At 40.5% G+C, this 72,089-nt stretch overlaps 1 protein-coding gene across 4 annotated transcripts; it reads left to right on the top strand.

Moving 5' to 3' along the window:
• Positions 1–16,069: 16,069 nt before the first annotated feature.
• ZNF281 (zinc finger protein 281) lies at positions 16,070–71,740 on the top strand. Of its 4 annotated transcripts, XM_050961406.1 has the most exons (9): positions 16,070–18,809; positions 19,374–19,417; positions 34,726–34,806; positions 36,151–36,258; positions 38,672–39,133; positions 40,337–40,403; positions 58,964–59,041; positions 62,977–63,134; positions 71,633–71,740. In XM_050961406.1, the coding sequence occupies exons 1-2, from the start codon at positions 16,198–16,200 to the stop codon at positions 19,375–19,377; spliced, it is 2,616 nt and encodes an 871-aa protein (XP_050817363.1). In that variant the 5' UTR covers positions 16,070–16,197; the 3' UTR covers positions 19,378–19,417; positions 34,726–34,806; positions 36,151–36,258; positions 38,672–39,133; positions 40,337–40,403; positions 58,964–59,041; positions 62,977–63,134; positions 71,633–71,740. The 4 variants fall into 4 exon arrangements, with proteins under 4 accessions (XP_050817363.1, XP_050817362.1, XP_050817359.1 ...); XM_050961405.1 differs by having other exon boundaries at positions 16,070–19,417; positions 34,726–34,781; XM_050961402.1 differs by having other exon boundaries at positions 16,070–19,417.
• The last annotated feature ends 349 nt before the right edge of the window (positions 71,741–72,089 follow it).

Here is a 72,089-nt window from a genome sequence, read left to right as displayed (position 1 = left end):
GGCAGGAAGTCTGACAACAGTAAATGATAGTGACTACTTCTCTTGGAGGGGTGTCTTTTTTTTATTATTAGTATTTTTTTAATTGCACAGAAAACTGATTATATAGGTCCCTGATCACTTTTGTCCTTTGTTTATTCTGTGTTGTTTTGCCACTCTCACTCATTGGAAATTAGCTGTGATTCTATCTGAATAATTTTCAACTCAGAAGCTTATTAACTCAGAAATGTTTCTGAGAGAAGTTTTATTTAAGAAGGCACAACAACGCTGAAGTTAGAAATGGTTTGTCTTTTTTTCTCTTCATGACTAGCCCATGTCTATTCTCTATGAAATTGATGTCAAAAAAGTATTATATATTTTCAGTGGGAAATAGAAGGCTGCCCTCTACTATCCTTGTCAGAACGTTGTATCCCTTTAATCATACTTTTCATTTCAGTACATTGAAATTTCCGTTACCAAGGACAACATCATAAATAAAAGTGTTTGTGAAATTTTTACCTGCAGCTTCCTAACTTTGTGCATTAAGCATGCGACTAGCAGAGAGGTGGTCAAATGTGAAAATTTATAATCATTTATTACGTACGGCTGAAGCGAGAAGGGAATAAAAGCGTGAAGGCATACATCTATAAACTGGAGCAGAAAAGCTTAAATGAAAAGTAAAGTGAATTTCTGTGTCTTGTCATAAAGTAATGAGAAGCTAGAGTTTTTATTCATAGCAACCCAAGATGCATTTACTCTCAATCTAGCTTTAGCAGTAAATGCTTCCCTGATGTATTGCTTTGGATTTACAAAGAAATATTTGTGCTCTACATAATAGTATAGTTAGGAGAATTACTGCATGGTTGAGAAGATTCTATAAAGGTTTATAGCTGGTGGTGTTACTGTAATTTAATCACAATGTAGCTAACGTAGTACTTTAATATCACAGGTTACTTTTTTATTTACCATTTATTAGTTACTGACAGAGTCAATCATCACATCATCATAAACAAATCACAGAGAATTCCATAGGACCTCTAAAATTCCAGAACAGATGTATTGTAGCTCTTTTTTATACAGCATGGCCCATAATCAGTTAGCCATCAAATTATTATTTAACTGGGTAATCATACAAGTCAGGGTTCTTGTTCTCAGTCCATCAGCCAAAGAAGATGCTGTGAACATTTCATGTTATGAATACAATTAGTATTGCATACTGTGTACACATACAAGAAATAAGTCATCGATCCATTACCAGTAATACTGGGAGATGAGTTCCCAGGAATAGTCAGAGCACTCAGGTAAAGATTGCTATGTACACTACAGTCCCACTGTATCCTGTTTACCTATACAGGCAATAATTATGCTTCCTCACTCCCAGCCTACTTTCTTTCAACACTACGCTGGGTTTATAGCCAAGGAGGGTAAATGTAGCTGTAAGTACACAGCATCCATCTTTGATGTTCCAAAGGGAATATAATTTTGTGCCTGCAAATACTAGAATTTGGATATCTAATAATAAAATACTGCATATACCCATAGATCAGGCAGTTAAATGTCTAAATTCAAATTTAGGCAGAAATGATGGGTCACATATTATATCTACAGTTGATCGGGGATCCAAAACTAGAAGCTGGTTTGAAGACTCTTTGAAAATGTTGCCCTTTTTGTGTAAATATTGCATGAGAAAGGAAGGATTGTGACTCTATCACAACCCCAAAAGGTTAAATTTTATTCCTCTCAGACAATCCGATTATTTACTTTTAAGATTTTTTCATTAGCTTTTCAAGACTTTCTAGCTGTAGCTGAATGACTAATCATCACCACAAGAATGCCTTACTGCTTAACATACAATAGCAGTAAGCTACACAAAGACCCACAGGTTGTTGGCATATATCCTGGCTTCATTGTCAAGAAAAAACCTGAAGACCAAGTGGCTTCAACTGCCTGAAAGATTTTACCAATACGTCTGTTGGTACACACGCTGTTAGGGCTAATATAACTAATAATTGCTATTAGAATATCTCTTCAAATTAAAATTTCGTGCAGTGTACCCTTCCACTATGAAAAATAGTTCATAGAAGAAAGATTAGAGAAAACAGTAATGGAAAGGATATGAACACAATTTCCCTACTGTTTTGAATATATATTTTTTTCTAACCACTCTTTCTATAGAGGTTATCTGGCCTACTTGGACCCTTTTTTGATAAAATCAAATTTGGCCATAAAGGGATACTGTGAACTTTATTTTTTTTTAATTGGCTAGTTTTTAAAAAAAATCCAGTTTTAGATAGAGGACCTTTTAGATACTATTCCCGAAAACTATTTTTTTTAAAAAAACCCTACTTTAAAAAAGTGCATAAGGGTTTTTCTGCTTCCTTGATGTTTGTAGGGGCCTGTCAGCACACAAGAACTGGAATCACTAATATTTGGATCCTGTACCTACTCCATGCCGGTGTCTATGTGGAGCCCAATGGGAAAAGGGCAAGAGACTCTTTAAAATACAGTAACAAGTAATGACTTGAATTATGATAACTGAAAGAAGTCAATGGGAAACAGTGTTCGTCTTTTTTTAGTTTTACTTTGTACATTTGACAGCGCTTTGTGTATAGTCAGTTTCAATGTTCCCCTCAATAGTCAACTAAACCTCAGTCTTGCAAGTCATACTGCATGGGTTGACTTCTATGCCTGTGGGGAGCTCCACTTACTTTTATAGACAGAAGTGCGATTTTTTTTTTCAAGCTGTTGTTGTCCTTTTTAAGTATATTTTTCTCTTTTAGTTAGGCTAATGATGGCACAGCTGGAATCACAAACCACTACCTCAAGCTGAGGGTTTAATATTTACCACATGAAGTCAACTGATACCTTACTTGTTCAGATTTCCCATTGATAGCTAATACTTCCTCTTGGACAGTGTAGAGTTATTTTCTTTTCATGATCAGCCTTTTAACATTCATCTTGTTGTCTAGGTCTAAGACTGATAACATTTCTGACATCTTAACCCAGCTGTGATCTATCCCTTTTATACTGAGCCCATCTGAGCACCCTGATGTAGTCCCCTGCTTCACCACCATCACCTTTCTTCCCTTCTTGTTGTCTGACCATCTTCTTTCCCTTTGTCATCTCCTTTCTCATTCCATCTTCTGAGCTCTCCCTTGTACTCCTTAGTATGTGAGGTCCCTTAATGTTGCCCCCACTATAAGGCACCTATGGAGTGACTATTTTCCTCTCTTGCTAACAGTGAGCAGACTATTTTCGGTGGTGTCCTTGTACCAGGGGATGGGATAGACTTTTGGAAACAATGTTCCATGACAGTTGTCCAGGGATGGGGATATTCAGTTGTGGTGATAAGAGGCCAATGAGGAGAAGAAAAATAGAGAGAGAAAGGATCCCAGCAGAAAAATAGGCATAATGAGAAATACTGAACTCCAGCTTTCTCTCTTTCATTCTGCACTGAGCATGAAATGCTACCTGACTGGTTTCTTATTTAAATATAAAAAGAGTAATGATGTCTCCAACTTGTACTTTTCTTAATTTCCAGATAATGTTGGTACCTTTCTCCAGCATCCAAATGCAACAGATTCCTGTCCACTTTCATGCATGGGACCACCATAAGGATTTTCAGGACAGTTAGTGAGATGATTTTTTAACATATGCCTGAAACTTAGCTGATAGATTTTACATAAAAACCATGGTGGATCTGGGGAGTTTTAGGTCTCTTCCACCCCACAACTTTCTTCTGTGCTGGCATTTATAAGAACTTTATTTGTAAACTGAATACATTTGTATGGAAGAGACTTCAAGTACATAAACATGGAACCCCAGAAAAGCATTTTCAGATTACAATCTCATTTTAAGACTAAAGTGAACACATCAAATATCTGTTTTAGAACATTGTAGTATACATTTTACCCTTAGAAAAAGCTTTGGGATCATCACAGTTCTTTCATGTGCTACAGGAATTATTGTCCTTTACAAAATATAAATGCCAAGTCTCTACAGAAGTGTAATATTGGGGATTGTAACTCTGACTTTACAGTAGTTATGAAAAATAGGGCCCAGTCTTGTAAGGAGAATTCTGTTCATGCTGCCGGTCACAGTCGCAAGTGGTGAGTGCAGCTTTTCAAAGCTTAGGCTCATTAAAACATACCTTCAGTCGATGAGAGACTGACATCATTTGTTATTTTATTGCTTGAAAATGCCATTGGCCAGTTTCTGGCTCTCTCTTCAGTGAGATTGCTCATGTTAGTAAGTATTGGAGAACTGGCCCAATAATGTAATAGAAGAAAATTACTGAAAAGTTTTTAGGGATTTGATGAAAATAGTATACCAGTGTAGGCCTGCCAAACATTAGGAAAAGTGTCCTTCAGCTCTGTATCATGAATGAACTGGAGAACTTGGAGTGGAGAGTCCTTCCCATGTTGCAAAATGTGATGGATGTTGTCCAATTTGATGCAGAGGTCTTTATCATTGATGTTCAAACATTCCCTATGAGTCAGTGTCTGGTGAAGGTACATACAATTATTCAAGAGTGTTTTCCTGTCTGCTGGCAGCTTACTAAAGTCATACAAAAAAAACCCCAGGTTTTTTCATGGTGCTTCATTTGTCCAAACCTTTCTTCAATGGACACTCGAGTGCAGTGTCAACAAGCAAGCAAAAAATCTCCCTCTTGAATTTTTCTTCTGAGCTTCCCATCACCTCATCTCTGCCCTTGAAACCAAACTGTCTCTTCTACTGATGTACATGAGTTTCCTTCAAGACAGGCTCAATGCCTAAGTTTTCCAGCATTTCTTTGGCAGCAGTGATGGCATAGTCAAATCCTTTGTTTCTGAAGGCCACAATGAAATCAAGGCAGCTTCTCATCAGGTGGTAGTGGTCGCAATGTCCATCAACTGAGTGTGTAGTGCCTTGATTACAATGTTTACTTGGAACAGGATATTGTGCCAAACCATAACTGAGACCAGAAATTTGAATCAGTGATCTGGTTTGCCAGGCTTTGCGTCTTGTGTAGGATTCTGGCCTCAGCTTTACTTGATTGCGCCAGTTTCATCAGAGTGTCAGAAACCTGTCACTTGGTACCTCACTGTCCTTTTGCTGTCAATGCAGATCTCCCAGTGAGTGTCATTTAGCAGCTTCATGGTCAGATTTGTAACACTGTCCATGAGGATCTTCCATCTGATAGTTGATGCTAAAAACAGGACTTACATTCTTTCCCATGCTCCGAAGAGAGATACTGACTCTAAAGAAGATGATGCTGCATCTGACTCAACGAGGTTGAGAGAATGGTTGCCAAAAGGCACAAAAAAAGCTCTTGGATTGAGTGCAAGGATCCTTGTCTGGATGCCACTGTTTCAACGTTTATGCCATTGTCGTAGCCTTGGCAGTCATGAAGCTTTATTTTATTCTCATTCAAAACTTCATAAAGAGTCCTGTTAGGCTTTTTCCAGTAGAGTTATCCACAGACCAGAAACAGATAAAGTGTTACGTTACTTGGATACAGTCATCTTCATTGTCAACAAATCTTACTGTAAATGATATCTTTTCACTGTGACTAATGTCAGAAGTGCAGTCCATTATTACGGTGTAGTACTTCACTTTGCCAAGCCGCATCAATATGTTTTCGAGTACCTTTCTTGCCATAAAGTCAATCAATTTGTTTTGAATTGTTTTGCTGCAGTAATGGTCCATAGCTTCTTCATGACCTACTCGATGTAGGCACTCACACGTGATATTTTCTGTTTCCCAAGGAGCTATACCAAACCAAGGAAAGTACTGTTATGTTGAGTGAACGACTTATCCGACGAGCCCTGGGAAGCCAAATTGTTGTTTGCAAGGAAGAGGGTAATTGAGATCAGACGCTTGAGCACATTCTTCCAGTGTTGGGTTTCTACATTAATAATGTGCTGGTTTTCTGCATCTATGCATTTATTCATCCTGAGCCTGGACTCAACCTCCATCCATTTGGAGTAGGTCATAAAATGGCTGGGTGACTTTTCATGTTGCTTCAGAGCATCAGCTAAGTTATGCCAGTAACTGTACCCAGAAAGTGCAAGCAACGATTTGGCATTCTTGTTAAATATTTTGCAACAAAACCAGAACACTTTGTCACTTAATTTCAAGGAAACTAGCCAACACTGAGTCAGTTTCTCACCATTCTTGAGCACTCTTTCGCAGCGTGACTTTGAAAAGTGTCGCTTCTGCTTATTTACTGGAAAGTCATATCCTTGATTTTCCCCAGACTGTTCAAAATTATACTATCAATATCAGCAGAGTTTAGGACTGCCTGCCATAAAGCAGGATTCGATGTATCGATTTGTGATATGTAATTTTTTCCACTGCTATTTCTGTCATCATGCAAGGCTGATTCTTCATAATTTCTCTCATTTTCATGTAAACCAGATTTTTCTTTGTTGTTACTCTCCTTTTCATGTGAGCCACATTCTTCTTTCAACACTTTCCTTTAAGCTGCCAGGAAATCTGGACAATTCTCCATCACTTTCCTCAAGTTTCCACTCCTTATGTTCAGGTAAATCTGCTAATTCCTCAGTAGGATGTCCATCATTTACACTTCACTTCTCAATTTCTTCTGTGCTGAGACAATTGCAACTGCCTAAAGCCCAGTCTGTTTTTCTGTTTCACATATTTTCCCATCAAATCTGCCTTTTCCTGCAACCTAGATTGAAATTGAGCTTTTAACTTTCTATACTGAGGTCCTGAAGGGTTCTTTGGGGGCATCTTTTGTTTTCTAAGGGGGAAAAAAAACAGTTATAGGGAGAGCAAAAGTGTATGTTTTGAAGTCTTAGAAAGTCATCAAATATTATGTGTTAAGCCTGGGAAAAGAAGTAACAGTATCTCTTTTATATTGTTGCATAGATAGGCATTCAATAGATCTCTCTGGTGTCTCATTAAATATGTTCTTTATTAGTTGCCACTTACACCCTTCAAGTCTTAAAACACAAGTACACTTTCACAATTACACAATGAAACAAAGGTTCACAATAACCTTGCTGGGCTCTCACTTCACTTCATTCTTGTATCTCACCGACTGGCGATGCCCTGCCCCTTATATACCTGCAAGAGCATGGCTGAGAACATTCTAGGAAGTTCAAGGAAAATGTAATTCCCAGAAAGTTTGGAAGGTTCCATGAGATTCTATACGGGTCCAGAACATTCTAGGAGGTTAGTGAAAAATGCATCCACATATGGAATACTGGAAACATTTTACTGCACACATTCTATTTTTCCTTTTGTTGCTAACAACAAAAACAGCACTCTGAGCCTGAGGCCCACCCCCCAAGCCTGCTAGCCCAGACAGTCTTCTGGGTCGCCTGCCCCTAAATCCAGTGCTGACCACTTCTAATCCAAAGAGAGTTGATCTGATTTGTGAAAAAATGAGGAAAAGAATGTGGCAGAACTGTTGAATCACATGACATTAGCTCTATAGGAAACAACATCTAGCATGAATTCAGTAACTGGGTAGAATTTAGATGGAAAGCTTTCATAAGTTATATCTATACCTCACTAATGAAACATAGGATGGATAACCCTCTGTCTGATTTGTTAGAAAGTAAATTCATATTTCTTGATCTTCAAGGGATGTTTTAAATGGTCTGAATTCTGACCAAAATCACTAAATTCTATTTCAGACAATGTAGTTATATAATTTGCATTAAATCCAATTTACTATTTCATCAGTACTCTAACCCTTTAGTCTTTGCAACATTTTTGTTCTAGTAGAATGAAAGTTTATATTAAATTAGTTTAATCCAACCTCTAGAGATTAAGGACCTAATCCAAAAAAACATTCAAATCAATGGAAAAACTCCCATTGACTTGACTTGGGCCTGGATCAAGCCCTAAATTATTAGGCGACAAAAGGAAGGGCAATATGATACATAAAACAACACTAAAGATCATGGTAAATATACACACAGACATTTTGAAATGGCTGTTGTACCCTGATATATTGTCAGAACCTTTTGCAGAAAATAAACTTATCTGTAGCTTCAAGGTAAACGAATACCTGAAAATGTAGAATTGGACCTGACAGAAACACTGGGATCACATTTTGATTGCATCCCTGTTTATTTACAATGTTACATCTGTATCTCTAGAGGTAATAATTTTAAACCTTCCATTTTCCATGAGCCAAAGTTTGTCTCCCTTACTCACATTAAGCAGCACCTTACTCCATGAATTGTCTCATTGAAATTAATGGCATTAATTGTGCTGTAAGGTACTGCTAAACATGAGCAAGGATAGCAGAATTTGGCTGTATGTGGTATTTATGTTAATAGCCTGGCAAAGGTGCTTAGCCCTCATTTATAAATATCTCATTTATTTCTAATGGAATTTCCATGAGGCTTCTTCGCAGCACTTGTTCCTGAGGAAGATATTTGCTACAGCTGTGTAGATAATTATTTTTGTTTAACTTTGAGAGGTGTGGTAGATCATCCTTTGGTTATAACGCAGGTCTCTTCAACAGTTGCTACCTCTTTTCCTTTGGATGGGTTTAATCAACCTTTAGTGAATAGTCCTGGACTGAATTTGTCCTCTGATGTAAGCAATGCTATTTAAAGTTACTTGTTCTGCTTTAGATCTTCCTTTCAAGTACCAGGTAGATTTGTCCCCACAGCAATATGCATAGGACAGAGTTTAGGGGGATGGGGGGAGTGGCCTTGTTCTTGCAGTGGGAGAATGAGCCAGAATGCCATTTTATCTTGATATTAAATCTTTAATCGTTTTAAAAGTTTCGAGTATTTACAGTTATGAAGAAAACCACCTGAATATGAACCAAAGCCATGCTATCTCCCTACATTTTTACAGAGTGCAGACAGATTTGAACAATAGCTAAGAGATGTGAACTGTTCCTATGGATGTCTGAGGGCTAACTTTGAAGCTTTTTAATGTAATTTTAAATGGCAACATGGTTCTGTCAAAACAAATACTTTGGACAAGCTAATGGAAGTACTTCTTTAATTTAAGTGATAAAAGCCTGTACTTTTGGAGTTGAAGGTACTTAGTTCTTTCCCTGATGATGCAAGGCCATGCATGAGTTGGTGACTATGAAGCCTGGCCCTGGAATGTAAAAAAATTCTATATCCTTGTCAAGGACAAGGGTTGATATAATTCATCTATGATTTTAGGGAGATTGCTTAGTCTCACTATGTAATTTTTGCAATCCATACATGCCTACTGCCACAAAACATGCACCCATTTCTTACACATGGAATAAATAAGCATAATTAATTCAGTGTGTCTGCAGGTGAAGTGTTCTCTCTTTGTTTCCTCACTGCATGTATATTACAGAATGTATTTTACAACACAGAGATTTATTTCTGTAAAGAAAGGTTTTAATAAGTTAATATTAGATGCATGTGTTAAAATATTTGTGGTCATGTCAGGAATTTACATAGTAAAACTACAATTCAGGTATTTTAATTCCTTTACATTGCATCAAAGTGATAAACTTAGATTTACAATTTTTCTAATATATGTAATTGATTCACTGAAGTATCTCAGGCTGTGTTTTTAGTACTTGGGAATTTTTAGCTGTTCATTTTTATTTTTATGTTAAGCAAATGAAAGTGCAAGAGCCTCAAAAATGTGATTATTAAAGGTAAACAGGGTTAAATAATGTCATACACTCTGAAGGATGATATGATCCAAAAAGAAAAGTCCTGAAACAGGGAATATTTAAAACAATGTTGACATAAACATACTTTATATTCATTTTTTATGTTATGCAATGTTTAATAGATGTTGACACATTGCATATTTTATGTCTTTCAAATCTTGCAAATATATTGTCAATAAAAAAAGTTTTTAGCAAATTTCAAATAGCAGCAGATTGAAGGAATAAACGATAAATCATGGGGTGAATGTTCTGATAAAAGAACTGGGCCTCAGGGCTTTCTTGCCCTAAATCCAAATGGACTTTTAATATGACAGTTACTAACCAAGGTAGAACAGATTTTGAGGAATAGTTAAAGGTTAAAACTGTCCATGGGCTATCTTATCAAAGGTAGAAAGGACAATTTTGATGAGAACAGTTGAGGTTTAAAGATGAACAACTGATTTACACCCAAAAGAGAGACGCAGTTAAAGAGGTTTTCTGAGTAAATACTAGACAGAGCAACACTAGTTGTGTTTTTTTCAAAGTCCAAAAAGCAGAGTAGTAGACCCTAGCTGATCTGAAGGACTGGTGGGAACTTCTAGGTAAAACAGATGAGAGGTGTCAAATGTTTCTGTTGAACTGTTGGAAAATAAGACTCAACTCTGCTTGTATGTTCTATCCTTTCCCCTATCCTTAGTCTGTCTTGTCCATTTAGATTGTGAACTTTTCAAGGCAGGAATTCTTATTCTGTATTTGTACCGTACTTAGCACAATGGGATCCCAACCTCACTTGGGGTCATTAGTTGCTATTGTAATACAAATAATAAAATGTCTTCATGCCTATTAGTGAAGGGATTTTTTAGATCAGAGTAAGATGATAGAGTGATCAGAGTAAGTTAGGTGGCTCTGTGGCGCAATAGATAGCACATTAGCCTTCTAGAGGATGAAGGGATTCAAAGTTCCAGGTTTGAGTCTTGTTTTGTGGGGAGGGATAGCTCAGTGGTTTGAGCACTGGCCTGCTAAACCCAGGGTTGTAAATTCAACCCTTGAGGGGACCATTTAGGGATTTTGGAGCAAAAATCTGTCTGGGGATTGGTCTTGCTTTGAGCAGGGGGTTGGACTAGATGACCTCCGGAGGTCCCTTCCAACCGTGATATTCTATGATCTGTACTAAGAGAGGCACAATTCCTTCCCTGCTCCCATAGAGTAGTAATCTACTTGTTCTTACCAATAACAGCTTACTGCTTCCTCTATGTCAATTCATCTTTCCTGCCCTTCCCCACTCACTCGCTTTCCACCTATGTAGAAAGAGAAGTACCAAGAGTTCAGCTCCTGCTTTTACACCTGCAACAGAGATTTGAGGAGGCCATACAAACGTGTATCTTACTCCTAATCTTAGTCCTGTGCAGCTGCATATGTTCGGTCCATATGCGGCCATTGAATAGTAATCAAATAATTTAAATGTATAACTGTCTTAATGTTAATTGTCAATGACAGCTTTCAATATTAATTGGCATGAGCTTGATTGACCTTCAAGTCTGTATAAAGGATCCATGTTTATGCAATAATTCTCTGTGCAGAATATTAGAAAAAAGTTAAATAGTATTTCAGCTTTGTAATAACAATTGTGATACTGCTTCGATTACTGTGTATCACATTAACTTCATTTGATTATTGGTTAGTCAAGTTTGAACATTCAATTTACATTTCATACATTATTATTTTTTGTTACGACCTATCATACAACCATATTTTTTTAATTTCTGTAACTATATTTCATTCATCTTTTGAATTTTATTTCAGTTAATGAAATATGTAAATTCAGGCTAATCTACTCCTTTAGTCGAAGCAACATGGATTTCAAATTCTTCTCTGAGAGAAACCAGTGGTATGCTAAAATTTATTAATCCTTGTGTTTTACACTATATGTTCCACATAAGGAAGTTTATGCTCACCCTCATTTGAAAGCAAAATTAGGACCCAATTTTGCAAACACTTATGCAGGTAAGTAACTTCACTTCCATGAATTGCTGTGTTTGCAGAATCTGGCACTTATTTTGCAAACAAGAAGCACAATATAAAAGTGCAGAATGTTCAATACTGCGTGTACAGAACTAGGTGTCTGTCCTTTGTATCAGTTTATATGTATCATTAAATACACTACTTTCATCATAAGAAACACCCCAAAAAGGTGTACTGGAGTTTAATATTTATTTTATTATAAATTAATTAAGTAATCTTATTCTCCTCGTCAAGAGTTTAACTTCCATGCTGTGTAACCTGGGGAAATACTAAATGTGCATAATCTCCCTTATAGTTCAATATGTCTTGATACAGTAATTCTGATGATGTAACAACTGCAGAAATACCTTAGCTGTGTTTAAATAATTTTTATATAGAACTTAAAACCGGTAACTTCTTTTGTTACCTTATCTTCTATTCTGCTTCAGAAAACCTCATGTGTCATTGTGTTACAGGCAGCTTGTATATGCCAATGGAAAAAAACAGAACAAAGTTGTTGTTATTATTATAACGTACGGTAGGCCCACATATGAATTCAAAATTCTGTTGAGCAAATATGAGACTCCCTTTTTATTTCTTCAGGGTAATTATACCAGAGGTGTTGAACTCAAGTTATTGAAAAGTTTCCCTAAGAAAGTACTTCTACAACTTTATAATGATTTTCTTATTTGCTATGTTCCTAATTGATGTATTTTGCTCATATTTTGAAGGATTTTGCCTGTTGTTAGTCTTTGGAAGAATTAACAGTATATTAACTCAGCCCTTGATCTTGCAAATAGATTCCCGTGAAAAGACCATACAGAGCCCCACAGAAATCCAGAATGTCTCTTTGCTTGTTTATTGTCTGATGCTAGTCAGATTTGAAGAAGCTCATAAAATATATTGGCTTTGATAAATCATGATTAGTATCTGTTCTGTAATATTTTGTAGTGTCTAAGTCTGCCTTGAGAGTTCACTACTCCCTACTTTTGAGACAGAGATCTCTGATTAATGAAATATTGAACAATTTAGCTATTTCATTTAATTTTTGTTACCTTTCTCTATACTTTTCTTTATAATGATACATCTCTGATTTTATTGCTATTTTACTTTCATTTTAAAAGTTGAATATTTGTGGTTTTAGGTGTGTATGTATCTATATATCAAACACAAACGAGTATGCATGCATACATATAATTTTATTATGGAACATGGTAATAAACTATAATAATCGTTTTACTGATTGCATTTTAAAAGATGTTTAGAAATATAAATATTTTCTCTTTTCTTAGTTTGTTTTAATAGCATTTTTTATGTTTTTTTATTTCATGTTTAGGAGACCATTCAGGTGTGACTTAAATTTTTCTAATTAACATTTTAGACTCTTTGGTTCTGAATATTTTATTGCCAAACAGTTGAATAGCACAAATATTGTAGGCAATGTACTCCTATATTATCAAGTAAATGCTCAAGGTACAGCTTATAATGTTGAAAAATAGAAAAATAAATTGACCTTGATGAAGTGTGTCTTCTTTTGTCTGTTCCCAGGAAAGTTTATTTCAGGTATTTCTACTGCTGAAATGATTAGAGTTAACAGCTTTTTCCCTCCATTTTATTTTACAGGGTCTCTTCATCTTCCTGATATATGGGGTGTACAACACAGAGGTAAGTCTGCTTGGAGTATCTCAAGGCTGACAGAGTGAATGAGAGAAATGACAGGTTTCTTATCTTGATAACTGAGGGACAAAGTTGGCTTTCCATATGAGTGTCCTACTGCCCTTCATGCTTGGACTAGCTTATATGCATCCCATCTTACCATTAAACATAGACACCCTGAATAAAGGGACAGACTCATTTCTCATAGGCATTGACTAATATTTTACTGCTGCTTTAAGTTTTTGAATTCCTAGTCTTTCTTTTAACACTTAGTTACACTTGACAGTCTTAAACTTTCACAATTCAAGTTGGTTTTTATATATAATTAAGTTTTAGTTTGCACACAGTTTAAATGGAACTGCATTTATAGTTACATGACATGTAGCAAGAACTAGTGTTACTTAATAACTGACTTTAGAATTCTGTAGTGTATAGAAACTTCTTATATCCTAGGTTTAATATTTACATCTTTTATATATTTTGGAAGACTTTTAAAATCTACTGCAAGGCTTTCTAATAGCTGCAAACAGGCCTATGGAAATTACTTGATGATCTTTACAGGTGATAGATATATCAAATAGAATGTAAACAAATTATAATTTTGTTATCATAGCTTGTGCCCTTATAGTTCCATTAATGATTAAAAAAAAGTGTTTTAATCAGTTCAGTAAGAAGTTACTAATACATCTGGGTGCATATTATATTTGGGATGCCATACTAAAAATCCATAGAAATAAATAAATAAAAAGCTTTGGGAATCAACTGTTGGAAATTAAACCATTTTATTCAAAAGTTATTAGTAGTCAAGGCTGCATATCTAGTTTAACAACACTAGTGAAAAATGAAGAAAAATGTCAGCTGCAATCTTTCATGGAGGTTTTTTTTTAAATTAAAGTGGTGTGAATGTGAATGTGAATGTGTCTCTGGAGTTGCATCAGTCCATTATAATTACTTTTGGAAAGATTAGATTTTTACCAGTAAATGTCAGTCGTTGATTTCACCAAATACACACAAACTGACAAAAAAAAATCTCCATCAATAATAATAGAAATTTACAGATTGGCAAAGAGAAATGCTGCTTGACAACTTATTAGAGTTTAGTTTATTGATAGTTACTTTGTAGATGCTGACGTGATGTTGACAATTTGTGTTTTAATAGTTAAAAGGCTTTAACTTTTTAGACCTGTGTCTACTGTCATTAAGTAATGGTTAAACTTCCCCAACCCCATAATTTTCTGCAACTGTGAAAATTTAAGGATTTTTTCAATTTTTGTCTATTTAAAATATACATTTATAGCTGTCAAAATTATAAAAACAAACATTTCAAAATCAAATTCTGCTAAGCGTAATAATAGTGAAGGGATTTTCTTATACGTAACTAAAACGGCAAGCAGCATCATTAATCAGGCATGTGTATATTTGCTACAACTGTGTGCCAAACTGTTTCAATTGGGCTGTACTGATATGAGAGTAATTATGCAGTAGTCTTCAGGTATATTAACTATCAAGTCTCTAAATGTACAATTAATTTCCCTGCACAGTTTTCTATAACTGAGCTGCCTTTTACTCTATGCTATTTTTTTTTGGAAGAACTATCTAGATGTGCTTTCCAATTTGCACTTGTCACAGATTTCAGATGAAGTGCCCACGAGCAAATATGCATATGTTATGAATGTATACATATATACAATCAATAGGCCAAATTTGGTTCTTACTCTTAATATTTCAGGAGTGGTTTCATTAATGTCAATGGAGTCAGTGCAGTAGGATGCTAACTCAATAAGGGTATCAGAATCTGGCTTCATATAAATACATAAAATATTAATTTCTTTGTGGGTAGAAGGGGTTGTCAAAGTAATTATTTTTGAGTCTGTCGTCAGAAACAATACACAGATTTATTTATATCTATATCTAGATCTCTCTCTCTCTATATATATCCCCTAATCCTGCAGATACTTTGCAGGAGTGAAGATGCACACGTTCTTTTACTTAGTGTTAGGCCCAGTTTGTGTGTGCACAGAGCCGTATGGGTCTCCCCCCCATATTAGTTCCTTTAGCTTTTTATGCCTCAAATGCCCTGTTACAATACAGGCTAAAGAGGAAGATCTGTAATAACCATCCACAAGTGCGTTACACTAACACGTCTGAACACCATTAGGTTGTGTTAGTCCCTGGGCAAGTTAACAGGGCACTTAGGCCACAATCCACCGAGCCAACGCCACCCATTCTCGCCTGTGTCTTCACGGGGCTGTTCTATCAGGCTTTGCTACCTAAGCTGCGCTAACCCGCTGGTGCTGGGACTAGTGCCTGAGGCGATGCAGAGGTGTCTGAGTACGTGCCCCAGCTGGTGAGCTCACAGCCCGTTACACAGCCCCGATGCGGAGCAGGGATGTGTCAAGGGCAATCCCTGCCCCTATGTGTGTGTGTCACGCCGGCGGCACGGGGAGGGCACCTGCACCTAGGCCTCCCCCAGGAATAGGGTGCACCCCCACCCCCTTCGGCCTCTGTCGCCGGGCTTAGCCCAGGCGCCGTGACTGGCCGCAGGGCAGAGATGGCCGAAGGGTGCGAAGGGGGGGGGGGGTGAGGTCTGTTACGCCTGCGCGTTGCTCGCCGAGCGCTGCCCGCCCAGCGCGGCCCTCCTGGTTGGGTCTTTCCCAGCATGCCGCGCGCCGCGCATGTGCAGTGCCGCGCTCGGGGGCTGCTAATTCCATTGTGGAGCGGACGCGGCGTTATTTTTGACTGGAGGCGGCGGCGGGAGCCGTAAGTGCAGCCAGGGCCGGGTGCTGCCCGTCGGCGCGGGTGGGGCGGTGACGATGCGCCCGGGCGGGGCCGGCTCGGTGAACGGGCGCTGAGCGGCACCCTGAGCTAGCGGCGTCCGGCTGCGGGCGAGCGGCGGGTCCCGCAGCCCCTCTGGGCCGCGCCTCCTCCCCGGCCCGGCTTCCTGGGGGATGAAACTCGGCAGCGGCTTCCTCGGCGGCGGCGGCAGCAAGAGGGCGGCGGCCATGGAGCCCACCTTCCCCCCCAGCATGGTCATGTTCAACCACCGCCTCCCGCCGGTCACCAGCTTCACTCGGGCGGCTGCGCCCCCGCCGGCGGCCCAGCACCCCTCGCAGTGCGTCTTGCCGCCGCCCCCCTCCGCCGCCTCCTCTTCCTCTGCGGCGGCCGAGACTCCCGCGCCGCCCCCCCCTCAGGACGTGACTTTCAAGAAGGAGCCGGCTGGGGCTTTCCCTTCCTCTTCCTCGCAGAGGAGCCCCTGGGGCTTCCTGCAGTCGCTGGTGAGCATCAAGCAGGAGAAACCCAGCGAGGAGGAACAGCAGCAGCACTATGGGGGGCTGTTTGGAGGGGCTGGGGAGGAGAGGCACCCAGCCCTGGGCAGTGGCAGCGGGGAAGGAGTCAGCCAGAGTGTGATTCAGGACCTCAGCCTCCTCCACCACCTGCACCACCATCCCCACCGGGACCTGTTACTGAGCAGCAGGAGCGAGAGCACCCCTGGGGGCTCTGATGAGCCAAAGCACGATGGCCATGGCAAGAAGGTGAAGAGGCCAAAGCCAGAATCTCAGGGAATCAAAGCCAAGCGCAAGCAGAGCGCCTCATCCAAACCCCCACTGGTGGGAGACACAGAATCTGCCATCTTGTCCTCAAGTCAGAAACCTCATGTCTGTGAACACTGCAGCGCTGCCTTCAGGAGCTCCTATCACTTGCGCAGACATGTGCTCATTCACACTGGGGAAAGGCCTTTCCAGTGCAGCCAGTGCAGCATGGGTTTCATCCAGAAGTACTTGCTCCAGAGACATGAGAAGATCCACAGTAGGGAGAAGCCATTTGGATGTGACCAGTGCAGCATGAAATTCATCCAGAAGTACCATATGGAGAGACACAAGAGAACACATAGTGGAGAAAAGCCATACAAATGTGACACTTGTCAGCAGTATTTTTCAAGGACTGATAGACTGTTGAAGCACAGACGAACATGCGGTGAAGCCATAGGTAAAGCAGGTGCAGGAATGGAACCTGGATCATCAAATCACAACATGGGGAGCCTGGCTGTGTTGTCTCAGGGAAATACAAGTTCTTCGAGGAGAAAAAGTAAAACAAAAAGTATATCCATTGATAACAAAGGACATAAGTCTAGTAATAAAGTAACTGAAACACAAGTTGCAAGTAATATGACCATGCAGAATTATGCAGTAGAAGTTCCTGTTGTGTCTTCCAGTGGTGGCTTAGTTGGTGCTGGCATGGAAGAATTACAAAAAAAGGTGCCAAAGTTGGTCTTCAAAAAAGGAAACAGAAAAAATGCAGACAAGAGTTACCTTAATTTTGTGTCACCATTACCAGATATTATTGGGCAAAAACCATTGCCTGGGAAACAAAGTGGCTCTCTTGGTATAGTAACCAATACTGGTGTAGAAGCTATTGGCCTTCTTCAAAATGCAGGTGGAAAACCAGGTCAAATAAGTAGCAATTATGATGATGCCATGCAGTTTTCAAAGAAAAGAAGATATTTGCAAACTGCCAGCAGTAACAGTGCCTTTTCTATAAATGTTGGACATATGGCCTCCCAACAGTCTGTCATCCAGTCTGCAGGTGTAAGTGTTATGGATAATGAAGCCCCATTATCTCTTATTGATTCAACATCTCTAAATACTGAAATGAAGTCTTGCCATGACAAGTCTGGAATTCCTGATGAAGTCTTGCAGAGTCTTTTGGACCAGTACTCTCACAAGTCAGAAGGCCAGAAGGAAGATCCTTTCAGTATAACTGAACAACGTGTAGACTTGCACCCCTCGGGAGAACATTCTGAGATGGTTCAAGAAGAAAATATGAGCCCAAATTCTCAAACAGCTTCAAATGATAAGGCAAGCATGTTGCAAGAATACTCTAAATACCTCCAACAGGCTTTTGAAAGAACGACCAATAGCACTGGTTTTGCTTTTGGGCCCAGTTTCCAATTTGTTAGTTTGTCTTCAACTCTCCATAACCACAGTTTGTTTCAAGACAAACAGATATACACTACATCTCCTCTTGAGTGTGGCTTCAGCCAGTCTGTTACCTCAGTGTTGCCAACTGCATTGCCAAAGCCTCCTTTTGGGATGTTGCTTGGATCTCAACCAGGTTTTTATTTATCTGCTTTGGAGGCTACACATCAACAGTTGACTCCGTCTCAAGAGCTGGATGATCTGATAGATTCACAGAAAAATTTAGAGACTTCATCAAACTATCAGTCTACATCTCAGAAATTGAGTAGTCAGAAGGAACAGAAAAATTTAGAATCTTCAACAAGCTTTCAGATTCCACCTCAGGAGTTAGCTAGCCAGATAGATCCCCAGAAGGATGTAGAGCCTAGAGCAACATACCAGATTGAGAACTTTGCACAAGCGTTTGGTTCTCAATTTAAGTTGGGCAGCAGGGTGCCAATGACTTTTATCACTAACTCTAATGGAGAAGTGGACCATAGAATAAGGACTTCAGTGTCAGATTTCTCAGGGTATACAAATATGATGTCTGATGTAAATGAGCCATGTAGTACAAGAGTAAAGACCCCTACTAGCCAAAGTTACAGGTAAGGTCCCAAGTGTGACCAGGCTGTGGGGTCTTTTTAATGTAATTTTGTTCTATTTTCATAACACTGCCATTGGAATGTTTCTACATGGTCCTGTTAAAATAATGTAACATGCCCTTTCAATGCAACTTTTCATATTTAGTTTATTTTGTTAGTGTAATTTTTTTTAGGTCTGTTTATTATGGGTTTTAATAATAAAAAAAAAATCAATAGATTAAAATAGGGTTTTTTTTTTCCAAATGTTTAGCAATCAAATTTACATACATAGAGTGTCAGGGAATAGCCCAAAAGTTTAAAATGCAAAAAATTAACTTTGTTCCTAGGATTAAGGTTTATTCTAATTGCTTTACTCTCAGGAAAGTGTAACGAAGCATGGAAATTCTGTGCGCCATTTGTATACTGGAACTTCCAATTTACAGATAGTGGCAATTATATTTCAACATTTAAGGAAGGGATCTAAAACATTTTCAGACTGCTGTCTTTTATATCTAGGATGATCCAAAATTCTGAGAATTTCGCTACCTACATCTTGCTGTAGCTTTTAATGTACTCCTCTTCTTCCAGGTGACTCATTCCAGATTGGTCGGGCAAATATTCTTGGATCCATGGTAAATGCCTAGAATGATAGCTTTAATATAAACAATAATGTCCCCTGAACTCCTGTACAAGGCTGTAATTCCATAAAGAGATTCTAGTGACATAAGCCCTGAGAACAAATCTTAAGTGTCTCGTTCATGTCATTAGAACCCCAACTTGAAGCTACAGTCATAACTCATATACCCTTTGGGATACATTATTTATTATACATGGTTTAAAACAAATCAGTGTTTTTCGCTTCTCTTCCATCCCTTCCTGTTAGTATGCTAGGTCCCCATTCTGCATATTTTGTTGTCCTCCCTGATTCAATCCTACATGGTTTGTGGTCCTTCCCTGGTTACTTCCCATCTTAACAGTTAGAATTGTGAAAAGGTTTACATTCCGGAAAGTGCATAATTTATTATGTACTTACTGGTGTCATCTTATGACATCAAGTACAGAAAAATAAAAATGTAAACACCCATGTATTTTATAATTCTATTAAGATTTCCATGTACAATAAGAAATAATATACTCTCAATTGTACAAAGTAAGGCCCTGATGCTGCCTTGGGATTTGCTAACATGGATGACTGTGTCCAACAGATCCCAGTAACTTCAGTGGGTCTCCATATAGGTGCCCTGGTCTACAACTTATCTCACTGCAGACTTGGGGCTTAAGGCTGCAATGCCATCAAAGGTTTCTGGTGATGACATACATCACAAGGGTGGCGCTTGAGTGGTTTAATGTCACCATAACCCTTTAATGGAATTATTGCCATACTTTATGTATATTTTGTGGTACATTATTTATTATATGTGAATCTTTGATTAATGCCTGTGGAGCCACGGAAACCCAGAATTGCTAGTGGCCATTTGAAGCTGCTGAAAGGCAGTGGCACTGCTCTAAACCACTTTTTTGAAAACGTTTTTTTCTGCTTAGTTTTTTTATGTAATTTTTGGTGATGTTTATGCTGATGGTTTTTTATGTACTCTTGGTGATGTTTCAGTCTTACGTACTTCTCTGGTGTCAGAAAAGTACCAGTGGTTGTTTGCAGTCTTCTAGTGTAATCAGCCTATTACAGGCTTCCATGTATAATAAAGTAATTAACATTGTGCAAGTGTAAAACACTTCTGATATGAAAGTGGTGTTTTGAAAACTATGGAATTATTAAACAAATTGTTACAAAAAATTGGGTAATTTATGTCCCATTATCCTCCACCCTCCCAAAAAAACAAACCTAAACCCTGTTTCTCTAAGTGAACTATCACCTTTTTACTATTAGTAGGCCTGATTCCACAGAATTAATCTAATCTCATTAACTTTTTCTCTAAACTTGATTATGTATTTCATCCTTATTTCAATTTAGTGAGGTAAGCTTCCTCTTATCGCCAGACACGGAGCCCAGTCTGTCATCAAGGGATGGAGTAGACCATAACTTTTGTAGGCCTTGTGCTTTTTATCATCTCTTGTTTTGCAGAGGTTATGATTTACTTTCTTTATATTGTGTGTACTGGATATTGAATATGTATTCTGATTGTTTGCTTTAGCTTAATAATAAAAACCTATTATTCACAAAATCCTAAAGAATGAAGATATCACACTTCTGAGACATTTTTATTAAGAAAATTCCATAAAATGTTTTAAATAGCATCGCAGAAGCAACATAGCTTGATGGCATGTTTTAAGGTATTTTTATTGTAAATATTTGTTCTTTTAGATCAATAAAAATACTTTTGGTATTAAGCATGCAGACTTAAATACTTTAATGCTTTTAGATTCTTTTTTGGTTTGGAAATTCTTATTTGAATATGCTGTTAAAAAAAATTGAGCCACATCATACCATTAATGTTTAACTTTCCATTGAGATTAGTTAGATGTTGCTTAAACTAGTTGACCAACATGATCCTCTTTGTTGTGTATGGCTCTGTACAGTGGTAGTGCACTTACTGTAGTTTGAATGTTTTGTAATTTGTTGAAAGTTGAGAGCTAGAGTTTCTGTAGATATTATGCAGAGATAATTTTGTTTTAAGATTTTAAACAAAACATTTTCTATTAACTGGTTTTTGCTTTGAACCCATTGCGCTTTTTTTTTTTTTTTTTTTTGCCTTTAAAGAAGTACCTACCAAAAGTAAGGTATCAAAACCATTATTTAAACAAGCAGTAGGTAGCATAAGGATATGTCTACACTTAAACTCCCACAGTGGCACAACTGCACTGCTATAGCACCTCAGTGTAGACACTCCCAATGCTGATGGCAGAGATTCTCCTGTCAGCGAGGGTAATCCGCCTCTCAGGGAGATGGTAGCTTTTTTTCCTTCTACCTAATGCTGTCTACGCTTGGGGTTAGGTTGATGTAGCTACCTTTCTCGGGGGTGTGGATTTTTCAGAGAGATAGCTATGCTGATGTAAATTCCTAGTGTAGACCAGCCCTAAGTATATGTTCTGTGCTTCCTTAATAGGTTTATCGACTGTTTCGTAAGCTTGTAGAAAATAAATGCAATAGTGCTAAAAGTCCCCAAAACAGTTTGAAAAGGGAAGTAGGGAAGTTGAGAAGATTTAAGCAGAACATATAGTTCCATTAGCCATTAAGTTACCTGAAATTCAAGGAAGAAGATATATGTATGCCAAAAAGAAACAGAATGGTGACTATGGGCAAAACCCAGACAATTACATTAACACAAAGTACTTAAGCAAGTAATATAGGTAGTATCCAGGAGATTGACAGGAACCCTTGTGTAAGATTGGGAGATAGAAACTGTTATACTTCACACTGGTAATTGTGCAATCAATTGAAAATGTGTTTCCAAGTAGAACACACACACATTTTTCCTAGCTAACCACCGAGTTCAAATCGTTTGTATCCAGGACAGTACTCAGTGTGCCACATCTATTTGTTTTGGGTGCTTAATGTTGAGCGCTTGGTAAATATAGGAAGCTGGTCTTTCTGCTACGTGCTGGAAAGAACTACATATTGCAAATATAGATTTTCCTTAATATATATGAAGCAGTAGTATAAATATAGCAAACTAACAATCCTATGGGTGATTTGGGGATATAGGGAGGGAAAGGAACGTAGAGAGCTCAGTGGTTTGAGCATTGGCCTGCTAAACCCAGGGTTGTGAATTCAATCCTTGAGAGGGCCATTTAGGGATCTGATACAAAAATCTGTCTGGAGATTGGTCCTGCTTTAAGGAGGGGCTTGGACTAGATGACCTCCTGAGGTCCCTTCCAACCTTGATTTTCTGTGATTTCTCAAGGTTAAATTAACTTTCTTGTGTCATAACTTTTAGTGTCTGGAAGTATATTTTAAAAAGGGCTGGAAGGGAATTAAATCCTGTTTCCCAGCCCCAAATGTAGAGACTAAGTTGAAGGTACTGAAGGGGAATTATTTACAAGGAAGTGGCCATTAAGAAATAATATGCATGATAAATAAGAATTTGTACATACGCAAATTGGAGTATTTATACTTACCACTGTATGTAGCTCATGTCTCAGAACTGATGCTGAGACAGACAAAGCAATGTGGTTCTCCATCCTCCAGATTTCGGGTGGGTGACTGTAAACCAGCAAAAACTGAGTGTGTACTCCAGAGCTATTTGAAAACTGGAAATTAACACAGCTGAATATAGTAATATTTGAATGTGAATAAAAGCAGGATGCACTTTTGGAGCAGCAAATTTAGGGGGGGGGAGAGGGCATGCTTAAGAAAATGAAAATATAAGCATTTCAGGCTTTTATAGAATCTGAAGCAAGCTTGTACTTTCCAAAAGATTTCCGCCCACTGTGCTAGAGCAAATTCATTGTATTAGCTGGCTGTAGTTCTCAGCCCCTGGTAAGTAAAATCATCGTCTAATTCTAGGTGAAGTGATCAAGTGCTCGATGTTAAATATCCCATCTCACACAATTTAAATGAAGAGCAAACAAGTTGGCACAAAAGGCACAATTTTGTGCTAGCTTGAGGATTTTGTCTTTTCTGGCACTAAAACAGAGAACCCCTGCTACAAACATAGTACCTCTTAATTAGGCTGGAGGGAGGGTTCCCTTATAATAATTCTAGTTTCAGGATATTTGATAATGTAAAATAGAAACTCAGTTCTGCTTGGATCAACATAATATACATTTACATGTTTACTGTTATAATAATGCCTTGGTTTTAAAAAATCTATCTGATAATGCTATAATGGGGCACTCTGGCATGTCAAAAAGTCTTCTAATAGTTTTGTTATAGACTATCCCTTGGTATTATAAAAGGGAAATATGGCAACTCACCAATTTGCTTTTGCTCCCATGAGATGATAAAAAGCTGCTGATGCCTCATGAAAACCTTGAAAAGATTTTGAAAGAATTCAGCTTGTCATATTTTCTCTAGTCTTATCTCTCTTTTTATTACTAACAACATTTGCATGAAAACAATCTTTGTTTGGTTGCACTTTGCTTCCCACTAGAAATGAGTCTTCTAATTGTAATGTTACAGTGGATGATTGTGAAAATGTGTTTTGTGACTAGAAGGCATACTTTTAATAGTGTAAAAGGTATTGTAGCCTTTATTTCCTGCATTCTCTATTTTTTATTATAGGCATGCAGTTAGCCAGATACTTTTCATTATAAGACATTCTTTTTAATTGCTTATAAATTCACCAAACTTTAACCATTCAGGCTGAAATTTTCCTGCTGGGTGTCTGACTCAGGCTGAATTTTTCTGGAAAATTTAAGCAAAAACAGTTCAACTATTTCCTAGAACAAAATATAGGGGGAAATGGTGTCTTTACCCAAATTTTAAAAAAAAAATCTTACAACCATCTCATTGAAAAACTGTAGTACCTCCATGCTTTATAGCTGGGGCTTGACATTTGTCAGGGGTATTGCTCTGATGTCAGAGATGTGCCTTTTGTCATCCTTGTGAGAATCTGCCTGAATTTGGCCTAGTTATGAGCCTCTGAAAAATCTCAGTTTGCACATGCTCAGTAGAGACTTTGAGAGTTCTGCAGCTAAATTCTTAAGATGATTCCATCTGTGCTGGATATGATCTAGCATGAGACTGCAGGGGTTGAAGAGGGACTGATTTTCCCCTGCAATTTGTTCTTTGGCAGCAAGGAGATGCTGTGATACATCACAAGAACTGTGAGAGCAGGGAGACCTGTTCTTCTCTACTCGGTGTTCCTGTTGCTAACAGGGGCAATGAGAAGGAGGAGGCAGCCTGACTCAAATGAAGAGGAATAGGGAGCTGGGCCCTGAGGTCTGGGGGAAGGGGTGATAGAGGAGGGGAGGCTGGGCTGAGGAGCCAATTGAGGGCAGTCCGGCTGGAGGTTCAAGGGCAGAAGGAGCCACGCTTCAGGGGTCAGGGAGACATGATAGAAGCAGAAGTCTGAATCCACTAGAGTATGCTGTCCTCGGAACCTGGAATAGAACCCAGCATTCCTGAGTCTCAACATTCTTCAGTTGTCAGGAAATAAGCTGTGAAATCCTCTGGCAATGTGTATGTTTCATCTTCCTCTAATGGCTGGCCCACATAGAGCATAGTAACCTACTGCTGCTCTCAGTTCTTAGCTCAGGTGACAGAAGTCTGTGCTGTTGATCTAAAGCAGTGGTCCCCAATGCGGTGCCCATGAGCACCATGGCGTCTGCCGGGGCATTTGTGTGCCCGCCTGGTGCCCAGCAGGGAAGAGAAGCCACGGCCCCACACCTGCCGTGGAGAGAGAACTCAGGCTGTGGGCACGGTGGTCTCTGTTCCCAGCAGGTGCGGGGCCTGCCTAGTGCTCAGCAGGGGAGAGAAGCTGCGGCCCCACACCTGATGGGGACAGAGAACCCTGGGGCTGTAGGCTGTGAGCGCTGGTGTTCTCAGGCCCAGGCAGGTGTAGGGTCGTGGCTTAAGCTAGAGAGAAGCTGCAGCCCCATGCCTGCCAGGGACAGAAAACTCCGGGACTGCAGGCACCGGTGTTCTCTGTCCCCGGCAGGTGCGAGGCCTGCCTAGTGCCCAGCAGGGGAGAGAAGCCGGGGCCCAGCATCTGCTGGAGACAGAGTACTCTGGGGCTGCGGTCACTGGTGTTCTCTGTCCTCATGGCTTCTCTCCAGCTTCTCTCTGGATTCATATATTATGTAATATTAAATATGATTTTTGTATTATTTAATGTACAAATACAAAATAAGCCTTGAAAAATTTTTGGCACCCACCATACTCTTTTGAAAACATGAATATGCTACTGGCCACAAAAAGGTTGGGGACCACTGATCTAAATGTTCTCTAATCCTGCTGAAGAATCATGGGATAGTCAGCATGGTATGATGTGATGGAATTTGTGTTTTTCAGTTTGCTTTTATATAAACAAGAACATTGCACCTTTAACATTGCTAATATAGTTGGTTTTGTATGTAAAGTTGCACTTTAAAGTTAGGAAATGCCAGGATTAAGATTGCCTCTGCAACCTTAATCTGATCCATCTGTGCAGATGCATTGATGTAGTATTTTTTACATAATCACATACAATTTTCTTTTTGTTCTACCGGGTCCCTGTCTTTCAGTGCACAGAATAGATGATGCTGAATGAGCAACTACTCAGTATTTTGTTTTATCCTCATTGTTCAGTGTGTGGTCTCATGCCTTATTTATTGCACAACATTCAAATCCTGCTTTGAATACGGAGTTCTTAATTTCATCGCGGGTTTTTCTGTGGTGTTCACTGCTGTAGCATCTGTGTACTGCACAACCATAAATGTATCTTTACAGCACTCTTGTGAGGTAGAGTAGTAGTATCCCTATTTTACAGGTGGGGAACTGAGGCACAGCGAGACTCAAAAGTGTAGACTAATTTTAAGATCCATTTTGATATACTTATGGCTTGATTTTTTTTTTTAGACAATATAGTATTATATAGTACTTCATATGTTCACAGCATAGCTCTTACTGAGTTGTAGGTCCAACTTCTCAACACTTTTCAGATCCCAGAAGTTGGGTACCCAGAAAATGAGGAAACATGAGTAATATGGCTACCTGTGAAAAGTTTAGTTTATGTGACTTCTCTCTCTAATATCCTGGGACCAACATGGCAACAACAACACTGCAAACAAAGTTCCTGGTTGATTATGGACAAGGTGGGTGAGGTAATATCTTTTATTAGACCAACTTCTGTTGGTGAAAGAGACAAGTTTTCGAGCTCCACAGAGGAGTTCTTCAAGGTGGCAAAACCAGGGATAGAATCCAATCCCCCAATGTGACATTCAGCTGCCTAAACTGCAAAATCATCCTTTCTCATCCTACACCCCTTCCAGCTTCTGCAACAAATGAGGTAGGGGTGCTACAGACAACCTGGATTAATTCCCTGAGCATTGGAAAAATTAGCATGTGATCAAATAACTAGAGACTGTCATAATGCATATGCACAAGGCAGCCGAATGAAGGTTCTACAGGCAATTTAATTCTGGCATTTTCTAATGTCTGAGTACTTTGCAATATTACGTTCTTTCACTGCAACTCTCTCTATGTAATATAATGCTTAGATAGCTAATTTTTGGTTTCTGTAGATTGAGAATTTATTTTTTTATCACATTTACTACAAGTTTATTTAATTTACACAGTCCTTAGCCTGTCTTCCATAGTAAATGTTTTTCTAAAGGTGTGTTAGAGGGCTGCCTACTTACATAGTAATTAGGTTTTAAATTTGATCAGCTATCCAGTATGTAATCAAATGGACAGGAATTAGGATAGAATTGGGGAAATATAAGTTTGGAATATCTTTATTTTTGTGATCCATAGAACTTTAGTCTTTACAATTAAGTTTTTGTAGCCCCTCACTTAGTTCTAGCTATCTCAAAACACTTTGTGAACTAATGAGCTAAGTAGGGGTAGGATAGTTACTGTTAAGGCAATTTCAGCAGCTGTTAGGTTCACACACAGCCTTTGACATTAAAGCATGTTTTACAGAGAGCTGTATTAGCATTCTGGTGCTTTTGAAAAGTTCCCTGAGATCTTTAATTTCTGTGTAGACCATCACCAGCAATTGGCAAAAGGATCCTCATTTTGATGTCTCCTCTAAGGCCAAAGGATAGTCTGTCTAGGCTAGCATTCTCAAAATTTCTCCTTGCCACATGCACTTTTCTGCCTACCTATGTTACATTTCATTTCAGTTGGCTCGGGGGTTGCAGCTAAGTACCCTGTAAGCAGCCTACTGAGCGCTATGCATGCGCTCAGGGAACCCGCCCAGTGGGGAGAGGGGTGCCTCGGCCCCAACTCAGCCCCGTACCTGCTGCAGCCAGGGGAGGGGAGCCTTACCCCCAGCCTGAACCCAGCCCTGGCCTGGACCTGCCACGGCCGGGGGGGGCCCTCCACTGGCCTCAATCCAGCCCCGGCCCGAACCTGCTCTGGTCAGGGCATCCCTCCACCAGCCCAAACCCAGCACCTACTCAGCCCCAACCTGGACCTACTGTGGCTGGAGCCGCCCTCAGTGGTTTCAGTGTCAGAGAGGATGTTCCTAGATGTTGCTTCAAAATTTGCCATCGATGAGTTGATGCAGAGAAAAATACATAGATGCTCTGAATTACATTAAAAAATTCAGCAGCCTCACTAGAAGCTTGAGGCTGCATCACTGACAACAAAGTTCAATGAATGAGAACTGCATGGGACAAAAATAGCTTGAGGGTTTAACTCTCGGATCTGTCTGCACTCTTCTTTCCTCTCCTGTTGGCACCATTATCGTAGCCGTGACCTCTCATGTCAACTATTGCGCTTCCTATATCTTCCAGCTTTTTAAGAAGCACATTTGTCATACAACTCCTGTAGTGTCATCAGTGTCAATACATTCTAGAAAATGCTCTCTGACAGTCACTATTGCAGGGACATTTTCACTAGGTTCTGTTGTTACAAAACACACCATTAAAGTAATTTGTTTTGTATGGCTGATGTCAGGTGTGCAGTCCAGAATCCGATCTGCCACAATCTTCTGTTTGACTTTTGTTGCCAATAATGATCTCATGTTGAATTGTTTTTCCAAGGTAGTGGTGTGTGTACATTTCTTGCGTGGTGACTCTTAGATGCTTCTGGAGTACAACATAAAACTTGGCCATCAGCTCCACAATTTTAAGGAAGTTTCCATTGTTTGGCACATACAGCTGATCTGAAGTGCCACACAGTGCTAAGTTTTGGGTAGCAAGCATTCTCACAATGGCAATGAGCCTTCAGAACATTTTAATAAAAAGACTCTGATGCAATCTTCTCTTGATGCTGATCATCTATGATGGCCTTTAACTTTAGTCTCATGTCAAGCTCTTTCCACTTATGGAGTGCTCTCTGGTGATTTGCTTCCTTCTCATGGCATGCCAGATTTTTAGCTGGATTTTTCAAGTCCTTTGTTCCTGTAGAGCTCAATGTGGCTGGAACATTAGACTAGAAGAGTTTGCAACAAAAACAGTTTGCAGCATTCTGGGTTTTTGAGTATATAAGCCATGGCCTCTCCACTGTGTCACCATTGGGGATTTCACGCCAGTAATGTGTTGGATGAAAACTTCTATTTTCATTGTCTTTGGGGAACATGAAGTTTTTCACTTGCTGTGGCCCATGCAGTACAAGGAAGTCCCTCAGGCTACTGTTCAAGTGGGTCCACAGTCCTGGATCATCTAGACTTAAGGAACTAAACTCAGCAGCAGCTGTTTCTTGCACCTCCACCACACCCTTCTCTGATCTACACTTTTCTTCAGGAATGTGCATGTTACATCCATTTGAGATGGAGATATGGATGCTGCAGTAGCTGCCAGGTTATCTGCACTCTGACTAACTGGAAGATTAGGCATCTCCTCACCACTCATCCTCACTGGGGCTGGAAGGCTCACTGTGAACGTTTGTGTCTATGTATCTCAGGCGAGCTGCTTCCTGCTTAGATAGAAAAGCTTCCTTTGCTTGCTTTTTTCTGAATGCTGCCCCAGCAGGGCATTTTCTTCTTTCACTCATGAGTGCTGTTCTGTGCCAGCTCTAGTGGCTCTCAGTTGAAGGGGACAAATAAGCAGGCTGGTAGCAGGGCCTGAGTGAGGGAAGATATCAGTGTCTTAAGGGCCTAATTGGCTCCTACTACTTCAGTTGACTGCCTGTTCCCCTCAAGTGGGTTCAGGGAAGCAGCAGGAAACAGGAAGCTCTCAGAGAATCTAGTGTTAATCAGTCCAGGCTTTTGCGGGGTGCTAGAGAGGTACATAAGAGACTCCTCCTCCTCTCTCTCTCTCCCTGAAGCATCTGCTGCTTTCTGTTGTTCCCTTTTCTCCTGCCTGCCTGTTATGTCTCTTGTGCCCTCCTTCTTCCAGCACAGCACTTCACCATCTCTGTGCATCTAGAGCAGAGAGAATACATATGCACCAGCAGCAGACACAATTTTCTACACTCTGGGTCCTAGTGATGCCCCACCACAGTCTGGCACCTGAAGCAGCTACCTCAATTCACCTCATGGTAAGGCCTGCCCTGGACCTCTCTCATTACAGTAGGACTGGCAAAAACAAAGAGCAATTTCTTATTTCACAGCCAAAAAAAGGGCACAAGCACAACTCAGAATGTTTTTTTGAAACACTAGATTAAAATATTTAAAAGTGTATTATAGTCATCTTACAAATCTAGAAGTGATCTACTAGACTTGCATCTGTAAATTCCGATGTTTCTAAATTAATGGTAATATCCTGACCTTCCCAGTATGAAAGGAGACAAATGATCGCTAAACTTTCAAAAAAAAAATTTCTTTATATACAATATGTAAAACCCGTGGCCTTGGGATGAGCAAGCTTTTTCCTTTGTCATTTCATTTAATGGGATTTCTTTCCCCTTTCTAACTTTTCTTTTATTATAATGGAAAGTGGCTTAGTGACACATATCAATAAAATAACTAGAAAGTATAAAATATATACAGTCAAGGATGGACATAAGAACGGCTATGCTGCGTCAGACTACTGGTCCATCTAAACCAGGGGTGGGCAAACTTTTTGGCCTGAGGGCCACATCAGGTTTCCAAAATTCTGTGGAGGGCCGGGTAGGGGAGTCCGTGTCTCCCCAGACAGCCAGGCGTGGCCTGGCCCCCTATGTGACTCCCCTGCTTCTCTCCCCCTGACAGCCCCCTCAGGGACTCCTGCCCCATCCGATGGCAAACCAAATGCACAAGGGGATGGAGAGGGGAAAACATCCAACACCCCCTGTTCACTGACCGCCCCCCTGGAACTCCTGCCCCATCCTCTACCACCCCGGTCCCCTGTCCCCTGACTGCCCTCCCACTGCCCCATCCAACCCCTCCTCTCATTCCTGACTGCCTCCCATCCGGGACACCTGCCCCATCCAACCACCCCTTCTTCCTGTCCCCTGACCACCCCTGGAACCCTTGCCCCTAACTGCCCCCTGCCACCCCATCCAACCCCCCCTCGGACTCCTACCCTCATTCTACCCCCCTTTTCCCTGCCCTCTGGCTGCCCTGCCTCCTAGCCACAATCCCCCCTACGTGCCCCCCCCGAACTCCCCTGCCGTGCTGCCTGAAGCACTGGTGGCTGACGATGCTATAGCCGTGCTGCTCAGAGCAGCAGGATAGGCAGCTGTGCTGCTCAGAGCAGCAGGATAGGCAGCTGTGCTGCCTGGCAGGAACCAGCCACTCCAGAGCACTGGGTCAGGCCAGGCTCTGCAGCTGCACTGCCCCAGGATCTCGCAGTCCCGCCACCCAGAGCATTGTGCTGGTGGCGCAGTGAGCTGGGGCTGGGGGTTAGCCTCCCAGGCCAGAAGTTCGGGCCAGGCAGGAGGGTCCTGCGGGCTGTGTGTGGCCCACGGACCATAGTTTGCCTACCTCTGATGTAGCCCATTATCCTGTCTTCCAGCAGTGGCTAGTGCCCGATGCTTCAGAGAGAATGATCGGAACAAGGCAATTATCAAGTGATCTGTCCAAACCCAGTTTCTGGCAGTCAAAGACAGATGCACACAGTAAATCCAGATTTTTCAAAAGTGGCCAGTGATATTTTGAGTGCCCAACCTGAGATATGTTTTAAGGGTACTGATTTTTCAGGGGGGCTGAGCAACGTTTTAAGTATCTCAAGTTGCATACCCAAAAAGTGAGACCCGTGGAATTACTAGTCATGTCTGAAAATCTGGGCTTCAGCAACTGATACCACAGATTTTAACATTGAACGTTTCCTATTTACTGTTGTGTAGAACAATAGCTTGGTGGTATGCACTTCCTTGCAATGGAAAAGAAGCTTATATCTTTAAAGTTAGTTTCATACTACCTGTTGCTGAGGGCAAAGATACAGTAAGGGGCAAAAGTTTTTAAGGTGAACAAAGACGGTGACTTCATAAAACTCAGATCTCACAGTAGAAGGCACAGAGTCTTTGCCGGTCTAAACCAATAACCTGATGAAATGCCCTGGTGGCCCCCCTGCCAGGTAACACCTTGTTGCCTCATCCACTTTTTACTGTAGTTTTCAAACCAGTCCTTTCCCTCTCTTTCATAATGGAGAAGAATCTGTCAGTCTTAAATAATGGCTCTTCCTGCTAGTTAAGACTCAGAGTTTGCTGCAGCTTTATTTATTCAAAGTGTGGCTTTCTTGTGGAGAGGAAAAGCATAGAATTGCAAGGTGAGTTGTGGAAATTAGTGCAGTGGGGATTGTTGACAATGAATAAAGATTTGGTCTACAGCTGCGGAGAGGAAATAAATAGCAAATGGACCAAATAGAGGATGTAACTAACCAGCTGTATCTATCTTATTAAAGCACTTTATTTTGATCGTCTCTGCTTGATATTGTCTATAGTTAAGAATGGTGGTTCATGAAAGAACTGGCATAGATGATGATCAGGCAGCATCCGTGGTTTAAAAAACAAATCAACCAACCAACAAAAAACTTGCCTCCAGCTGCAGTTCCCTCTTTCTCCTGGATGAGGATCTGACCACAGTGATCCACCTGAGTGTTGCCTCTAGAGCGGATTTATTGTAACTTTCTTTGTTGTAGCCTAAAGGTGAATGGCATGCAGAGGCATCCATTTGTGTGGAATTATAGTTCATTTGCCTTCTCAGTGGAATGAATCATGGTGAGCACATCATCCCTGTGCTCTGATTCCTCCCCTGGCTCTCAGGCAGTTTGTATTTTCAGTTCAAGGGCTTCTTTGGTTGGTCCTACCCCCAGTAATGGACCAGCCATGCCATCATCTTGCCCAGGCTTGTGCAAAACCATGTCCTCCTGCAAGTGATCCCACTCCTATCAATTTAGGAGAGTAGGGCATTACCTTGTTCATGCTGCATGCTATTCCCATAAGCCCTCAGGCTGTGGGTAGATGGATCACACACTTGAGCTGATTTTTAAAAAAATTATGCCGCATCAGAGAAAAGGTATCTGCTACCAATAAAGGCCCCCCCCCCCCCCAAACAAAAAAAAAATCCCAGCAGTAAGTGGAGGTTAAATTTAAATTCAGAACAAGCTCATGATGTTACAAAGCCATGAAACCAAGAAAGATGAAGAACAGCAGCTAGTGTTAAATATTCAGAGTAACTAATATACATGCCAGGAAAACAATGCAGAAGTAACACATGGGCATATCTAATACACAGTGAGAAATGACCTGGTAATAACTGGCAACAAACACTCTCCCTTCTGTAAAACATGGCAGGTCAGAAGTTATGTGGAATGGTAGCAATACACTAAATTATTAAGGTTTGGAAGAATTTGCTGCTAGGATCTGGAAATGAGAAAACTCTTGAGTTAGCCAGCCACCAAGATGTGGTCACCTGTTTGCACTTTATGTAAAATTTGATATCTGGGTCTTTCTTTATTATGGCCTTGGCAACGGCAAACCAAATGCATAAGGGGATGGAGAGGGGAAAACAAATTTGTCAGGACAAGATGCATTAAGGGAAAGAAGGATATTTTATAATGAACAAAGGCTTTCAAGTGTATTAATAGTGAAATCCCACACCAGGCAGACAGCCCTGGTGACAGAAGTGGGATGAAATCCAATAGTACAAAGTGCAAGATCATGCACTGAGAATCTAATAATAAGCTGGGGGCTCATCAGTTGGAAGTGACAGAGGTGAGACCTGGTTGGGTCAATTACAGGATGACTGTGACCCACCAGTGTGATGCAGCTGTGAAAAATGCAAGTGCGATCTTAGGATGTATCTGGTGAGGCATTTCCAGTATAGATGGAAAAGTATTAATGCCAATGTTCAAGGCACTGGGAAGACCTCATTTGGACTCCTGTGTACAATTCTGGTCACCTGTGTTCGGGAAAGATGAATTGAAATTCAAACTGGAACAGGTGCAGAGAAGAGCTACTAGGATGATCAGAAGAACAGAGAGCCTGTCTTCTGAGGGGAAACTGGAAGAGCTTGGCTTGTTTAGCCAGGCGAAAAGAAAGCTGAGAGGGGATATGATTGTTTTCTCTTAATACATTTTGGGGAGGGGGAGATGTCAATAAACACCAGGGAGGCTGACGAGTTATTTAAGATACAGGACAATGCTGTCCCAAGAACAAATGGATATAAACTGACTATGACAAAATTCAGGCTAGAATTTAGAAGAAAGTTTCTAAACATCAGAGGACCGAGGTTCTGGAACAGCCTCCCAATAGGAGTTGTGAAGTGGCACTGGGCATTTTTCCTCTCAAGTGCTTTGCTGATTCTTGTTCACATGTTCCAGGTTTAACCGATCACCATACATGGAGTGGGAAGGAATTTCCTCCCACATCAGATCAGCAGTGACTTTTGGTTTATTTCACCTTCCTCTGTAGTTTGTGGGTGTGGGTATATCTCACTTAATCATTTTCCTGCCATTTTAGGGGCCTCAGGCATTTGTGCACCTTGGTCCCTCCTATTTTCTTATTGTGGCACATAATTGTCTTGTCTCCTGTGACTTGTAATACTTTGGTCTAATTTTGGTGGTTGGGTTTAGTGTGTGACTTTGGGTGATGGTAGTGGCCTGTGATACACAGGTCAGACTAAGTGAACTGGTGGTGCCTTCTGGCCTTGAATTCTGTGACTACAGAGGAAGGCAAAAAACCACCAAAGTCACTGCCAATCTGATCGGGGGAAAATTCTTTCCTACCCCCACATATAGTGATCAGTTAGAACATGAGCATGTGAGCAAAAGCTTTACCAAATGAGGAAATTGACTTGATATAATTGCCATTAATAACCAAAAGGAAAGACAAGACACAATATTTAGAAAACAGATAAGGGAATAATTGTTCAAATTTATTTTTAAATCTGATAGTCTACTGGCATCTAGTTGATAACAAACTGTAGATGTACATTACAAGAGAAAGTGAAAAATATTTTGAGGGATAATCGCTTATTTGGTTAATAAGGTAATTCAGTGCTTGTGTATGTGTGTTTCCCAATTTCATCAGAACACTTGATGGTTGAGAAAGTCATTATCCAAGATTGGAGGTTCCAGATCCAGCTGGTGAGGGCCGCTGTTTGCTAAAAATGTAAGTGTCATAAAATAGGAAACAGAAAAATTAAACAACCCCTTCCCCAATAAATAGATTTGCTTGTACAAAGTTAAAAGGATAATAGCATTTTGGGGCAAGGACTATATTCTCTATAAATAAAAGTGTGTTTTAAGTAACATGAGGTAAAAGTCTAGAGAAAACATGTTAGTTACCCGGGCCCAGGTCCACAAAGGGACCTAGGCATTGCTCAGGTGACCTTAATTCTGGGATATCCTGACTTTTGAGTGTCTGACTTTGCAATCTTAATGTTCTTTTAACGTATGATTTTTAAATGTAATTTTCTAGGAATTTGACAAAATTGAAAAAAAGAAATTCTTCATATTGACACGCTTTTGGGCTATCACCAGGGTTGGAATCTTTAGATCCACTGCCACTTGAACTAAAAGAATAACTGGTAACAGTAGTAGCTATCATACTCTATGTGGACCAGCACTATAGAGGGGATGAGGCACACTTTGCCAGTGGATTTCACAGGTATTTGCTGACAGCAGAGAAATGCTGAGACTCAGGAATCTAGTGGGAAGTGTGCTCCAGTGGACACAGACTCTTCTGCCTGTTTTCCCCAAGTTTGGCATTTTCTGCCCATCACCTCCAATCTCTCACTGTCCCAGTCCTGTCTCTTACCTCTTCTGGTTCCTTGTCCCAGCGTTATTGTCCTTGGCTACTCAGTCCCAGTCTCCGCTTCTCATGTTCTCATCTCAGTCCCAGTCTTCTTGGCCAGCCATTCCCACTCTCCCTGTTTTTCCTCCCTCCCCATATCTAGTTCCTGTCTCCTAGCCCAGCCAGTACCAGTCCACCCATCCAAACTCCTGGCCCCAATCTCTTTGGTCAGGTAGTTCCAGTTTTCCTCTTCTGTTTTCTCATCCAATATCTCTTTCCTCTCCTCTCCCACTGGCTCCCAGTCCATGTCTCCATCTCCAGACTCATCCAGTCTCAATCTTTCCCACTCTTTTTGCCTAACCAGTCCCAGTTCTTTCCCTACACCCAGCTCCTTGCCAGAAGTCTCTCTTCCAACCACTCCCATTTTTCCCCATACTGGTTCTTAGTCTCTTTAATCAGCCAGTCCCCCTTCGACTCCCTGTCATCATCCAAACTCAGTGTTAGTCATCCTCCCCTGCAACTGGCTTCCTGTTCCCCCTCTGTTTCCAGTAGTGGCTCCCAGTCTCCTTGCCAAACCTGTTCCAGCTCCCTGCTTCCTCCAACTCCCAGTCTTCATCCCCCATTCCCAATCATGGTTTCTCTCCAGTCCCAGTCTCACTAGATTCCTTGTCCCAGTCAAGTCCTTTCCTCCTCTCATGTCTGGGTTTTTTGTCTCCTCAGCATTCATATCAGTTGACTTCTTGCTTCAGACTGCCTAAGGTGCCAACAGTGGGGACATTGAGAGGAATGAGAGCACAGGAGAGACAGGCTGGGAGCAGCCATTATTGGGTAAGTCTGGCTTTGTCCCTGCATCTCTGGGCTTGCAGGGAGCATGTTTCCTTACGCTATTGGGGAACTGCGTGTGCAGCCTGGTCGGTGCCGGGAGCTCTGAGTGGCTAAAATAAGCTCTAGGGTTACCAGACAGCAAGTGTGAAAAATCGGGATGGAGTGGGGGGTAATAGGAGCCCCTATTAAAAAAAAGTCCCAAATACCAGGACTATCCCTATAAAATCGGGACATCTGGTCATCCTAGTAAGCTCAGAGGGGATGGAATCTTTGGAGATTTAACTGCTAAAATCTAAGAACTGAGTGTATATGAACTAAGATCTTTCAAAGACTTAAACTGGGCCAAATTTGGACAGATTTTTACAGTGACAACAAAAAGCACATTCATGGCCCTCTGCCAATTTTCAAGTCCCTGCACTAAAGCATGGGAGTGGCAGAGTTGTTGAAAAAAAAGGTCTTAAGTATATTTAACATGGGCAGAACAAGATCATAGAATCATAGAATATCGCGGTTCGAAGGGACCTCAGGAGGTCATTTAGTCCAATCCCCTGCTCAAAACAGGACCAATTCCCAACTAAATCATCCCAGCCAGGGCTTTGTCAAGCCTGACCTTAAAAACCTCTAAGGAAGGAGATTCCACCACCTCCCTCGGTTACCCATTCCAGTGCTTCACCACTCTGAGTGAAAAAGTCTTTCCTAATATCCAACCTAAACCTCCCCCATTGCAACTTGAGATCATTACTCCTTGTTCTGTCATCAGGTACCACTGAGAACAGTCTAGATCCATCCTCTTTGGAACCCCCTTTCAGGTAGTTGAAAGCAGCTATCAAATCCCCCCTCATTCTTCTCTTCTGCAGACTAAACAATCCCAGTTCCCTCAGCCTCTCCTCATAAGTCATGTGATATTTTTCAAGTTATTTTTCTCTTGTCTTGTTCTCGTAAATAACAGAACAGTTTTGACTGAAATTTTCCAAAAACATTCAGCCTGAGGCAGCCATCTGACATGGAAAAAATTAACACAAATGTTAAAGTTTGGCACAGTGATAGGCAACTGAAAATAGGGTCTTATAATCGGGAAATGACAGGCAATCCTACAATAGGTGCAGCTGACAGCCTGGCCTACATACACAGTACATTATCTAATGTAGTCCTAGATAGGTTTGTTGGTTTTTTCCAGTTCTCTTTACAGCATCTGGAATTCCACTGCCAGAAGCAAGTGATGTGCCTAAAAGGACCATTCATTTTATCTGGTGTGGCAAGTGCTATATTCCTTTAGATGAGCTATTACTACAGATTATCTATTTACAATATAATAATCCCTCAGACATCTGCTGTTAGTGAAGGTTGTTACTAAATAGAATGAGATTCAGCATAAAATAATTGTATCGTTGCAATATATATATGTCATGAGTAGGACTAGCCTTGGAAATATCTGGTGAGACTATATCTCAGTGCTATAGATCGGTTGCCATATATAAAAATGGGAGAGATTTTAGCAGCAAGCTTCATTCTAGGAGCCGTTTGGCTCTTCTAGGTTCATTTAATTTTTATAAAATAAAGGGCTAAAATCTGCTTTTTGCTCACTCATGATGGGTGGGAAAGATCATCTTCCCCCTTAGCATTAAATGGACAAGAGGAACCAGAATTTAGTGCTAACTGTAGTTTTACTCTCTTTTTTAAATCTTCATTGATGTCCTTATTCAACAGGGCTCAGATTGGGCTGGTGCTAGAGAAAAAAATTTAGATTTCTTATTAGGAGTCAGATCCTCTGTTGATGTAAATTTGTGTAACTACATTGATTTAAATGGAATCACATCATGTCCAATATGATAAGTGCTTACTTTGTACTCCAGCAGCTTAGCGAATTTCATAAAGAACAAAGGAAGTTGTTCTAAATTTTCACATGCCTCTGTAAATAGAGACCTCACCAGAGGTTTCTTATACATTTGTGGATCACATGGCACAGACTCTGTCTCTACAAAAGCCATCCATTTCTTTTCATGGGGAGACTTATAGGGCCTTTTCCTGCAAATCCTACTTTGCACATGCATAAGTGTTTGCAGGAAAGTGTAGGAGCAGGATTTTATATAGCACTGTAAGAATTAATGTATGATTTGATTTAATCCTGCTAGCCACCCTTTTTGAATAGCAGAAAGAAATGACCTTCTGGGACTATGAGATTCTGTTTTCCCGTATGTATTACAAATTAGGGACTCTAGTTAAATATACATTTCTTTGTTTTAAGGTTTAGAAAGTAAAAAACAGAATCTTGTATTGTATCTATGTTAAGGAGATTAGAGGAATGTTGAGGGCCTGAAGCCTCAGTGTGAATTGTTTTAGTTATAAGATTTAGCAAGGCTTGATTTACAGTGTATTCTGCTGAATATACGATACTGCTGTCTGTATACCGTTGAAGGTTTCTTGTGAATGAGGAATGCATGCATCAGGATAAGATAAGGTGTGAAAGCCATCACAAATGTCCAGATGGACAAGAAGAAGTGGGAGACTTGGAAAGACCAGGAGACAATCAGAAAACATCCATTGTATCCCATGTTAAACATGTTAGCAGCATTGATGACCTCCGAGGGGTGGCAGGCACCCCCGAAGGCGAGACAACAAAAAGGAGATAACGGTATGAAGTCGGACAATAACCATCAAATGATAACACCACTTAAAGGCTAATGATTACAGGATGACATTGCAAAATGCATGGACTCAAATGGGAATTTACAACTATAAAGCTGGGATGTTTTTGCCATGGAACTCTGGGTTCAGTCCTGCAAGGCCTTGGAGCATCGGATTGCGACCGACAGAACCCAGCTCCACACTCGTGCTCAATCTAACTGGCCATTAGATTGACTTGAGCTACAACCGACTGGTAACTATAAACATCACTGCAAGACTTATATATAAGTAATAAAATGTGTGTGTGACTGAAAAGCATATGCTAACTGTTATATTTTCAATAAATGCTGCGTATTTACTACCTCTATAAAGATCCCGTGTGCTTTGTATAAGCATAACAAAAGGGCCTTGTGTTGAAAGGGTTTTACTCCTAAAATTCTAAAATGTCTGTAGTTAATATAGTGATGGAAGAGTAGTGAATGAATAAATTACTACTATTTTCAAAATCAGACTATCCCTATTGTTTTCAGTGAATGTTTTGTTGTCTAAAAGTTTAATTGCCTTTATTAGAACACAAAGGTTTTTAATTGTTTTAAGTATAATCCAATTTAAAATCATATATGTAAAACGGATATAAAAACCAAATATCCTTACTTGTCTTGTAAATAATACCTTAAATTACTAAACTGAAAGATTTAATGTGTTTTGCACTCTTAATTCTATTACCTATCTTTGCACAATACATTGCACTTTGGTTTAACACAGTTGATTAATAAGTTTCACTTTCTTTTAATATTCAGTTTCATTTTCTAGTTGTCATGCACTAGCACACTGCTAGGGTATTTGGGGTTGCAAACATGAATATTTAAATTCAAACAAACTGTTCACACTGAAATTAAGAAAAGAAACATTTTAAATAATGTTGGGGCCTAAAGCATCTGAAAGAATCTCTTTAATCCTAAAATTATAAATGGCAGTAATGAACTGTGTTCCTATCTGTTTTTTGTAATTTGCATTTTTTTTCACCAAAAGATTGTTTCTTGTTAGATACTGAACTCTCTTGGCCATTAGTATTCTTTTATTTGTATGAAAGTATCACATCCTCTCTCTGACTGATTGTGGAGTCATAGTTGAGGTGAAGATCCAACTTTAAACATTGCAAGATAAATCATTTCCACATTTTTGCTTACGAGGCTATTTTAGTGTAGAGTAGTGTAGGAAAGCACATTTTCTGTTGAGAGCTAATGCCACTGTCTCCTTGACCCAAGGTCTTAACAATTTTTGAGCAAGGTAGGTATGATGATTAGTCTAGGAAATTGTTTTGTAAACAAAACAAAATTGTTCTGTAGAAATTTCTCTACTTTGCAGGGTAGTTGAGTGACAAAAGCTTTGACTAAGTGTAGTGTTTTATGCATGGTATTAACAAACTTGTGTTCTTGTCCTTTCTTATTTATAGAAATACTGGCTCAATATTCAGGCTTCACACAAAGGATCTGGCAAAAGGAAACCTGTTTCTCAACCTGGTATTGTGCACAACTGCTTTACTACCATTGTAGCCACTAGGGAAAAAGGATATATTGTTAACCCTGTGTTGCAAACCTAGTGGAGACAAGGCCATTTTGGTTTTAAGATGTTATCTGGTTGAGGTAAGCCGTAGGGATTCACCTCTTATGACCACCAAAATATTTACCTGAGCCAGTGAACATGGGTTAAAATGTTAACAGTGTCCTCTAGGATCATAACATGGGATTAACTAAAATGAGTTAGTTTAGCATGGGTTAAAGCTATGTGTTTTCCCAGTTGAAGACACATCATCATGCGCCTCATATGCTAGTGCCCTTCTGATATGTGCAGTACATCCCTTGCCTCTCCCTAGCTTGCCCCATAATGCTCCCAAATACTTCTCCACATTGTCACTATTCTACTCCAGAGCATATGAGGTTTGCTGAAAGCCCCTGAGAGGCCTGTCCTTGGTCCTGCTGCATGAGTGAGAAGACCATGACAGTTCCACCGTATTTAGAGTCTTCTGGTGGGTCCACAGAGAAATGACAGCATTTCCCCTTATTACTGTTTTTTTATTTAAAAAAAAAGCATAAGGAGGCCTTGAACACCTGAAAATCCCCTTAAAAACACAAGGAATTAATGTATATTTTAAGAGAAAAATTATACATACCGTATATACTCATTCGTAAGCTGAATATTTTTGGTAAAAAAGTGATGCATCAAAGAGTGGGGCTCGTCTTATAAACGGGTTTACACCAAAATTTGATGATTTTAAACTCAATGGCAGGGGTTGGCAATCTATGGCATGCGTGCCAAAGGCGGTACATGAGCTGATTTACTGTGGCACGTTGCTGCCTGCCTGGTATCCCCATCGCTGTCCCTGCTCAGCCTGCTGCTGGCTTGGATGGACGGAACCCCGGGCTGGCAGTGGGCTGAGTGGGGCTGGTGGCCAAGAGCCTGGCTGGCAGAGGCCGGCAGATGGAACCTTGGGCCGGCAGATGGAACTCCGGGCCGGCAGTGGGCTGAGCGGCTCCCACCTCCGATCTGCCCCCCTCCCCAGGACTCCTGCCCCATCCAACCCCCCCTGTTCCCTGACAGCCCTCCCCAGGATCCCTGCCCCATCCACACTCCCCTGCTCTTTATCCCTTGACTGCCCCCAGACCTCCACCACCCCATCCAACCCCTTGTCTCATTCCTGATGGCCCCCCTGGAACCCCTACTCCATCCAACCACCCCTTCTCCCTGTCCCCTGACTGCCACCAGAACCCCTGCCCCTGACTGCCCCCTGCCACCTCATCCACCCCTCCCACTGCTCCCTGGGACCTCTGCCCCTATTTAACCCCCTGTTTTGCCCCTGACCACCATCTACACCCCCGCCCCTTGACCACCACCCCAAACTCCCCTGCCCTTTATCCAATCCCCCTACTCCCTGACCCCTTACTGTGCTCCCTGGAGCACTGGTGGCTGGCGGCGCAACAGCTGCGCTGCCTGGCCAGAGCCGAGCCATGCCACTGCCACCACTGTGCAGCACAGAGACTGGATCAGGCTGGGCTCTGCAGCTGCGCTGCCCCAGGAGCTCACAGCCCCGCAGCCCAGAGCATTGTGCCGGTGGCAGAGTGAGCAAGCTGAGGCTGCAGGCGAGGGCCCGGGCATTAGCCTCCCGGGCCAGGAGCTCAGGGGCTGGGCAGGACGGTCTCATGGGCCGGATGTGGCCCACGGGCCGTAGTTTGCCCACCTCTGATCTATGATGAAAATTCCATTAGTAACAGTTCAGACAACATACTGATGGGTTTTGAAACTGTCTAGTTTAGCTGGTTGAAAAATGGGGAGAAAAATTCCACCAAAATATTGATTTGTTTCTCTCTTTCTCATAGAAACTCAAAAATTTTCAGCCAACTTTATTTATAACCTAGTTTGAGTCAATTCCTGTATGTTTTATAATATAATTATATGTTACTCAGGAAAGATTAACCCAGTGAAGTCCTGCTGTTACTTGGCTCTACAGTTGGGATGACAATACAAGGAGATAAAGTATCAAGTTATATTCATTCTATGTTGGATGTTAGCTTGTTAATGCAGCAAAGAATCCTGTGGCACCTTATAGACTAACAGAGGTTTTGGAGCATGAGCTTTCGTGGGTGAATACCCACTTCCTCAGATGCATGTAATGGAAATATCCAGGGGCAGGTATATATATGTGTGCTAGCAAGCAAGCTAGAGATAACGAGGTCAGTTCAATCAGGGAGGATGAGGCCCTGTTCTAGCAGTTGAGGTGTGAAAACCAAGAGAGGAGAAACTGGTTCTGTAATTGGCAAGCCATTCACAGTCTTTGTTCAATCCTGAGCTGATGGTGTCAAATTTGCAGATGAACTGAAGCTCAGCAGTTTCTCTTTGAAGTCTGGTCCTGAAGTTTTTTTGCTGCAGGATGGCCACCTTAAGGTCTGCTATAGTGTGGCCAGGGAGGTTGAAGTGCTCTCCTACAGGTTTTTGTATATTGCCATTCCTAATGTCTGATTTGTGTCCATTTATCCTTTTCCGTAGAGACTGTCCAGTTTGGCCGATGTACATAGCAGAGGGGCATTGCTGGCATATGATGGCGTATATTACATTGGTGGATGTGCAGGTGAATGCAAGACAAACCCAAGAGAGAAACCAACAGGACTCCACTGGCCATCACATACAGCCCCCAGCTAAAACCCCTCCAACGCATCATCAAGGATCTACAACCCATCCTGGACAATGATCCCACACTTTCACAGGCCTTGGGTGGCAGGCCAATCCTTGCCCACAGACAACCTGCCAACCTGAAACATATTCTCACCAGTAACTGCACACCACACCATAATAACTCTAGCTCAGGAACCAATCCATGCAACAAACCTCGATGCCAGCTCTGCCCACATATCTACACCAGCGACACCATCACAGGACCTAACCAGATCAGCCACACCATCACTGGTTCATTCACCTGCACATCCACCAATGTAATATACGCCATCATATGCCAGCAATGCCCCTCTGCTATGTACATCGGCCAAACTGGACAGTCTCTACGGAAAAGGATAAATGGACACAAATCAGACATTAGGAATGGCAATATACAAAAACCTATAGGAGAGCACTTCAACCTCCCTGGCCACACTATAGCAGACCTTAAGGTGGCCATCCTGCAGCAAAAAAACTTCAGGACCAGACTTCAAAGAGAAACTGCTGAGCTTCAGTTCATCTGCAAATTTGACACCATCAGCTCAGGATTGAACAAAGACTGTGAATGGCTTGCCAATTACAGAACCAGTTTCTCCTCTCTTGGTTTTCACACCTCAACTGCTAGAACAGGGCCTCATCCTCCCTGATTGAACTGACCTCGTTATCTCTAGCTTGCTTGCTAGCACACATATATATACCTGCCCCTGGATATTTCCATTACATGCATCTGAGGAAGTGGGTATTCACCCACGAAAGCTCATGCTCCAAAACCTCTGTTAGTCTATAAGGTGCCACAGGATTCTTTGCTGCTTTTACAGATCCAGACTAACACGGCTACCCTCTGATACTTGACAGCTTGTTAATGTTAACTTGCCTTTTGTTGTTCAGTGGTGTATGTTATCGCTGCTTTTAGGGCTTATTGACATTGACACTTCCCCCCCTCCGAAGTAGCTATATTCCCACTCACCTTATTGTAGATGTATTGCAGCATATGCTAGTTGAGTAAACTTTTCTGATGCAAGACAAATATCTCTGTGTAGCAAGAAGCGTGTTCTCTGGGATTCTGAACTCTTGGGAGAAGACTTAAAAGGATATTCAGGATAAAGAGATTCTTATCTGATTATTGGCTTGCTTTTGGAATGTATGTATAACTCATTTTAATAACTGTAAGTTAATTCTAAAGACTAAGGATGCCATTTAGGCACAATCCTGGGACGTGGGGAGTGTGGAGCTACGCTACGGTAGGGGAGGAATCAGAGACATCCTGCCTCAGTGAAGCAGAATGCCTCCCAGTGTGCAGCCAGAGTGCGCACACTGCTGCATCCCTTTATGGTATGCAGTAGCTTCTCTCTCTCCTCCCCCATGAGGCTGCCTGGCTCTGCTGACCAGAATGCAGGGAGTGTGAAAGGAGGTCTCTGCCTACTCTGTGCCCCATCTCGCCTCTGGGAGAGTACTGGAGGAGCAGTCCCTTCAAATCCTGGAATGCAGGACCTGCAGTTCTGCTTAGCCCTTGGAGTTATGCAGGGAGTGTTGAGAAGCATCTTATTCCCTCCCGCTCCGTGTTGTGCACCCATTTTTAAGAGTTAGGAAGCATTCAGCCTAAGTGAATTCCACCTTCTTACCTCAAGCATCAGCTTTAAGGAATGCTTGTTAGAAACACCATCTTGCTGCTGGCTCCTTAAGGGACTGTCAGAGTTTCGGACATAAAGACAATTAAAATGAGGCAATGAACAAACGTAATGTACAAAGAGCACACCTACAGGAAAACCCTGTTAATAAAGATAGGTAAGAAATAACGTGGGGATGAGCGCTTATGCCACTTGGACTCAAGTATTCCTAAGTAAAAGAGTTACAATTGAACTGGAGGGCTGGAAAATTAGTTCCATATGTTGGAAGAAGCTGCTGTACCTCTAAGTATAATGAAACCTAGTTACTGTTATAGTTATTTTAGTACTGTTAATAGTAATAATATATGCAGCAATGACAATGATTAGCAAGCCCAGCAACATTTATCAGCTGTGGGAACTGAAGGACAAACAAACTGTGGAATAACCATAAAGTATTGTTTGTGAATCCTTATCTCTTACTTCCTTCAAGCTGTCTGTCAATCAGTTACCTGTACAACCTGATCTTTGATGCCTACAGTTATGAGATTTATTTTCAAAGCAACATCCTGGGCACACAGCCACATAAGATTCCACCAGTGTTAATAAAGATAAATACCCGTGCATTGGTTTAAAAAATTTCCCCATTAACTTTCCAGAATCATCAAAGTGAATCAAATTCCTTTTGTGGATGTTGGACTAAGTATGCTGTACAGCAGCAGAAAACATGAGGGCATTGTGATACATTGCCTTAAAGTAAAAGCAGGTAGTGCACATATCATATGCACAATATAATTGAGTATTACTTCGGGCGGAGGATCTGTAGCAAAATCACCCAAGGCTTTTTTTTTTCTTTTTGCATGAATTGCAGTTCAGCGTTAGGTGAGGAAAAATAATGAATTATAACTTGGAAATATGTTCAGTGACAACTGCATATTTAATTGTTTCATGTTTCTATTCCTCCTTTCTTTCCCTGAATGGCAATTCTTTACAAAACATCTATTCATACTAAATGAAACAAATTCAGAATATCAGATACTGGCCTTGATGAGCACAGAGCACTAAATGCAGTGACTGATATGTACATAACTGGAAAATGTTTTATATTGTCATACAAAATTGAAACAGTCTGATTGCATTTGACAAGAAATGAAGGTTTACAAATTCTACAGACTAATAAGTAAAGATCTGACATTACTTGTATTACCTATTTATTTCTAAATCTGAAAAGCTACTTTTTATAGTTGATAGACAAAGCAAGACTGTCTAATACTTAAAACATTTGTTTGTGTACTAAGGTACTTATTAATTAGATTTTTTTGAAAAGCATGTGATCAAAGACAATGCACTATAGTACTTTTCTAATGACATGAATTATATTAGTGAAAACAAAATTTATGTGGTTGGCTCATGTCCTTAAAAGATTTAAGCTTTGATTTCTACAAGTGATTCATAGCAATTAAATATTTTTTCGCACTGGACATACAGTACTATTGACTCACATCAGACACATATAGCCAAATTCAGTGTTAGTGAAAATTAGGTTATTAAACTGAAAGTAAATGTGTAAGCCAAAGGTGTTTTTCTTGTTTTGTTTTTTGTATGAAGAGATCATTGAGGATAGTATAGTGCAGTGGCTCCTAATCTGTGAGCTGTGGCGCATTTACTGCCATGTAATATGATGCTGTAACCTTATTATTTCTTTAGGTATCTGGATGCTTCTTTGCACAGGGGTCTGGTACTATTTTTGCCAGTATTTCAGTTAAACATGCCGAAAGTAATTCTAAGTGAAATGATGGTAAAAACAGGTCCAGTTGCAGGAAGAGTTTACATTAAGGCTTTCAACATTGCTGGACAGGGTCTCAAATGGAAAGGAGTCAGTACCAGTGGGGATATTTTTGTAAATATTCTCAGTGTGGAGAAGACTTAATAGGGGAACAACAAAACTAACTATTCACAAAGTGCTGTTGAATGCACAAATAAAAACTAAAAAAAAAAGAGAATTACTTTTTCCTAACACTTTACGCTAGAGTAATTTTAGGTGTTAACTTGCAACTCGAGTAGGTACCGAATTTTCAGATACAAGTGTGATATTTAAAAAAGTGGATGGTGTTGTTTACCCAGTGCTTAAAAAAAGTGTATTTCTTTGAACCTAACTGGAAACATTAAAATCTGACTTAGGATACGTCTACACTGCAGACAGACATCTGCAGCTGGACAAGCTAGCTAACTCGGGCTTGTGGGGCCTGGCCTGAGGGGCTGTTTAACTGTGATATAGATGTTTGGGCAAGCTCTGGGACCCTCCCACCTCATAGGGTCCTTTTAATTGCAGTGCAGACACAGAACTCAGCAAGCTTTAGCAGCAGTGGTTACTTAGCCCTCAGGAGCACAGATGGTTCTAGTAATAATTAGTGGTAGCAAAATATAAAATGTTTTCTGTCAAACTTCTATCTTACTATGACACAAGGTTTTGGTCTATTTAAAGATTAAGTGTGTGATTTACAAAAGGCAAACCTCCTCCAAAATAGGAAGTAACCTTTTGTATTTATTTCAAAGAACAAAATATAGACACTTTGCTAATTGGAATATTATGAAAGGTATTTTGCATCTTTAAGAACCCCTGAGACTGCTTGTCCACGTCCTTATTCAGTTTAAAAAAAATTCTGTGCAGTATTATCTACAGTTTCCTGGCAGAATTTTATTACAGATTCAGGTGGCATGCAATGATCTTCCTACAAATCTAGAAGTTGAGATTTTTCCCTTTGTCTTCTCCCTGTTTAACTTTTTGCCTTATTACCATGCTTTTGCTATCTGCTCCACCCCATCTTTCTCTTTCTTTCCCTGAACCCTTCCCTGTTAATAGCCTCAGCTCTGCTTAGATTCCTTTGCTGGTCCAACAGATCACTCGTATGATGACTTTTAGTGTGTACAGTGTAAGGGCCATCTTTTCTCCTGTTTTTACCTGTAGGTCTAGGCATTTCATTCCATTTATTTTGGGAGAGGCGCAGGCTTTTCTCTTTGCTGGGTTTAGTCATTAAGAGCTATGTATCATTTTTAAACGTTGCAGATAAGCTCTGAGACTTTTGTAATTAGACATCTTACTAAATAAAATAATAAATAACCACTAGCATTGCTAAACGTTACTGCCAGCTGCTGACACACATTTTGCCTGCACCATAGAAATCTTATATTCTGTAAAGCTTTCACTACTGGAGGTGACTTTGATTACATTGCATGCCAAAGGGGGAAACATTATGGAGCATAGCATCTCTTCACTGCTGATAGGTTTTTAAAGCAAAATCAACTGTAGTGGACTACAGCAGCTGGCATTGGTGACTATTAATATTTTATTAGAGGTAAGAAACATTAGAGGAGGATCTGGGGAGGAGATGGTATTTGGTGAGGGGAATATCTTCTCTGAAGTGATCTGGAGACATAGTTGAATGACTAAAGTAGATATTTGTTTAATAGGTTATGGAGCTAGTGTAACCCCCCCCCTTAATTAAGGAAAAAATGCAGATAGTTTACCAGAAATGAAATAAACGTGCTTGGATGGACTGAAGGTCAAGAGGGGCATTCAGCTTCTCCTATTTTAAAAAAAGTATTTTTAAAAAATCAAGAGTTATTCTATCTGGCTCTTGGTTGTTGGGCTGCCCCAGAACGTATCATTCAATGGGAGTAAGTGATATCAGAATCGGGACAAGTGGAGCTGGCTTCTTATTTCAGTAGTCAGTTTTGAAACATTTATTATTTTACATAGACTAATATATCTCAGTACTGATGGACCAGCTCAAATGGAATTGCTCCTGTATGTGATATCATAGAGTTCTGGTCTGTCAGCACATTTGGGAGCTGAATGGAATGATTGTTTAAAATAAAGGTTACAATGAAATTCGTTGTGTGTTGAATACTCCTATACACCTTACTATTGGGGAAATCAACATGTAGTTTGAACCTCTAGCTGCAGTTCACCACTGAAGTCCAAATACTGTATAGAAATTAGTTTAGATTTTGATTTAGCTGTATTTAAGGACTGAGGACTTGTATACACACTGGGTTAACTTGAGTGTGATTTTAAACTGATTTAATTACACCAGTGAAAAAGGCTGTGTTGCTATTCATATTTCAGCTTTAAGGAGTTTGTCAGGTAGAAAGAGGTTTAAGCCAAACTGAAAAAAGCAATTCAAACAGAAATAAAGGTGCCCACACCGAGGTTTCCACTGGTTTAAGTGACACAGTTTAATTAAATCAGTGCAGGTTCGTGTCTAGACAAGGCCTTAGGATAAGGTTACAAACAGGATGTTGGAAAATGGCTGCTGAGTATAAGAAAATTAGCCCCTTTTTAATTTTAGGATTTTTCTGAAGAACCTTTTTCTGAGAGCTTATTTGCTTTTCCCATTGTGACAACAGACTTTACAATGCAAACCTTGTTTAAGCTTCAGTGTTGCTTTTGTTTAACCAGCTCTGCTGAAAAGTCAAACAATAGTTACAGCAAAAGTGTAAACTATTCACTCAGGCTGGACCGATTCTAATCTAATTTACACCACTGTAAATCAGGAGTAATATTATGGGTTTCGGTGGAATTTCTCCTGATTCTCACAGCAGTATGTGAGATCAGAATCTGGACTCTTCCATGCCTCTGGGAAGTGTTAAATGAAGCGATTTAGTGAACAAGCATTCCTATTCGAATACAAAAAAGAACACCCCCCCCCACCACACACACTCTGAAGAGTTTAGTGAGAACACTCTCCTTGAAGTAACAGGGAGTTTTTCCTGATTGGGACATTCTCTCTCCACTTTTTTCCATGTATAGTCTCTATTTGTGTCAGATGTGTTTTCCAAGAGATTGGAAACAATTCAGTCACATTCTTTCTTTCGCAATTCTGTATGAATTGCAAGAGAGAACACAAACCCTTTTATCTCTACAAGCTTCTGCATCAACCCCATTGAAGTTTGTGCATTAGAGATTACCTCTGAAAGTTACCTCTGGTAATTCAGCAGATAATTCTGCAATGACCAGTCTCATTTGCGATCAGCAACGTTGAAGAAAAAATTGGCTTGTGTCTTCCACTTTGCTGCCTGCTGTTGCATCATTTGAATTGCTTCAGGAATGATTAGGTGTACTTACTAATGAAGCAACATTGCTAGAGCCACCTTTGTGTCATTTTTCACTTATCTTCATTCAGAAGCATACCTGCAAGAGAGTTTAAAAATTGGTCCATTCTTTGAAGTTAATCATCTGCAGAATTTTGCAGATTTTGAATGAGAATCTCAAGGGAATTTCCCAAAGTGTTCAACAGATAACAGTTGTCCCTACAGTAAGACACAAATGTGTTTAGTAATTTAATACAAAATCAAATATATATTAGGTGAGAGATGTCCCCAGAAATGTCTTGGGGGGAAAAAGGAGAAATTCCTTGAAGTCCTCCCCCCGCAAGAGGAATATAGGGGGTTGTCTACATTTAAAACTCTACAGAGCTGCAGCTACGGCATTTCAGTGAAGACGCTACCTATGCTGACAGGAGGGGTTCCCTTGTCAGCGTAGGTAATCCATCTCCCTGAGAGATGGTAGCTAGGTTAATGAGAAAGTTCTCTTGTGGCTCTAGCATTGTCTGCACTGGGGGTTAGTTCAGTTTAATGGTGTTGCTCAGGGGTGTGGATTTTTCACACTCCTGAGCGATGTAGTCATACCAACCTAATTTCCTAGTGTAGATCAGGCCTAAATAATAATATATTGCTAACGTGAATCTTATTAGCTCCAGTCATTTCTTCAAAGTGCTTTCCCCTGCCAGCCAGCTTGACTTCTGATTGACACTTGTGCCAGCTACTTTTCATCCAGGTCCTCACTTTATTTGGACACTCTGTCATCAGGGAGACTGCGCCAGCCCCATTTGTTAAGGAGCCATATGGCTTGCTGATACAGTGTTACATATTGGTGATGCCGAATGTATTAGCATCACATAACCTCTCACTGTGCTATATAAACAAAGCTGAAAAGATTGAGCCCCAAGGGACATAAGTGACAGTCTTCATGGAAGATCCAGGGAAATTCCTGCAATAGAGTTTATTATTTAGTGGAATTGTAGTTCATTGTTTCAGATTATCATCATCATCCCTATAGTCACACACATTATGTCTGATGCAATTCTTACTATGTCAGACTAATTTAGATCATAGGGTCATCTGTTCAAGGATTTCTTGAGGTTTTTGGGTCTTCTGATTGCTTCAGTGATTTCCTCCGTATGAGCAATGACCTAATGGTATCTGTAGGACAAACAAATCATTAGATCCAAATAAGGTAAAAATGTAGTTTGTTTTTCTAATACAACTATCACAGTAAGCATTACTCATTTTTACTATTAACATGTTACAACAGCAGAATGAAAAAACAAAACTTGCAACTTTTAGCGGGCGTAGTGATGATTTGTGAGGATTCCAGGCTTTGTAAGTAAACTGAAATAATTAATGAAATGTTACAAGTTTTATAAAAAAGAATAGATTGCTACGAATTCTGCCCCTTTTTACCAGTATTTATAATAATTTCTGGAAAAGATGTAGGGAATTGTATCCATAATTACTTGCTAAAATATATGGATGATAGGGTATTTTGTAGGAGGAATTGGGTGAACAGCTGAGTAAGTATCGAACCTTACACTTTCCTGCTCATTGGTAGGAGAGAGGAAACCAAGCTGCAAGCCTTGGCTATACTTGTGAGTTGGAGTGCATTAAATCAGCCCTGGGCGCCCTAACTCTTGAGGTGTCCACACTGGAGCACCCAGACTTCGTGGCTGGAGTGCTCTTGGTAATCCACCTTCATGAGAAGCATAAAACTTGCTGCACCCCGACAAACAACAAAATGCATCCTCTTCCATTCTCTTTGGTAAAAAGGATGATGGATGCTTTGCAAGGCCACAGCAAAGGGAGAGTACAAGGTGTGTAAATTTGGGGAGTTCTTTAGTCTACCTTTAGGGCCAGGAGGGAAAAAAGAGGAGGTTTTAGGCATTTGTAGACTGAACCCAGAATGTGGTCTTAAAACTCAATTTGCGTTCTGACTGTGCATGTTTGGATTTGTTTGAATGTTAGAAAATGGTCTGCATTGCTTTCACCTTCATAAAATGTTTGTAGATGCCAGTATTCAAGAATCTCCTCTAATAGTGTTTTTTTATCTTTGTCATGTTGCTATCAGTTATTACATATCTAAAATACCTGGAGAGACAAGGTGAGTGAGGTAATACCTTTTACTTGATCAACTTTTGTTGGTGAGAGAGACTGGAAGAAGAGGGTGTGTGTATGTGTGTGTGTGTAAGCTCAAAAACTTGTCTCACCAACTGAAGTTAGTCCAATAAAAGATATTACCTCACTTACCTGATCTCTCTAATAACCTGGGACTGACGTGGCTATGATAACACTGCATATAAATAATCTGGAATCATTTAACCATTTTAGCTGCTAAAACATTAAACATCTGTGTTTCTTATAATAATATGAATAATTTTGTAGCCCGTCTTTCTGCTTTCTCCATTGTTTACCTATAGGCAGCATGCTTAACTTTATAAGATATAGAAAATGCTTGCATTATACCATTATTTACTGAGCTGCACTGATTACCCTTTAGCTGTAGGTTTAAATGATTGTTTGGCAGCAGTACCCACCATGTACTAGGTGATTTCCAAACACTATAAAGATTGTATCAGCTCCAAGGAGCGTACAATCTACGGATGTTATAACTATAGTTCCAATATTATAGGAAGGGCTGGTAGTACCATCTACTATTAAGGTTGCCCAACACTTCCCATTATAAGATTCTGTTTTCAGTTAATTATACTTTGTCAGACTACAATCACTTAGGTTGAAATTCTGCATGCTAGATGTTTACTTCAGGTTGAATATTTCTGGAAAAGCTGAGGCAAAATGGTTTAGCCATTTTCGAGACTAAATCTAGGGAAATATGCACTGTTTTGCCTACATTAAAAAATCCGGACCTTTTGTCTAAGAAGTTCTAGCACCTCCATACTTTCGATAGAGACTTGACTTTTAGCAGGCCTTTTTTCTTTTACCATCCTTGTGAAAATCTGCCCAAATATGGCCAAGTTAGAAGCCTTTGAAAAAATCAGTTTGCACATGTTCAGTAGGGACTTATTAGATTCTAACAGCTGAATTCCCCAAAGATTCCATCTGCACTGGCATGCTGCAGTCTAGGACTGAACAGGACTTTCCCTACAGCTGAAACACTGGGTTGCTGTAGGCCATGCCAGGTATAGGTTTGGGCAACCATCTGAGCTAAGAGCAGGGAGACTATCTCTCCTGTGCTCTCAGTGACCTCTTTGCTGGGCCCAGGCATCAGTGGAGGAAGCTACCTGATATGAATGTGGAGGGAATAAGAATGAGAGCTGTGAGGAGAGTAGATTGGGACAGGAAGCTTTGGGGATGGTGGAAACTGAGACTGGAGGCTGGCAAAGAGGGAGATGGAGACCAGGACTGAGAGCTGGGGTAAGACAGTCTGGTTGGGCAAGAGGACTTGGACTTGGGAGTAGGGAGGGACTGGCCACAAGTATGATTATTTATTGATATTGGTAATGACTCTGGGAAATGTGCAGGTCATAGTGGATGGCTTTACTGCAATGGGATTCCCTAACTGTGGTGGAGCAATAGATGGAACACATATCCCTATCTTGGCACCGGACCACCTTGCCAACCAGTATATAAACCGCAAGGGGTACTTCTCAATGGTGCTGCAAGCACTGGTGGATCACAAGGGACGTTTCACTGACATCATCATGGGATGGCCGGGAAAGGTGCATGATGCTCGCATCTTTAGGAGCTCCAAGGTGTTTAAGCAGCTGGTTACTTCCCAGACCAGAAAATTACTGTTGGGGATGTTGAAATGCCAATAGTTATCCTTGGAGACCCAGCCTACCCCTTGCTCCCATGATTCATGAAGCCATACACAGGCAGTCTGGACAGTGGTAAGGAGCAGTTCAACTATAGGCTGAGCAAGTGCAGAATGGTGGTAGAATGTGCCTTTGAATGTTTAAAAGTGCACTGACACTGTTTGCTGACTAGGTTAGACCTCAGCGCAACCAATATTCCCATTGTTATTACTGCTTGCTGTGTTCTCCATAATATCTGTGAGAGTAAGGGGGAGCTGTTTATGGCAGGGTGGGAGGCCGAGGCAAATCACCTGACTGCCAATTTTGACCACCCAGACACTAGGGTGATTAGAAGAGTGCAGTAGGGCATGCTGCCTATGAGAGAGGCTTTGAAAACCAGTTTCATGACTGCCCAGGCTATGATGTGACAGTTGTGTGTATTTCTCCTTGATGCAAACCCGCCCTCTTTGTTGATTTTTATTCCCTGTAAGCCAATCACCCTCCCACCTTCGATCACAGCTGACAAAGGAAATAAAGTCACTATTGTTTTGAAGCCATGCATTCTTTCTTTATTAATTAAAAAAAGAGGGAGATAACTGATAAGATAGCCCGGGTGGGGTAGGGTGGATTGGTGGAGGAGGGAAGGATAAGGCCACGTTGCTTATTGTAGCCACACTACAAATAAAAACTGTTTGAATGACAGCCTTCTGTTGCTTGGCCCATCCTCTGGAGTGAAGCAGCTGGGTGCCCGGAGCCTCCCCACCCCCGGCATTCTTGGGCATCTGGGTGAGGCGGATATGGAACCTGGGGAGGAGGGCAGGCGGTAGTACAGTGGATGCAGTGGTGGTCTGTGCTTTTGTTGGCTTTCCTGCAGCTCCACCAGGTGCCTTAGCATGTCCGTTTTCTCCCCCATTAACCTCAGCATTGCATCCTGCCTCTTCTCATCACGCTCACTTAATGCTTCCCTGGACTCTGCCACTGAAAGCCTCCATGCATTCAGCTGTGCCCTATCAGTGGGGGAGGACTGCATGAGCTTGGAAAACATGTAACTGCAAGTGTGTTTTTTTCGCCTTCTAATCTGCAATAACTTCAGGGATGGAGATGATGGGGGAGCATAGAAAAATTTGCACCTGTGGCGGGGAAAAAAGAAGAGTAAAATTTAAGATGATACATTTCTGAAAACAAAGGCACTTTGCCTTTTATATTGAACGCCTGCCGGTATGGTGACACATCACACACGGCTGGGCAACAGAATTCAGTTTCCAGGCAGCCATGGTAAAGCAAAGGGTTTGGCTTCTTATGCATTCATAACATGTGGGAATGTTTTCAAACTGCAGCTCCCTCCTTTCCCATAGCAAGCAATGCCAATTGGGTTTGCCATTTAAAAGGAGGGGCTGCGGTTTCGGGTGGGTGTGCAGCGCACACTTCCCCTCACCCCTCCGCATGGCTATTTGGAATGATCCTTTCACCCCTCCCCCCACTGCGTGGTTATTCTCTGGGATGATCCCTTTTAGCCAAGCGCAAACAGCCCAGCATGAACGGGGTCCTTTTACTGTTCCCTTACAAAAATTCCCCTGTTTCAACCAGGTTATCATGAATGATATCACTCTTCTGAGGCAAACACAGAAAGATATATACTGAATGTTGCTTGAATGTGACCCAAACCCAGGACCATTCACTGCCATGCTTTGTGCTGCAATGATTCAAGACTACTTGCTACTGGTTTGGCGTGGTAAAGTGTCCTACTGTGGAGGATGAAATAAGGTAGCCCTCCCCAGAAACCTTCTGCAAAGGTTTTCAGAGTATCTCCAAAAGAGCTTTGTGGAGATGTCCCTGGAGGATTCCCACTCCATCTCCAGACACGTTAACAGACTTTTCCAGTAGCTGTACTGGCTGGGAATGCACCCCAAGTCTCAGGGCAAATCAAACATTAAACACAATTGCTTTTAAACCCTGTAGTGTAGTTACAAATGTGCACTCACTAGAGGTGCCTTCTCTGCATTCAGGGTGGAGATCCCGCTTTGGGAGGGCATTGGCTCCAGGGTGATGAAAAGGTCCTGGCCTCCAGAGAGAATGGATTCACCGCTTGCCTGCTGCACATTCTCCTCCTCCTCCACTTCCTCATCCACACTTCCTCCTCTGTATTGCGTGAGACTCCCCCCTTCCAGGTGTCCACGGACAGTGGTGGGGTGGTGGTAGGGTCCCCCCCTAGAATGCCATGCAGCTGATCATAGAAGCGGCATGTATGGGGCTGTGACTCAGAGCGACCATTTGCTTCTTTTGTCTTTTGGTAGACTTGCCTCAGCTCCTTGACTTTAACGCGGCACTGCTGTGTATCCCTGTTGTAGCATCATGCCCTGTGCAATTTTGGCATATATATTAGTATTTCTTCTTTTTGATCAACATTCTGCCTGCACAGATTCTTCTCCCCATACAGCAACCAGATCCAGTGTCTCCCATTCACTCCATGCTGGAGCTCATTTGCGATTCTGGGGGGACTGCAAGGTCACCTGTGCTGCTGAGCTCACCACACTGACCAAACAGGAAATGAAATTCAAAAGTTCCTGGGGCTTTTCCAGTGTACCTGGCTAGTGCATCTGAGTTGAAAGTGCTGTCCAGAACGGTCACTTTGGAGCACTCTGGGATAGCTCTCGGAGGCCAATAACATTGATTTGCGTCCGCACTACCCCAAGTTTGACCCAGAAGGTTGATTTTAGCACTATTCCCCTCACTGGGGAGGAGTACAGAAGTCGATTTTAAGAGCCCTTTAGGTCGACGGAACGGGATTGCTTGTGTAGACGCAATCATTATAAAATCGACCTAACGCAGCTAAAATCGACCTAACCCTGTAGAATAGACCAGGGCTATGATCTGCAGGATTTGGACCAAAGTTTTTAATGGTATGTCCAACAAATTTCTTCTTCTAATTTTGACACATGTGGTGTTCTGTCTTCCTGAACAGCAGCCTAACGTCTGTGAAATTGGTGACATTTGGGATGTGAATTTAATATTCACAGAAGCATCTGCAGTGCTTAACTGATCAACATTATAAATATCATTATTTTGGTGCAGTGACTATGTTTTGCTTTCCTGCATGCTGCTTCAGTAAGTTTGTATGCAGTGCTAGCTTTTTTCCCCTCTGCATTTTAATGATGCTTGCTGTATTAGAATTGTCTTCAATTCACTATAACTATCTGCCATTTGTGGGGAAAAGTCAGTCAGCCCTACCCATTATTTAAAACTGCTACTTTATATCAGCTCCCTAAATTGTAATTCTTTCTCTGTAGGGTTTCAGGAATAGCATATATCCTAAAGTATTCCTGTTAGTTTGCATGTTAGCTCATTGTATGACTAGATTAATGCAAAGAATACAGCTGTTGTGGAAAGCTCAACTTCTCTGAAGATCTCTGTGGATGTTACTGTGGGGCCACAGGTCTGATTGTTAGTACAGAATGTGACTCAAACTTTAGTTATTTCACTCAAGAATCCTTCACGCACATGCTGTTGCTGAAGTGTTCTTCCCAGAGACATCATCTGTCAGGCTTTATTTGAATGTAAAATAGCTGTAAGTCTATTTGGAGCAAGAATGCTACTTGAAATGAAGCATAAGGGGTTTTCTATACTTCATTTTGAACTTCAGTTGTTTTCAATAATACTTTTCAAGGTAGTGCACATAGCTGCAGGTTAGCATGATAACATCCAAAATTGTCCAATTTATATGTTCCATATGAGATTGAATTGACTATATCAAACATCTCCCAGAAGTCCTTCAGCCTTAATTAATTTCTCAATCATATGCCATTGGCATATTAAACTCATTTGAAAAATACTCGGTAAAGGTCCACACAGGTAAGAATTACTTTGATCCTTCTGACTATTGTAAGTTACTGATCATTCTGGTGCCACATTTGCAGGGCTTGCTTTGTTTTTAGCTCCCAAAGGTCCATAGAGTTCTTTGAGATTGATCTCCGTATCAGTGTAGTTCACTGAGTGCCAGGGACTCACCATAGAAGCATTTTAACATCGATACAAAAACAATCATATACACTTGTTTACCCTTTTCCAAATGTTGAGCGCCCATCTTCAAATAGAGAGATGGTTTGGAAATCAAATATGTTGTAGCTTTTATTTAAATAACCAATAGAACTGGATAAAACTTGCAGGCAGGCAGGCAGGCAGGCAACCCTTAATGAAACTGAATCTTATTCACTAGCATCCAGCACTCTGGGGGTAACCTGCAAGTTATGTTAGCTTTGAAATGCTGCTGTAAAAGGGCAAAGTGGTAGTATTTCTATTCACCTTTTAATATCCCTTGATATTTTGTTTTGAATGACATTTGTCTTTACATCTTAGTTGCAGACAGGTCTAATGACTCTTCTTTAGATGAAGTGGCCAGAAGTGGCAGGGTCCAGTTTAAGGGACCATGTTCAGCTTTAGTCGTCATCCTGGGATCTAGCTCAGGAAGGTTGACATGACCAAAGTTTCCCAAGGGATGAATGGGTGTGTTTACGTGAGGGGTGTTTGTTCCTGGATGGCTGCTTCGATGGTCAAGGGTGGTTGGGAGGGATTGCGTAGTATTCCATTTGACCACTGACCATATAGCCCAGTGTACGATTAGTTGCTGCAACATACTTATGTGCTTAAACTAGCAGTATTCTCTCATGTGTTGGTCAGTTTCACAAGGACAGAAGGAGACCATCTGAGAATGCTTACTTAGAAGATCACAAGTATTTGAACACCAAGAGGCTGGAGTTATTTTAATATTTTCAGGGAGTCTGTTACAAAGCAATTTATACAGCTGTATTCTGGGTCTGAGATCTGAATAACATACAAAACACATGCAAAGTCATGACTCTAAGAAACAGTCCCAAAGTACCTTTATCCTTATATCGACAACTGCACTATTGGGTTACACAGTTTTAATCCCAGAGGAGTTGTCTCTTGACATTAAACTGTCCAAATAGTATTTATATCTGCTGCTGCCCTGCAAGATCACTTAACCCTGCACAGCAGTTTAAAAGTAGTTAATGACAGACCCAGCATGACTTGCCCCTTATGAATGATCACATAAGTTCGACCTGTGCTGTCATGGTTTATGGAGGAAGGCAGTTTGTCCATAGCCTGCTTCAGCCACAGCAGGTAATTTGAAATGAAATGAGACAGTTTCTACAAGCAGATTGATTTGGGAATCTTGCCTGTTCTTCCCTTTGACCCTTGACAAGTTGACACTACAAAGATTGTGACTTTAAAAAATGATTGGGTGCAAATACATTTAGGTAGATGATTTACTGTGTGTTAAAGCAAGGACAGTGCATTTAAAGTGAAGCTGTGAGGGAAGGTAATTGTAAACTTTAACAACTCATGTTTTATGTTTCCGTATCTTATTAATTATCTGACTAGGTGAACCTACTGATAACAGTGGATCAAGTACTTCATCCAACAGAGTCCATATAAGAGACCATGGTTACCAAAATTCAGGTACTGGTTTTTAAAAAGTCAGTTAAAAATACTTAACCTTTGCATTCCAATCAAAGTAAGTCTAAAGATAACTAATATGAGTCTTTATTTGAATATATAACCTTTCCATCCTACAGATGTCCTATTTTTGTTCCTCTTTTGTAAATACGATTATGCAAACATAAATACTGAAAGAGTAAGGTCTAACATATGATAGGTTAAGTCACAGGGAAATACCACAACAATCAAATGATGCCAGAAAAACAGATAAAATCAGTTATGTATCAATAAATATTTTCTTCTGTCCCCAGAAAACACGCACATCCTTTTCAGTTAAAACATTCATGTAATATCATGTAAAGTCCACACATTTTCCTTATTTAGAGTTCATTCTTTTGACATACGTTACTGAATTATTTCCAAAGCCAGGATGTGATCTCTTTAAGTGTCATTCTAAAACAAATAACTACAAATAGGTTGTTTCCTAAAAATTATCCCATGATGTTTCAGTATAGTGGTTAGTAAGCTGACATGAAGATAGCTTTGAAGGAAATTATTACGCAAAATTTGATGATAATTTTAAATTTAACATATAATTAAAACACAGTCCTAGATAGCATAAATATAGCTTGATTTAGTCACCTAGAGACATAGTTGTAAATGTCAGTACCTTGAAAATCCTCATTCTTACTATTGTCTTTGAAGCATAATTTTGAAGATGCTTGTAAAACACAACAATTCCTTATTGGTTTCAGTTTAAATTATTTACTATCGTTTTGACTCATATCTTCATTGAACTATGTTAAAAGTATTTTGCTGAAATGTTTCTTTATGTTGTCCTTTGGGTTTAATAGACGTGCCATTTAATAAGCTCTACCTGTAAGGATAGACTGTTTGACCTTTGTGACCTGCCACTGGTAGACATAGTATAAGATTGCTTTGTGAAATAAAGCTGTCGGTAACATCAACAAAATAAAAAATGATCGTATTCCAATACTCTCTGCTGAGTACTATGACAGCTCTGAAATATGGAATAAAATTGAAAGTAGATTAGTTTTGGGTCCTAAGTCATGTTTTGACAAGATATAAGAGAGGCGAACATATCTTTGAACTTTTAGTTTTAAAGTTTTTTAATGAAAATATTTATCATTTTGTAAGGTTCCTTCTTTTTTTTGTCACAACTGGGCTGTATAACCTTAAAACAATCCATTCTCTTATTGTGAGGGGTATAAATACTGTACTATCTTTTATATTAAACATCTTAAAGGATACATGCACAGTAAGGAATTGCTTGACACTTGTAAGTAACGGACTGTCATGTTAATAAAATAGCTTATTGGGGAGGTTGAAAAATCAGTCATTAATAAGCCACATATTTTTAAAGTATGTAAAGCATGTAAATACTGTAGACAAGAAGGCTGCTTTTGCCATATTTTCTGTTCACCTTTTGAAGTGTTTTGGATCTGAAGCAATAGTGAAAATAGCTGCCTTCAGATTCAGTCTTTTCTGTGATTGTTTTCAACTTCAAATACATTGAAAAGTTATATTATTTTAATCATCTCTGATTAATGAATTCATCAGATCAAGAGCATATGAAGAAGTAACACTGATGTGATTGCGAATGCCAAAATTATGAAATTCATTGCCAACCTTTTCTTTGAACTTGGCACAACAGTTACCGCCTTTCCTTTTCTTTATTTTACTATGTAAGTTAAAATGATGTAGCTTTCTTGCCCGTATTAAAATGCATAATGAATAGAAAGATATTGACATTAAATTAAACAGACCTCTTTATCCAAGGCTAACTTCAATGGCATTTATCTTTCTTCAGATTTTTTTTTTAGTAACTAACCTTTTATTTTAAAGTTAAACTGAATTATTGATAGAACAGTCATCCTCCCACCCCCCCGCATAAGTGTTACAAAAGAAGGTGACAAATACCAAAGGTAAGAGAATACAGCAGGGCTGGGATGAGATCATGAGTTGCAGTAGATATATAAATTGTTTTCATAAAATTTATTTTTTAAAATCAGTTCATCACATTGGGCTCATCATTCCTCTAACAGTTCAATTGTTAATCTAATACAGATGCATGAAAGTCACTCTTCCAGAAAACATTTAGGTACAAAATGAGCAGCAAATTTTATAAGATATCTGGGAATTCAAATCTCAAACAACCTAGAAGAACTCTACGATTTAAATATCAAACCACTACTTCAGCAAGTGAACAAAAGACCTGGAGTGCTCAGGGAAGTATGCCATTTCTTAGTTGGGAAGAATAGCCACAGAAGTTGATCAAATAAAAGATATTACCTCACCCACAATCAAAATGAAATATCCTGCCAAGGATATCTTTCTTGTTTCTAAATCTTTCTGGGATAATCCCAGATAAAACCCTAGCAGGCATACAGAGGATGGTCTTAGAATTTAGGTGGAATAAGAAAAGACCAAGACTAAGAGCAGATACTTTGTACAGACCCATTAAACAGGGTGGACTAGCTGTTCCAAATATTCTGTGGAACTATCAAACCCAGCCAGCTCAAAGCGGTAGTGGATTGGGGGCACTCTAACCCAGTCAAACTCTGGGTCTTTATTGAACAAGAACGCTGTAAACATCACTGGGCTACCATAAATTAAAAAAAAAAAAATCAGATCCTCCAGAAATTTACACACATCCTTTAGCAAAGGCTACTCTATAGGTTTGGAATAGAACTAGAGAGAGAACTTTTTTCCCCTCGCCAATGACGACCTATTGCAAATAAGCCAGACCTTAACCCAAATCGTGAAGCAGAGAGCTTCAAAGATTGTGAGAGCCATGCGATACACATGGTTGGCCAGCTATTCAAGTAAAGAATTTTTTCTAACTTTTATTTAGAGATCAAAAATAACTTTAACTAGCCCACTCTCCACAGGTACCAGTACTTGCATTTTGGGCATTATATTCTCAACTTTCTAGAAAACTTGTTTTATATAGAAAATTAATTTGAATAGAAGTGATGCCATCTGATCAATTGGGAAACAAAAAATTACGACTAATTGATATCAATCTTTGCAATTTTCCTGTGTCCTTCCCCCCCCCCCCCCCAAAAAAAAAAAAAAAAACCTGGGAAAAGGACCCGGATAGACAAATTAGCCTAGAGGAATGGAGTTTGATCTGGAAAAGAGGACCAGAAACCTCATTGTGTAGCAGTAAAATAAAATTTCTTAAAGATGCTGCTTCAATGGTACCTCATATGAGACAGGTTCAATACATTATATATATATACACACACACACACACACACACTGATTGAATGGGGATAAATGTTGGATAAATTGTGGTAAGGGATTTTATGCATATATGGGGGACTTGTCCACTCATTAGAGAGTACTGGGATATAATCCGTAACCAAATACTATAAATTGTTGGATATTTTATTGTGTCAAATGATGCTTTGGTAATCCTGCTGAGGTTTCTTAGAGGAAATGGTCACACAGGAGGAAATGAAGAATTAATCTCTTATCTGCTAGCTATTGGTAGGCTATGGATGGTAAAAGTAAAATAACCCCACCATAGAGGAATGGTTGAAAAAGATTGGCGGTTATAGAAAAAATGCACCAGTTATGTACCCAGCAAAACAGACAGAGGGCAGATAGATGCTTAGATGTTTGATTACCTTTTATTCAGCACTCACATAAAGTACATTCACCTGGAAAAAACCAAAACAAACAAAAAACCCACCCCAGAACAGTTATCCAATTTTCTTGAATATTGATATTTTGATAGAGTATTAGGTCTGTTCAACATGTGTATATAGAGATTTCACTCAGTAAAAATCCCTAGACATGACATATTATAGGCATTGTAATGATGCTCACTCTGTAATATGAATACCCTGTTAAATAAAAGATATGATTATATACCTGTATTATGTCTCTTTAAACAAAAGCTAACTGTTGTAATGATTCTTTTACAGGCAGTCCTCGGACTTACAACACAGTTGGTTCCTGAAAATTGCATCGTAAGTCGAAATGTCGTAACTCGGAACCGCAATCCACTCCATTGTGGGACCGAGCATTGTAAAGTCAAAAACAATTGTCGTAAGTCGAATCAGGATGTCAGTTCAGATGTGTTGTAAGTGCCATTCATCATAAGTCGAACATTGTAAAGTCGAGTGTTGCCTGTATTTCAGATATTTACACAACAAGGATTTGTTAGCTTGTTAAACTTAGTAAATAAATAAATAGTTTTAAAAAGTGAAAGCCTAATATAGATGCATGTGGCTCCATTTCTTTCAATACTTTTATTCTGGTTAACCACATTTCCAGAGTTCATGTTTGTTTTTGCAACTATAGTGCAGTCTGGTGACTGCAGTGATGAGAATTCTAAGCAGGTATTGGTCTTGGTTTAATTTTAGCAAATAAGGGACATATTCATAATGCTGTAGGAAATGGATGCATGTTCTATGTTTATCTCATAAAGAAAATCATTAGTTTCATGTGAGAGTGGACTTCAGTTGTACCCATGGTCATCAGCGACATTTACTTATGGGAATGGAGGGCACCTTTAGTCTTAAGTATAATTCTCTCCTGTGCTATTTGATACTGCAGGACCAAGACATAAGATCTATGGATTTTCGTCTAGCCCTGCACACACTTTGAGATGTCAGGACCCAAAGAGGAAGTTATAGTGTCTTACTCAACAGGCCAGATTCACTTCCATTTAACGATAGTTTCTGTGGCTGTACACAAGCATGCCATGGCCCTGGCAGCAAAAAGTTTGTCCTAAGGGAGGTTTTGGTAGCTCAAGACGTTGTTTTGCTGAAGGAGGAAAAATGGCTGAATTATTTTAAAGCTGGGGGCCAATGTGGCCCAAAAGATGAGGCACTGGTGAAATAATATGTTGATCCAGCCAATCTACTTGGCAGACTCTTCCATGGCTCCTCTGGAGGCCCAAGCAATATCTATGGAATAGCCCACCCAAGAGAGGGCAATGATGAAAACTTCACCTGCCCTCTCACTATGAATGCCCTCTGAAACATGGCACAGGTCTTTGGCACAAGCAGGTACAATTTACTTCCCTGTGCCATGTGGAGTGAATCTAGCCCAATGTGTCCATAGCAATACATGCCTATGCAAGCATATGGTTATTGAACAGAGTATCCCGCCTCAGAATTTACCTGATATGACAAAATCCTTTGCAAGAGAAATGTTTTATTTTCCAGGGCTAAGCCCAGACTCTTTATAGCAGGTGAGATCCAGTTCCTCCAAAAATGCCAGTCATTTACCCCATTGCTCAAAATAATGCAACCCCCCCACCCAATGTTTGTGCTGTTGATTGTAACACCGTTACATAATTTAGTCTAATAGACAGTAGTAACCTTGGCCTTGTTAAATAATCTCCTCAAACATGACTGTGAATAACTATGGTCATTACTTGCTGCTATTTGTCATTATTTGTGCTGTTCTGACACATATATACGAGTGGTTGTTTAACTGTAGGCCAACTTGTTTCCTCCACAGCTGTGATGAGGGGTTGAAAACTTGATAGATCTAGGTGTGAGAGAGGGTTGTATTCTTTTTGTGTTATCTTCCTGTCCCCTTTCCCCTGACTCTACAGAAGGCCCTCCTACTGGAGCTGTGGAGGGAGAGGGGAGCTGGGGCAGTAGCATGAAGAGTCACTTTCTGTTGCTCATCTGGTGGTTCCCTTCCCAGTACATCCCACCTGCATTACTGCAATACAGATGTGACATCCAGGAGAGCTAGGAAGAGCTGGATCTTTATTTGCTGATCCTCATTCACCTAGCAAAACATTATGGCTAGTGTTCATTCTGCTAAAATATGCTTGTTTTATTATGGCCTCCTCCTGTTTGTTTGGTTTGTGCATCTGGTGGGCTTCATTTTGTAACCTAAATAGCAATCTCTTTGGGGTAGGGACAGTCTTAAGAAGAGTTTGCATAATGTTTAGTGAAAAGGGGCTGTCAAGGGTAATTCCCCACTCTAGCACTTCGAGTGCAGAAGGTTGGGGGCCTGCAAGGATTCTAACAATTAATACTGGCCACTCTGGGCTTGTATTAAACTCCTAAGGTTTCAGCTTTTCTCTGACCTTGGATTGGTAGATGCTGCCACAACCCAAGCGCAAAAACCCCTTTGAGAACCCAGGAAGGCACACTTGGGAATTCCTTCCTATGGGGTACCCTCAAGCCCTTTCACCTCCCCTCTGGGAAAGACCCGAGAAAGAAAAACAAAGGAAATCAACTGTTGCCACCAACTAATTAAACAACATGTGCACAAATCTCTTAGGACACAAAAATCCAATCCTGTTCTTAAAAAGGATAAATTTTATTAAAAGAACAAAAAAAAAAAGAAAATATATCTGGAAACTCAGGCTATTGCTAGATTTAAAAAGAGCAAATACAAGGATTAAACTTCAAGAAGAGTTCTTGAGGTCCAGCTTGAAGGTTACAAGCAAAACAAAAGCACCTGGAGTTAGCACAGAGGAGACCACAAGCCATAAAAAAATAAAAAAGAGATAAACCTAATTGCATCTTCCTAGACATTCCCTGATCTATTTTCATATCTGGGGTTTCAAATAAGGAGTTTCTAGGTATGATTCAGATGATTTTTCACACCTGGCCCCAAGCTTCTTACAGCATAGTTCCAGCCCTGTCTCCGCTTCTTCCCAAGAACAACAGACAGACAAAGGGGAAGTTTTTTTCAAATTCAAAAAGTTCTAGTCTTCCCATTGGCTCTTTTGGTCAGGTGCCCACTCCCTTCCTTTTACCTATGCATCACAGGGAGACTTTTTAACCCTTTACAGGTAAAGCGAGTAGAGAACACCTACTAAGAGGAATTTTATGTCTAACTGACTGGGTCCATAAAAGGGAGCTACCCCCGACTCTTTCATTTATCACAGGGGCCATGATGCTTGACTGGGACCACTGGTTATTGCCATGTTACAAACAAATAATAATATTGGTAATATCAGATGACAGGGGGTCAGTATCCATTGACTCCAGTAGCTACTGTCACAAGGCTAATGACTGGAAATTCTGTGAGATGAAACTCATGGAGTTTTCAGAGCCTTGTGTCCCTCTCTCATTGGTTTTTCTATCCCCCCTGATTTCTAACAAACAAGGGAGGTTTCACGCACTATGGGAGAGAGTTTCCAAAAGTGCTTTAAGATATTTAGATGCACATACCCCATTGAAAGTTAATAGAACTTCTGCTCCTAAATCTCTTAAGTGCTTTTGAAAATCTCCTCCTTCTCCATCTACTTTAATTCAATGTTTTTTAACATCAAATTTCAGGATGCCAGATGAGGAAGAGGGCCACAGATTTTCCAGAAGAGATCAGAATAACTGTGACTCACAAGTGGAGAAGGGTTGGAAGAGTAAGCTGTGTGAAACCTGATCTTGAGCAAAGTTGTTAAGACAGAATGAAGAGAAGAGATGGGTGGGGTTAGGAACAAGAAAAGGAAAGGATAACTGCATGTCTCAAGGGATTTTTGAATAGGCTATAGAGCCTTTCACCTCTAGGTTGTTGGTAGTGATTGAAAGTTACCAGATGATGATTGTTTTGGAGGCATGTTTGAAAGGAATGTTGGCGTCAATCCAGTTCTCAGTCAGTACAAATCCCAGAAACCAGGCCAGTTGTCCTAGACTTAATAGACGTGGCAAATAGATCACTCATTCACATCTTGACACCGAGCTTCTAGTTCAGGGGATAGGTATGTTGGTAGGAAGGTATGGAGAAGCTTGAACTGTCGCTGCATGTACTTTATCTTTTCTAAGAATAAAATGAGCTCAGTATCATATCCTTATATGAGCGCTAAAGTCATATGCATGCACAACATGGAACAGCCTTACAAAACAGATAGATGAACTCTGTTCTATTCCATGGGCCATCCACTGCTTACAGGCAGTTAAATTATTTCTATAGGGAGTGAGTCCTAATGAGCAATGAGCAAACTCATCCTCCTAATTTCAAACTCATGCGTATATTGTGAATTTGAAAGTTCAGCTCAGTCTTGAGTGTTTGGTTCATATTTCACTTAGGAGAAGCTGACAAAAACAGCATAGGTTGGAGTGTGGGGCTGGGAGAGGCAATATATGTCAGCCACTCAGTTGTGCTGGCTTAGCTTTTTGGATGTTCTTCCATCCTTAATACATAGTACAGACTTTCTGTTAGCTAGGAAGACATTATTTTTAAAAAGGGAACCCCCTCTGAAAAAAGTGCTTGAAAAACAAACAAACCCTCTCCTCCTGAACTTAACATGGTTTTCTGAATGCAAAAATAGTTTGATGGGTTTCTGTGAAAGCGACTTCCGCAAAATATGCCAGGCCCTAGTCCCAACCAATTTATATTGTTAGGAATAATTCTTTTTTCTATTAAAAATCATTTCCCCAGGAAGGTCTGGTATATCTTCTTGTAAGAACTGAAACAAGGGAACGTATAGCCTTGTTCACATTTTTATCCATTTTGCCAGCAAGCCACTGATGTAAAAAACCCCCCTGCCTTTCAGCCATAATTGCACTTATTATGTTCTGGCTTTCAGAAATGGTAGTATAGTGCTTTTATTACTCTGGAGGTAGTCTACTGCTATCCCATGTCTAGGTCAGATATTGGTGAACTCTGATTTCTCAGCACTCAGAAAACTTTATAGCTCTATCTATTTACTTAATTCAAAATCTTTCCTTTACATCATGTGAACTAAAATCATTGATATATAGTATAGACAAGTAGCATAAAAGCATCTTTGACTTATTGAAATGTTATTCTTATTAAAAATCATTTATCTTTGGTAGCATCCGGAGCCCACAGTCAGGAGTGGGACCCATCATCATGCTTACAAAATAAAACTAATTTCCAATACAGATTATTTTAATGGGGAAAAATATTGCTGCCTTTTCTGTAGCGCTGTTTATATAGAAGACCAAAAGGTGGCAGCATTCTCTCCATTGTCATTGTCCTAACTGTTTATATCCACTTTTGTACATGTACATTTTTTAAAAAAGAGAGATAAAATGAAGAAGGTATCATTAGTAACAATGATTTTTTTAAAGGAAATAGATAAAATGGAGAACTTATTATTAGTCACACTGAATTTTATTCCACTTAACATAACGCAAGGAGTATAGTAGTGTTTTTAATTAGCTATGCTATGAAACGTGCAAATGAAAAGACAAGAATCGTTGCAGATTCTGTGTGTATTATGCACAGAATCTAGACATACAAATGTAATGATTAGCTTAATGAGTGAATGTCTGGCAGTATAAAATAGAATACTTTTTCCCTAGATGTAAGATGGGTTGCTTATTATAGAAGTTTAAATCGGCTACCTTAACCCAGAATTTTACTTTGGACAGATAAACACTGTAGCTTCTGTTAACCAGAGACAGAGATGAGTCTGTGGAATTTTTCATTGGCTGTCTGCCATTCTCTGGAGGGCTATTGATTAATAACTTGAAGGGAAAAAAGAAACTATTTTATAGTGATGGTTCGTCTTCGGTTATTTTGAAATGATTTTTGTGTGAGGATATGACACATTTGAGCAAATGTTCTATATTTTGAACGGTCCGAATCACTTTAGAGGATGGCTTTTTTAATAACTGTTGTTGCTACTTATCACTTTTACGACCACAGTAAAATCAACTGAAATACAACTTATTTATGTAGTATAGGGTTTATTTGATGCTATATCTTTATCTGTACATTTTTCCTTTCTGGGAAAATCTTTGTGTTTCTGTCTGAATGCTGAGGATCTGTTCCTTTTCCCTCCATATTAGCCCCCTTCTTCCCCTCTATTCTTGAGGTCCTCTATATTATGAACACCATCTTTCTGGAGGAAGAAGCTTAGACATGATTCCATTCAAAGCCCCGCCTCCCCATCACCAGTTCTTAATTTTTCATTGGCAATGTATAATACAGTAAATCTACTACAGAGTGTATGTAACTCCATCCTAGCTAACTCCACAGTTCGCACCAGTGTTTAACTTGCAACTCAGATGGACTGTGCTAGTGTTAAGAGAAGTTTGTTAGGAAGTTGGAGAGTAACTGCTCTTGTGGGTTCCTAATAAAAAGTCTTCACAGGTCTCTTGTTTTCTAAGAGTTATGAGAAAGGGATTATACTTGGCGATGAGAGTCATAGGACATTCGTCAGCAGCGAGAAGCAAGCTGTCCCACCCGGACTGAATGACTGATTTTCCGTGGTGGTTTGAGCCCCAATTGACTTAGAGAGGGAGACGATGATGAATGAACCTGGGTATCCTCAATGGCAGTGCAGAGCACTACTGCTGAGCTGCCAGGTTGCTCACTTATAAAGTACTATATATTATTTTATTAATTTAGGTTACATCAATGTATGAGAAGTAGCTTATACTATAATACATCTGACCTACAGACACTGTAGTATAGGTCAGTGGTTCTCAACCAGCGGTCTGGGGCCTGCTGGGGGGCCCGTGAGCAGGTTTCAGGGGGTCTGCCAGGCAGGGTCAGCATTAGACTCACTGGGGCCCATGGCAGAAAGCCGAAGCCCTTGAAGCCCAGGGCCGTGAGCCCTGCCACCCAGGGCTGAAGCCGAAGCCTGAGCAATGTAGCTTCGCAGGGGCCCTTGTAGCATGGGCCCCAGGCAATTACCCTGCTTGCTACCTGCTAATGCTGGCCCTGGCTTTTACATGCAAAAAACAGTGGAGTTTTTAAGCATGGTGGAGGGGGCTCAGATAGAAAAAGGTTTAGAACCCCTGACATAGGTCACTTCTAGAAGTCACTCTCTTATGGCTTTTCTCCTCCCCCTGCCTTAATTGAAAGATAGTGTTTGGAGGTGATGACAAAAGGCATCTATCTGACCAGTACTAGATATGCTTGCACAGCTCTGTGTATGCTCCCATAATGTACAAAGCAGCAATTGTGTGTCAGCTCTAAAACGAAGTTTATGATGTTTTTGAAGACTTTGTTAGTGCCTGTCAATATTAATCTAGAAATGGCAATTGCAGTACAGCATGTTGAGAAGTTAGTTTATAGATCTGACGGAGCTTGCCAAGAGGACTGTATCCCAGAAGTGGTGATATCCTGGACGAGAGGAATCAAAAGCAAGGGAGGGTTTTTTGATTGATTAAAGAGCTGCAATATTGCACTGTCATCACTATGAAAGTGGCCATGGAACTGCTGCCTAATGTCACTAGTAAGCCAACAGGGAAGTATATCTTTTTAAAATACAAATACGTATGGAATAGTTAATCTGGTGACACATGTCTCTATAGACTTGCTAAATCTCACTATTCTCAAAGCGATTTCTTCAGGATGAATTTTAAAAAGATTTTAAGTATCTCATTTAATGATGAAGAGTTTCCAATGTGTTTCAATGAAACATTTATTCCTAATTTATTTTTTTAACCTCATGCTTTTTTTCAAATTATTAAAGTTCTATTTGTCACTTTTGTTTTATTTAGCAGTAAGTGAAAAACCAAGAAATGTGTTGGAATCCTCAATCTGAGCATGTGCGGTATCTGTCTAGGCCCACATATGGCCTCCTCATCAGAGTATATGAACACCTGATGATAATGAATGGACCCTGTGAGGTTAGAGAAGTATTATCCTCATTTCACAGAAGAGAAACTGAGGTGCAGGGCACATTGTCACATATGTAAGGTTGGGGCGGCTCCAGGCCCCAGCACGCTAAGCGCGTGCTTGGGACAGTATGCCACGAGGGGCGCTCTGCCGGTTGCCGGGAGGGTGACAGGCAGGCAGCCTTCAGCGGCATGCCTGTGGAGGGTCTGCTGGTCCTGCGGCTCTGGTGGACCTTCCGCTGGCATGCCTGCGGGAGGTCCATTGGAGCCGTGGGACCGGCGACCGGCAGAGTGCCCCCCGCGGCATGCCGCCATGCTTGGGGCAGCGAAATATCTAGAGCTGCCTCTGTGTAAGATCATACAGGGAGTCTGTGGCTGAGCCTGGAATTGTACGTAGGTGTCCTGAGTCTAAGGGACTCCAAATATGCATGCGCAAAATTTGCATGCAAGCCTTTGGATATTTCCACTTGCAAGTTATGCGAATAAGAAAAGATTTGTATGGAAACAGGTACTGGTATACAGATAGCCCAAGCTGTGCGAGCAGGTGAAGAACTATTGCATACAAACAAGTGTATGCAAAAAAATATTTGTTGCATTTTTAAAGTATCTTTGGAATTTGTTTCCGAGAGTTTAATCTTTTGAAAGGAATGTGCCAGGTGATGCATAGAACTGGTGTGGAGACTCAATAGGACAATGTTACCCTTTACTGACTTTACAGAAACATCTGTAAGTATCAGATGCCACTATTTCATGCTGAAATGCAACTAAGTGTTGCAAGAGCTGTTTGTTCCTGCAATTGTTCATCTTGTTCATACTTAACCGTGACTTTTATAGAATGGTGCAGTGTGACCACACCTAATATTCCATTGTAACTCTTTCAAATGTGATGAATGTTCTTCTGAAACGAGCAAGTTATTGCAGTACCTTACCAGGCTATTTGAAAATATTCTGCTATTCAGATCCTATTAAAATTCATGATTTCTTGCAAGAATTGCTTCCATTGTTGGTCTGTCCTTTGTGTGATCCATGCATACCTAACTCCGCTTTCCTACCATTGTTTGTGCAGAAATGAGAGAAGGAGAAACACTGGTGCTCCCCTGGACTATGTGTGGGCCTTTATTTTGATGAACACTCTCCCACTGGGTGCTGGGGGAGGCAAGTCACTGCTTCTAATTGTTTTGGAATGTTTTAAACTTTCCCCCCCGTTTTGTAGTTGAACAGGTTCATTCTCTTTCTCATATTTTCCTCCCTAGGATCCAGTGACTGATGTTGGCAGGGTTGTTATCTGGAAGGGACAGGTGTGTGAAGGAGAGGTGCTCTGGTTCAAATAGATTTCCCCCTACCTGTTGCTGCACGGCATTTATTTGCCTGCTTGGGGAATGATCTGGGGGATGACTGCTTGCGGGTGTGTCCATTGCTGGTAGCAGTTCTATGCTAAGCTCTGCCTAACTGATCTATCTTACGGTTCATCATCATGGCATCTGGCTACATTTGCCATGGGTTATATTGGGAAGTGGGTAGGC

The sequence above is a fragment of the Gopherus flavomarginatus genome, chromosome 7, assembly GCF_025201925.1.
Source record: "Gopherus flavomarginatus isolate rGopFla2 chromosome 7, rGopFla2.mat.asm, whole genome shotgun sequence".
In the NCBI taxonomy this organism is placed as follows: Eukaryota; Metazoa; Chordata; order Testudines; family Testudinidae; genus Gopherus; species Gopherus flavomarginatus.
The sequence above is the reverse complement of the archived record's forward strand: the minus strand, read 5'-3'. Positions and strand labels throughout refer to the sequence as shown.

Coding starts and splice junctions, on each gene's coding strand:
- ZNF281 (XM_050961406.1), top strand. CDS start 16,198: ATGAAACTCGGCAGCGGCTTCCTCGGCGGCGGCGGCAGCAAGAGGGCG.